Source organism: Carcharhinus amblyrhynchos, chromosome 10 (genome assembly GCF_965287045.1).
Source record: "Carcharhinus amblyrhynchos chromosome 10, sCarAmb.v2.hapA, whole genome shotgun sequence".
Lineage (NCBI taxonomy): Eukaryota > Metazoa > Chordata > Chondrichthyes > Carcharhiniformes > Carcharhinidae > Carcharhinus > Carcharhinus amblyrhynchos.
This window is the reverse complement of record NC_137333.1, coordinates 31,373,787-31,445,875: the sequence shown is the minus strand read 5'-3', so window position 1 is coordinate 31,445,875 and position 72,089 is coordinate 31,373,787. Positions and strand designations below refer to the sequence as shown.

General features: G+C 43.5%; 1 protein-coding gene across 1 annotated transcript; it reads left to right on the top strand.

The window, feature by feature from the left end:
• The first annotated feature begins 34,439 nt into the window (after window positions 1-34,439).
• LOC145348859 (palmitoyl-protein thioesterase ABHD10, mitochondrial-like) lies at window positions 34,440-71,396 on the top strand. Its single transcript, XM_080196870.1, has 5 exons — window positions 34,440-34,540; window positions 51,259-51,439; window positions 53,090-53,201; window positions 60,763-60,900; window positions 67,069-71,396. The coding sequence occupies exons 1-5, from the start codon at window positions 34,447-34,449 to the stop codon at window positions 67,408-67,410; spliced, it is 867 nt and encodes a 288-aa protein (XP_080052996.1). The 5' UTR covers window positions 34,440-34,446; the 3' UTR covers window positions 67,411-71,396.
• The last annotated feature ends 693 nt before the right edge of the window (window positions 71,397-72,089 follow it).

The window sequence follows — 72,089 nt, the reverse complement described above, 5'->3', positions numbered from 1 at the left end:
CTTTTACAGGTACACCATAGAAAGTATTCTTCCTGGTTGTATCACAGCTTGGTATGGCTCCTGCTCTGCCCAAGACCACAAGGAACTACAAAAATCATGAGTGTAGCCCAATCCATCATGCAAACCAGTCTCCCAAACCTTTGACTCTATCTACACTTCCCAATGCCTCAACAAAGCAGCCAGCTTTGAGGATCCCACGGACCCCGGATATTCTCTCTTCCCACCTTCTTCCGTTGGGAAAAAGATGTAAAAGTCTGAGGTTGCGTATCAACTGACTCAAGAACAGCTTCTTTCCTGCTGCTGTCAGACTTTTAAATGGACTTACCTTGCATTAAGTTGACCTTTCTCTACACCCTAGCGATGACTGTAATACTACATTCTGCACTCTCTCGTTTCCTTCTCTATGAACGGTGTGTTTTATTTGTATCGCGTGCAACAAACAATACTTCTCATTATATGTTAACGCATATGACAATAATAAATCAGACCAAATCAAAACTGCGGTCTATCTGTCTATGAGAAAAAAATCTCACAACCTTCCTTTCAGGTCTTAATGATTGGAATATTTAACTACCTGGGAACCCAGATACACACTCCTTGACAAAGACGCTATGAAGAGGTTGGAATCGTGTGACATGGAATCCTGCAGCTTGTGCAACCAGTAATATTGCCTTGCTATATTGAAAAAAATTGGTCTGCCATTTTACTATTTACAAACAAAAATGGGGCTCTGCCCAGATTGAACACCTGGCCCCCATATACGCTGTTTTGATTGAAATTTCAGTACCATTGCCTACAAGACTGATTCATCTCTGCATGCTCATCACCTTACGTGAAGTCAACTCCACTGGAAAATAAATCATGCATTACTTTTTAGCCTGTCAACCTACATGAAGGAATACCTCATTGGATTTTGACTCTAGGCACTGGACATTTACTGTTTTGGGTTCTCAGGTTATTATGTGGCAACCCCATTCCTGCGTTTTTAATGTGTGCAAACAAACTAACCCTTTGGCCAGGAATTTCTGGCTGTGCTTGCCTCAAGATTAGAAAATGTTGCCTGAGGTTAATGGTTCTGTCTCGCCTGGTATGATCCCAGTGGTGGATGGGACAGGAAAATTCCGCTTGCTGGGTTCATCCCATCTCCAATTTGCTGCAAGGTTAGTAATAGAAATTGGATCACACCAAAACTGAGAGGTTGGGAAATATGCCAACACTTTACAAAGGGAGAAGCAAATAAAAAAACCTTCCTGCTTACAAAGAGGAGAAATCAAGACCTTTTAAATTAATCAGCACCTGTCCGCAACAGAAATTGTGAACTCATGTCCAGGTAACCTATTCGAATTGGATCAGAATCCAAGTACACAATCCAGATCTGATATAAATGATCCATTTGGAAGCCAAAAGGGGAAAACTCTGAGACTAAAACAAATTTTAAAAGACAGTAAGTTACCACAACAAATTCCTTTTCCCTAATGCTAAGAAAATTTACAATGCCCAGATAAGGGTCAAAGAAGGAAATTTGAATGGTGAAACTTTAGCGGCCCTCAGCACAGAACGATAGAAATCTGGAACTAAGGAGATACAGTTCAAATTATCTAGTACAGTGAAGTGAACTGATCTAGTTGTTGGTAGAACATTTGAATCTCACATTACCAGTTGAACTGTTAGATGTAGATCCCATTCATGAGTCTAATTTCCTCTCCTGGAAAATCTGAGCTGGAAAATAGCCACAATTTAAGGAAAGAGGAGAAAGGGAAAAATAAGAATTCCAGCTCCGAAAATTGGAAATGGAGCTAGCAGCTCAGAGGGAGAGGAAACAGATAGCTGGAAGCTATAAGGAAAAATCTCTACCTCATAGCACCCTACAGTGCTCTAACCCAGAACTACTCTCTGAGGCGAAACTCATGCCCAAATTTGAAGAGAATGATTCAGACCCCTTTTTTGCCACTTTTGAGAAAATAGCAGGGCAGCTAAAATGACTCTGAAAATTTTTAAATCAAGCACAGCTTCCTTTCAGGAACAGGGTACCCCTACCCATCCCAAAATGTGGGCAAGTCTGTTGTATTACTCTGGGACGCAGAGGTCACACAGTCTATAATGATGGAGGGAAACCTCTGATCACCCTTCTATAGAAAGGATATTACTAAGCTTAAAAGAGTGCAGAAGAGATTTACTAGGATGCTACTGGGACTTGATGGTTTGAGTTTTAAGGAGAGGCTGGATAGATTGGGACTTTTTCCTCTGGAGCATAGAAGGTTGAGGGCTGACCTTATAGAGGTCTATAAAATAATGAGGAGCATAACTCAGCTAGATAGTCAATACTTTTTTCCCATGCTAGGGGAGTCTAAAACTAGAGGGCATAGGTTTAAGGTGAGCGGGGAGAGATACAAAAAAGTCAAAGGGGCAATTTTTTCACACAGAAGGTGGTGAGTGTCTGGAACAAGCTGCCAGAGGTACTAATAGAAGTGGGTACAATTTTGTCTTTTAAAAAGCATTCACTCTCTCTGCATTGCTAAATTATCTAACTTCTTGTAAGCTATCAAGAAGTGGATAAGCAGAAATTTTCTGCCAGGTTTGTCTGTAGCCTGGTAGGAAGAGTGCCTCATCAACATGCACTCAGTACTCGATCAAGGGACCCATTAGGAAGGAAGGAGTAGTAATGAAAGCCACCCACCTGCTCTTGCATCTACTCTTGCCACCACCCCTACCTTCCTGATGACAATCTCCTCCCTGGGTGACTCCCATGCCACTCAAACTGCCTCACTCCATGGATCAAACAGCAATCCCTGATGAAAGCCTGGGTGCATTACCAGCAGCTACTAATTGACTGATAACTCAGGAGCAGGATTTCTACCTCAGTGGGAGGCCTGAAGCTGTCCAGGTAAGTGCCTGTTTGGACTTAAACAGCTTGGGCCTAACATGGAAAGATGACATGGGGCTCCTACTCCATCCTCCAAATAGTGTGCAGGATCCTTGTCACCTTAACTAAATTCTGCCAATTGTGGCAATTGTGCTGTTTAACTTTAATCAAAGATGTTTCATTAACAACAATGCAAAAATAAAACTAGATGGCAATAAAAATGGCATGGTAATTGTCATTAAATTACTCTAAACCAGTGCATTTTTATTCTGATTTTTAGGCTTATTTAAACATAATCTGGACTGAATTATTTAATGATTGCCAACACTTAATTGCCTTAAATTTTCTGAACCTACATGCACTCTGACAAAATTTGCAGATTTTGTTTGCTTTATAACTCAGATTTGATACAGACGAATACACTTGAATGTCTTGCAATTTAGCTTTAATTCAGTAGGTGACAATTTTCTCCTATTCTCCATGGAGAACTATTCCTAGTGCATATTCGCACAGATGCTAATACAGTTTAGCTTGCTAGCTATAATCACCAATTAAAGTGGAATGTTAAGCTTTAGTCAGGATTTACTGCATTCCCATACTGTCAAATTTTTTTCAATTTAAAGTTGTTAAAGCAGAGTTCCTGCTATTTAGTGCTCCTAGCACAGAATGTCACGGCAGGCAGTGTGCAGTAATTTTACTGGATAAAAAATCTCAGCCTGCACATTGGCGACATCTTATTGGTCTTTCTGGGGCTCTTCTCTCCTACCTCCTCTTCTTCTTTTCATATAATCATATTTTCATTTTTTTCCTTTCAGTCAGTTTTAACCCTTGTCCTAATCCATCATTATTTCTCTACCATATGTTTTATTCTTCAACATTCCTCCTGGGGAAAGTCTCACCAACATCTTTCATCCTGCTAACCTCTATACTACTGCCCCTTGAACTCTGGAAAGGTGCATTTCTGAATGGATGGCTGTGACATGTGGCCTTCCTCAGGGATCAGTGCTGGGACCTTTGCTGTTTGTAATATATATAAAAGATTTGGAGGAAAATGTAACTAGTTTGATTAGTAAGTTTACGGACAACACCAAGGTTGGTGGATTTGCGATAGTGTTGAGAACCATCAGAGAATATAGCAGGATATAGGTCGGTTGGAGATTTGGGTGGACAGATGGCAGATTGAGTTTAATTCAGACAAATGTGAGGTAATGCATTTTGGAAGGTCTAACACAGAGAGGAAATATACAGTAAATGGCAGAGCTCTTAAAAGTATTGATAGGCAGAGGGATCTAGATGTACAGGTACACAGGTCACTGAAAGTAGCAATGTAGAACATAGAACATTACAGCGCAGTATAGGCCCTTCGGCCGTCGATGTTGCGCCGACCAGTGGAACCAATCTAATGGCCCTCTAACCTAAACTATTCCAATATTATCCATATGCCTATCCAATGACCATTTGAATGCCCTTAAAGTTGGCGAGTCCACACTGCTGCAGGCAGGGCATTCCACGCCCTTACTACCCTCTGAGTAAAGAACCTACTTCTGACATCCATCCTATAATTATCACCCCTCAATTTAAAGCTATGTCCCCTCATGTTAGCCATCACCATCTGAGGAAAAAGGCTCTCACTGTCCACCCTATCTAATCCTCTGATCATCTTGAATGCCTCAATTAGGTCACCACGTAACCTTCTTCTCTCTAACGAAAACAACTTCAAGTCCCTCAGCCTTTCCTAATAAGACTTTCCCATCATACCAGGCAACATCCTGGTAAACCTCCTCTGCACCCTTTCCAATGCTTCCACATTTTTCTTACAATGCGGTAACCAGAACTGTACGCAATACTCCAAGTGCGGCCGCACCAGAGTTTTGTACAGTTGCAACATGACCTCAAGGCTCCAAAATTCAATCCCTCTACCAATAAAAGCTAACACACCGTAGGCCTTCTTAACAACCTGGGTGCCAACTTTCAGTGATCTATGCACATGTACATGTACACCGAGATTTCTCTGCTCGTCAACACTACCAAGAGATCTTCCGTTAGCCCTATATTCTGTACTCCTGTTACTCTTTCCAAAGTGAATCACCTCACACTTTTCCGCATTAAACTCCATTTTCCACCTCTCAGCCCAGCTCTGCAGCTTATCTATGTCCCTCTGTAAACTGTAACATCCTGTCTACACCTCCTCCAGGGTAGTTTGGAGAAGGTAGTCAAGAAGGCCTATGCATTCATCAGCTGGGGCACTGAGTTTAAAAATTGGCAAGTCATGTTGCAGCTTTATAGAACCTTAGTTCAGCTGCACTTGGAATATATTGTTCAATTCTGATTGCCATGCTACCAGAAGGATGTGGAGGCTTTGGGAAGGGTATAGAAAATGCCAGCTGTTGCCTGGCATGGAGGGCATTAACAATGAGGAGACATTGGAGAAACTTGGTCTGTTCTCACTGGAACGATGGAGGTTAAGAACAAAAGAACATAGGAAATAGGAGCAGCAGTAGGCCATCTAGCCCCTCAAGCCTGCCCCACCATTCAATAAGATCATGGCTGATCTGATAGTGGTTCAGTTCCACTTACCCGCCTGCTCCCCATAACCCTTAACTCCCTTATTGGTCAGAAATCTATCTACCTGTGACTTAAACACATTTAACAAGGTAGCCTCCACTGCTTCAAAGGGCAGAGAATTCCAAAGATTCACTACCCTCTGGGAGAAGAAGTTCCCCCTCAACTCTGTTCTAAATTGACTCCTTCTTCTTTTGAGGCTGTGCCCTCTAGTACTTGTTTCCTTCCTCTCTCTGCTTCTACCCTGTCTAGCCCCTTCATTATCTTATATGCTTCTATAAGATCTCCCCTCAGCCTTCTAAACTCCAATGAGTACAAGCCCAATCTACTCAATCTCTCCTCATAAGCTAACCCCCTCATCTCCAGAATCAACCTGGTGAACTTTCTTTGCACTCCCTCCAAAGCCAATATGTCCTTTCACAAATAAAGGGACCAAAATTACACACAGTACTCTAGTTGCAGCCTCACCAGTACCTTGAACAATTGCAGCAAGACCTCCCTGCTTTTATACTCCATCCCTCTCGCGATAAAGGCCAACATTCCATTTGCCTTTTTGATCACCTGCTGCACCTGCAGACTGAGTTTTTGTGATTCATGCACAAGCATCCCCAGATCCCTCTGCACAGTAGCATGTTGTAATTTTTCACCATTTAAATAATAGTCCATTTTACTATTATTCCTTCCAAAGTGGATAACCTCACACTTGCCAACGTTATACTCCATCTGCCAGATCCTCACCCACTCACTCAGCCTATCGAAATCTCTCTGCAGACTTTCCACATCCTCCACACAATTTGCTTTCCCACTCATCTTTGTGTTATCCGCAAACTTTGTTATCCTACACTCGGTCCCCTCCTCCAGATCGTCTATGTATATGGTAAACAGTTGAGGCCCCAGCACCGATTCCTACGGCACGCCACTAGTCACCAACTGCCAACCGGAAAAACATCCATTTATTCCAACTCTCTGCTTCCTGTTAGAGAGCCAAACCTCAATCCACGCTAACACTTTACCCCCAACTCCGTGTACCTTAATCTTAATCTTTTGCGAGGCAGCTTATCAAAAGCCTTCTGGAAATCTAAAAAGACCACATCCACCGGTTCCCATCTGTCAACTACACTCTTCACATCTTCATAAAAATCCAGTAAGTTCATCAAACATGACTTTCCCTTCATGAATCCATGCTGTGTCTGCCTGATTGAACCATTCTTTTCCAGGTCTCCTGCTATTTCTTCCTTAATGATGGGTTCCAGCATTTTCCCAACTACGGACGTTAAGCTAACCAGCCTGTAGTTACCCACCTTTTGTCTACCTCCTTTTTTAAACAGTGGCATCTCATTAGCTGTTTTCCAGTTAGCTGGCACTTCCCCAGAGTGCAGCAAATTTTGATAATTTTGATAAATTGAGAGACAGCCTGGTAGGAGTCTACATGATTGTGAAGGGTATGGACAGAGTGGATAGTCAGAAGCTTTTTCCCAGGTGGAAGAGTCAATTCCCAGGGAAACATTGCTTTAAGGTGTGAGGCAAAGGTTTAAAGGACTTGGACAAGGCAAGTGTTTTTTTACACAGAGGGTGGTGGGTGCCTGGAACTCACTGCCGGGGGAAAGCAGATACGATATTGACTTTTAAGAGGCATCTTGATAAATACATGAATAGGATGGAAATAGAGGGATATGGTCCCCAGAAGGGTAGGGGGCTTTAGTTCAGTAAGGCAGAATTGTCAGTATGGGCTTGGAGGGCTGAAGGGCCTATTCCTGCGCTGTAATTTTCTTAGTTCTTCTTTGTTTTGTGAGAGGAGCATTTATGAGTGCTGCTCTTACATATTTCCCTTCATAACATCCATTCAATTTCAATCACCTACTTTCCATCCACAACAACTGATATCATGGCTTAGATTGAAACTTGTCTCATTGATGACAAGGCTTTACCAATACTCTTTTGCCTGGTTATGCTTTTCACTGCCTGTCCCACCTAATTCCCTGAGGGTAGTGTGACTCTATATGTGAAGTAATCCACAGATGTCTCCATCTATTTCACTGCCACCTTTTGCATTGAACAGGTCAGCTTATTGCATCCCTCTCATTTTCCTTTACAATGTTTGTCTATTCTTGTCTCTGCAATACTATCTGAAGTTTCTCACCAAGATATCCTCCTTCATTTCTCCGCATCCTTAAAGACTTTCATTTTTGCCTCAACTCATGTTGTTCATTTTCTTTCCTTAACTCACTTTCCCTTGCACTGGCTAAACTTGTCCATTTATTTCAACTGTCCGTATTTATAAAAGGGGACATCATTAGTCGTTTAATAGTGAGGATAAGTTCCTTTAGAATCATAGGCCAAAATTTTTCAGGCCCCCAGTGACAGTTTTTCAGGCAGGAGACCTCCAAAATTTCCCAGTCTGCTTCACTACCCCCCCACCCCCCACCCTCCCCAACCTTCCCCCACCTCCCCCAACCCCCGACCCCTCCAATTCTGATTTGATCACTCCAATTCTGTTAAATTGAAATCAGCCCTTTAGACACTCAAATGAATTTAAGATTTCTGTTTCACTCTAGTCCAGCATGCTATTGTTCATTCCATCAGGTTGAACCATCTAAACATTCCTCAGTGTCATTATGTTTAAAAAATCTGCATGATGTGTCCCTTTATTTTCTCCTGAAAGTGAAAGTTTAGTAACTTGGTCCTCTCTTCATAATTCAGTCTTTCTTTAACAGTCACTAAAAGCATACTCCAGTTCTGGCCTCACCTTGGATGTGTGTGGTGTCAGCATAAATGTATTGAATTACAGCCTAATGCCCTACTGATATATCCCACTACTCAATTTGCTTTATTAACAACTGTGTCATGTTGATCAAGTGTTTTGTGAATAGTTATATTACTCATTTTTCCTATTCAGCTTCTGCCACAAAGGCGCTTACATGTTATACATGTCTTTATTCTTAATTATTCAGACATGCAATAGCTTAGATTTATCTACATCAAAATCCATCTACTATGTCACAGCCCACCAAAATCTTAGCATCATAGAATCATATAACACAGGAAGCTACTTTTGCTTTTGTGCCTGAACCAACTCTTTGACAGAGTTACATAAGAACATAAGAAATGGGAGCAGGAGTAGGCCATCTAGCCCTTCGAGCCTGCCCCGCCATTCAATAAGATCATGGCTGATCTGAAGTGGCTCAGTTCCACTTTCCCGCCTTCTCCCCATAACCCTTAATCCCCTTGCCTATCAAAAACCTATCTACCCGCGTCTTAAATATATTTAGCGAGGCAGCCTCCACCACTTCAACGGGCAGAGAATTCCGGAGACTCACCACCCTTTGAGTGAAGAAGTTCCTCCTCAACTCCGTTCTAAACTGCCCCTCCCTTATGTTGAGGCTGTGCCCTCTAGTCCTACTGTCCTTTCTGAGCAGGAAGAGCCTCTCCACCTCTATCCTATCCATCCCATTCATCATCTTATATGTCTCAATGAGATCTCCCCTCATTCTTCTAAACTCTAACGAGTACAAGCCTAGTTTATTCAGCCTCTCCTCATAGTTCAACCCCCTCAACTCAGGTATCAGCCTAGTAAACCTCCTCTGCACTCCCTCCAAGGCCAAAATATCCTTGCGTAAGTACGGCGACCAAAACTGCACACAGTACTCCAGCTGCAGCCTCACCAGTGCCCTGTACAGTTGCAGCAAGACCTCCTTGCTTTTATATTCAATCCCCCTCGCTATGAAGGCCAGCATCCCATTTGCCTTCCTGACCACCTGGTGCACCTGCAGGCTGGGTTTTTCCCACTCATGCACAAGGACCCCGAGGTCCCTCTGCAACGTAGCATGCTGCAGCTTTTCGCCATGGAAGTAATAGTCCTTCCTACCATTATTCCTACCAAAGTGGACAACCTCACACTTGCCAACATTAAATTCCATTTGCCAGTTCCTGGCCCATTCGCCCAGCCTATCTAGATCCTTCTGCAGACTTTCCACACCCTCCGCACAATTTGCCGTTCCACCAATCTTGGTGTCATCAGCAAATTTCGACACCATACACTCGGTTCCCTCCTCCAGATCATCTATATAAATGGTAAATAGCTGAGGCCCCAGCACCGATCCCTGGGGCACTCCACTAGTCACCAATCGCCAATCCGAATAGCACCCATTGACCCCCACTCTCTGCTTCCTATTTGACAGCCAATCCCCTATCTACGCTAACATCCTACGCCCAACTCCATGCCCCCTAACCTTCTGTAACAACCTCTTGTGCGGCACCTTATCAAATGCCTTCTGAAAATCAAGAAACACCACATCTACCGGCTCTCTTCTATCCACCACCCTAGACATATCCTCATAGAATTCCAATAAATTCGTCAGACACGACTTCCCCTTAACGAAACCGTGCTGCATCTGCTCTATCAAACAATTCTCCTCAAGATGCCTCGCTATTTTCTCCTTGATGACGGATTCAAGCATTTTACCTACAACAGACGTTAAACTAACCGGCCTATAATTCCCCGCCTTTTGCCTGCCACCCTTCTTAAACAGCGGCGTAACATTAGCCATTTTCCAATCTTCTGGCACTTCCCCGGAATCCAGCGACGTTTGGAAAATAATCATCAAGGCATCCACTATCACCTCCGCCATTTCTTTCAGAACCCTTGGATGCATTCCATCCGGTCCTGGGGACTTGTCCACAATTAGTCCCTCCAGTCTGTTGAGCACTGCCTCTCTAGTAACAATAATGTCATTCAGGCCCTCCACTCCTACCATCTTTCCATCGCTAACACCTGGCAAACTATTCACGTCCTCCTCCGTGAAGACCAAAACAAAAAAGTTATTCAAGGCCTCAGCCATTTCCCCATCCCCTACCACTAAGTCCCCCCTCTCATCCTTTAAGGGTCCAACGTTCACCCTAGTCAGCCTCTTCCTTTTTATATATTTATAAAAACTCTTACTATCCTTTTTCATATTTAGCGCTAGCCCAGCTTCATAGTTTCTCCTACCCTTCTTTATCAATTTCTTCGTCATTCTTTGTTGACATTTAAACCTCTCCCAATCCTCTTCTCGCCCACTACTCTTAGCTACTCTAAACGCATCCGCTTTTAATTTAACACTTTCCTTTACCTCCTTCGTTATCCACGGCTGATTATCTCTCCTCCTACAATCCTTTTTAACCATCGGAATAAATTTCTGCTGAGCACCAAGAAAGATCTCCTTAAAGATCCTTCACTGTTCCTCAGCAGACCTACCTTCCAATGTGCTCCCCCAATCAACATTCGCCAATTCCTCTCTCATCCTATCGTACTCCCCTCTGTTCAAACAAAGGACACATGTCCAGGAACCCACTTTCTCCTCCACCATACAATGATCACTCTTCCCAAGAGGATCCTTCACCACAAGGTCCCTAATTCTACCTGCCTCATCACATAACACAGATCCAAGATAGCTCGCTCCCTCGTCGGCTCCAACACATACTGTTCAAGGAAACTATCCCGGCAGCATTCCAAGAACTCTTTCTCAAGCCCACCGCGTCCAACATGGGTCGACCAATCAATATGTAGATTGAAATCCCCCAAAATTATCACCGTTCCATTCCTGCATGCCGCATCTATCTGCTCGTTAATAGCTTGCCCCACCTCCAGATCATTATTTGGGGGCCTATAGACGACACCCACCAGCATCTTCCTCCCCTTGCTGTTCCTAATCTCCACCCACAACGATTCCACATTCTGCTCTTTGGTTCCTATATCATCCTTTACTACCACCTTGATGCTATCCTTAATCAGCAGAGCTATGCCTCCCCCTTTTTCCTCCCGCCTATCCTTCCTAAACACTTGATACCCCTGTACATTCAGCTCCCAGTCCCTGTCACCCTGCAGCCACGTCTCTGTAATGGCCACCAGATCATATCCATTTGTGCTGATCTGCGCCACCAGCTCATTCACTTTATTCCGAATGCTTCGTGCATTCAGATAAAGTGCCTTCATCCCAGCCTTCACCTGTACCCTATTTGCAGGAACGCCACCAACCTTACTCACGCACCCTTTATTATTGGGACATCCTCGGCCTCTTCCCGTACCTGTACCCTCTCCTTTACTTTAGACCCTGTAATTTCGCCTACCCTCGCACCCTCCCCCCCCCTAATTAGTTTAAAGCCCTATCTACAGTCCTATCTACACGATTCGCCAGGACTCTGGTCCCAGCACGGTTCAGACCAACCCCATCCCACCTGAACAGGTCCCACCTACCCCAATACTGGTGCCAATGCCCCATAAATTCAAACCCATTCCTCCCACACCAATCCCTGAGCCACCCATTCACTTCTTTAATCTTATCAACCCTACGCCCGTCTGCACTCGGTTCAGGCAGTAGTCCAGAGATAACCACCTTGTCGGTTCCACTTTTTAATTCCTTTCCCAGCTTTTCAAACTCCATCCCCAGATCCTCAGTTCGCATTTTGCCTACGTCGTTGGCACCCACATGTACCACAACGACCGGATTCTCACCCTCCCACTTCAGGTTCCTCTGCAGCCCAGATGTAACATCCTGGACCCGAGCACCAGGCAGACAACACACTCTTCTGTGCTCTTTGTCATTGTGACAAAGGACAGTGTCAATACCCTTAACCACACTATCCCCAATTACCACTACATTCCTTTTCACCTTCTCTTTGTCAATGCTTTGTGTCTGCATCACTGTACTGTGTGCAGTTTGCTCACCAACCTCACTGCCCTCGTTCTCGTCCACACTGGAAGCAAGAACCTCAAACCTGTTATGCAGATTGAGAGGCTGAGGCATTTGGTCCCCACCCTCCTTCCTCCGGTCCCCACCCTCCTTTCTCCAGTCCCCACCCTCCTTCCTCCTCTCAGCAGCCCCCTCCTGTTCCTGACCCTTAGAGTTAGCCAATCTAGGGGGTGTGGATGTCTCTTGCACCCCATTATCAATGTCACCCTCCCTCCCCCTGATGAGCCTCAGTGTCTGTAGCTCAGAGGCCAGCTCATCTACTTTGACCTGGAGCTCCTCCAGCAACCTGCACTTACTGCAGACATGGTCACTGGGAAGGACCCTGGGGTCCACCAGCTCCCACATCATACAGAAACAGCACATCACATGCCCCTCCATTATTCCCTTTAGTAATACTGAACAATGTTTTCAACTCAAACTTACCTGGCCCTTTTCTGTCAAGCCCTTTGATCCTAAGCCCTAGCAGCTCACTCTGCTTCCCTCTCACTCCGCTGCCCGCTGTCTACACCAGGCCTCCTTTTAAACCTAGCGCGGTTTGAAAGACTGCTTACCCACAAATCCCCGTGATCCACTCCCTTTGTATTCTTAAAGCCGTAAACGCGAAAAAGCCCGCGAAAATGCTTTTAAATGATTTAAACAGTTTTTAAAAGGTAATTTCTTACCTTACTCAGTGCTCCTTCACTCCGCCCGCTCCAGCGAACAATTACCCAATTCATCCCAGTTTTCTGCTCTTTCCCCTTCCATTATTTATTTCACACTATTTCAAATGCTATGATTGAACTGCTTCCACTACCTTTTCAGGAAGCACTATTTTCCTGTGCAAAATAGTGCTTCCTTACCCTGCCTCTGCTTCTCACTGAAACTTTGTGTTCTTTGATTCTTTAGCATCTGCCATGGTTCAGTTTAAAATAGTCTTGTCTCTGAATCACAAAGTTCAGTGTTTGAATCCTGCTCTCGAGCTTGCATATAAAAATCAAAGCTGACAATCTAATTCCGTACTGAGGGAGCATGGCACTGTAAGAGGACCTGCCTTTCGGATGAGAATTTAAACCATCAGTTCCAACTTCTCATTTGGTGAATGTAAAAGATTCCATGGCAATGAAAAACAGCAGAAAGATCTATCATAAACTTTCAATCTTTGCTAGCTACCCTGAGGTGCCAGACAATTGGAAAGTGGTAAATATGAAAGTTGGTCCAGGAAAGGAACAGTTTAAGCATAGGAAATAGGAGTAAGAGTAGGCCATTCAGAACCTTGAGCCTGCTCTGCCATTTACGTAGATCATGGCTGATCTATGACCTCAATGCCATTTTATGTCGTAGAATCATACAGTGCAGAAGGGGCCCTTCAGACCATCGTGTCTGCGCCAACACACAAGAAACACCTGATCTCATATCTAATCTCATTTGCCAGCACGTGGTCCACAGCTTTGAATGTTATAACGTGCTAAGTGTGCATTCAAGTGCTTTTTAAAGGATGCTAGGCAACTCACCTCTACCACCCTCTCAAGCAGCACATTCCAGACTGTCACCATCCTCTGGGTAAAAAGGCTTATCCTCACATCCCCACTAAATCTCCTGCCCCTTGTGAACCCATGTTTCCTCATGTCTGGCCCTTCACTAAGGGGAACAGCTACTCCCTATCCATTCTGTCCATACCCCTCATAATCTTATACACCACAATCAGATTGCCCCTCAAACTTCTCTGCTCCAACAAAAATAACCCAAGCCTATCCAACCTTTCTTCATAACTTAAATATTCCACCTCAGGCAGCATCCTGGTAAATACCCTCTGCATCCTCTCCAGTGCAATCACATACTGCCTATAATATGGCAACCAGGACTGCACACAGTGCTCTAGCTGTGGTCTCACCAAAGTTCTACACAACTCCAACATGACTTCCTTGTTTTATAAATCTATCTCTTGATTGATAAAGGCAAGTGTCCTATATGCCTTTCTCACTAAAATGCCCATCTTCAGAGATCTATGGACAAACATGCCAAGGTCCCTTTGTTCCATGGAATTTCCAAGTGTTATGCCATTATTGAATACTTCCTTGTCAAATTACTGCTTCCAAAGTGTATTTATGTTCTAAACTCACACTTTTGATTTGATTTGATTTATGATCACATGTATTAGCATACAGTGAAAAGTATTGTATCTTGTGCACTAAACAAACAAAGCATACGGTTCATAGAGAAAGAAATGAGTGAGTGCAGAACATAGAATTACAGTCATAGCTAGACAATAGAGAAAGATCAACTTAATGCAAGGTAGGTCCATTCAAACATCTGATTGCAGCAGGGAAGAACCTATTCTTGAGTCGGTTGGATGTGACCTCAGACTTTTATATATTTTTACTGATGAAGATGGAAGAGAGAATGTCCAGGATATGTGGAGTCCTTAATTATGCTGGCTGCTTTGCCTAGACAGTGGGAAATATAGATAGAGTCAATGGATGGGAGGCTGGTTTGTTAAGTTCCATCTACCATTTAACTGCTCACTTGACATTTCCATCTTTATCTTCTTGTGGCCAAGACATTCAGCCTCACTGGTAACCACCTGGCCAATCTTTGTGTCATCCGCAAACATACTCATCCACCTCCAACATAGTTATCTATGTTGTTTATATGAATAATGAATAATAGGGGACCCAACACAGATCCTTTCAGTACACCACAGGACATTGGTTTCCAGTCACTAAAGAAGCCTTCTGTCATCACCCTCTGTCTCCTACAACTGAGCCAATTTTGAGTCCACTTTATCAAATTACCCTGTATCCAATGTGCATTTCCCTGCACTTTCCCCATATTCCATGATAGTCTTCATATTTAGAAATCTACCTCTTTTCATAGAAAGATAGAATCCTTGCAGTGTAGAAGAGGCCATTTAGCCCATAAAGTCTACGTGACTCTCTGTCTGAGTATTGTACCCAGGCCTTCTCCCTGACCCTATCCCTGTAACCTTAGACATTTACCATGGTTAATCCATCTAACTTAGATATCTTGGACACAGAGGTGCATTTTCATATGGCCAATCCATCTAACCTGCATATCTTTAGACTATGGGAGGACCAGAATGTCTGAATTAAACTCACAGAAACATGGGGAGAATGTGCAAATACCACAATCATCCAAGGCCAGAATTGAACTTGGGTCCCTGGTGCTGTGAAGCAGCAGTGCTAACTACTATGCCACTGTGCCACCCTTCTTTGAACACACTCAATGACTGAGCCTCCAGTCTTGCTAGGTAGTAAAGAAATTCCTCCTCATCACAGTCCTAAATGGACTACCTCCCATTACCTCTCCCAGAACAAAATATCCAGGTAATTTTCCTCCTCCTTGATGTATCACAGTGTCAGCAGGTTAGCCACCAGCTCAATGATTCTGATCTGAAGTTCCTCCAGCCTCAGATACTTACTACAGATGATATGGGGATAGGATGGAAAAATAACATTAAGATAGAAGATCAGCCATGATTTAGTTGAATGGCAGAACACGTTCAAAGGACTCAAAGGAAATAGGAGCAGGGGTGAGCCAATGTTCCTAATCTGTTGATTGTGGAATCATATAATTCTGCCTATTGCATACTGCTTCCATTATTTCAGATGCATGTAGAACTGTGTTTTAACTTCACCAAGTTGGCACCTCATTTTTAGGCATTCCTGGTGTTGCTCTGGGCATGCGCTCCTGCACTCCCACTTAGTCCTATAGCTTTATTGTCATGTCAAAATGAGGGACATGCCTTTGGTTGAATACAATCATGCTGCTGCCAATGTCCAACAGACCCTCGTGGATGTCCAGTATTGAGCTGCCAGATATGCTGTGAATTAACCAATTCAGCATGGATGTCATGCATATGTCCTCAGTATGAAGATAGGACCTGGTCTCCATAAGGACTGTGGAGAGGTCAGTAAAACGAAGGATCTAATCACTGAGTTTAGAAAACATAATGGAGGACAGGCCCCTGTCTATATCAACGGTGATGAAAGGGAGATGGTTGAGAGCTTCAAGTTCCTAAGTATTCCAATCACCAACAATCTAGACCCTCTACGCTGACTTTAAAATTAGGAAAGCTCACCAACCCCTCTACTTTCTCAGAAAGCTAAGGAAATTAGGAATTGGGAGGGCTAAAAGGGGCCGTGAAATGTCTGTAGCAAAGGAGAATCCTGAGGCTTTTTATGCATATGTTAGTAGCAAGAGAAAGAGTAGGCTGACTCAAGGACATTCGAGGGTGGTTATGCATGGAACCACAGAAAGTGGGTGAAACCCTTAATAAACCCCATGTATTGCTATTTACTCAGGAGAATGACATAATGGATGTTGAGGTCAAGGTCTCTGAACAGTCTTGAGAATGTCAATATATCAAAGGAAGAAGTGTTGAGTATCCTAAGTTGCATTAACGTAGACAAGTCCCTGGGGCCGGATGGGATCTATCCCAGGCTACTGCAGGAGGCAAGGGGAGAAATAGCTGGGGCCTAAACAATTGTCTTGGCATCCTCTTTGACCACAAGTAATGTTCCAGAGAACTGGAGAATAGCCAATGTTGTTCCCTTGTTTAAGAAAGGAAACAGGCATTCTCCAACAAATTATATGCTGCTGAGCCTGAACCAGTGATGGGGAACCATTTGGAGAAGATGACAAAGGACAGGATATATGCACATTTGGAGGAAAATGGACTAGTTAGTGACTGGCAGCATGGTTTTGCACGGGGAAGGTCATGTCTCACCAACTTTATTGAGTTTTTTTGAAGAGGTGACAAAGATAATTGATGAGGGAAGGGTTGTGGATGTAGTGTATATGGACTTTACTGAGGTGTTTGACAAACTCCTTCATGGCAAGTTGGTACAAAACCAAAAAACAATGGGATTTGGGGTGGACTGGCTAGATGGATACAGAACTGGCTTGGGTATAGAGACTGAGAGTAGTGGTGGAAGGATGTTTTTCAGAATGGAGCTCTGTAACTAGTGGTGTTCTGCAGGGATTAGTACTGGGACCTCTGTTGTTTGTAGTATACATAAACGATCTGGAGGAAAATGTGGGTGGATTAGTAAGTTTGCCGATGACACAAAGATTGGTAGATTTGCTGATAGTGCCTAAAAATGTCAGAGGAAACAATAGGATATAGATAGATTGGAGACTTGGGCAGAGAAATAGCAGATAGACTTTAATCCAGACAAATGCGAGATGATGCATTTTGAAGGATCAAATTTTTTTTATTTATTCATGGAACATGGGGTCACTAGCTGGCCAGCATTTAATGCCCATCCCTAATTGCCCGAGGGCAGTTGAGAGTCAACTATATTTGGTACGAATTATACTGTAAATGGCAGAACTCTTAGGACATTAATATACAGAAGGATCTAGGCATACAGGTCCACAGTTCCCTAAAAATGGCAACACATGTGGCCAAGGTGATTAAGAAGGCATATGGCATGCTTGCTTTCATCAGCCAGGGCATTGAGTAAAGGAATTGGGAAATCATGTTGCAGCTATACAAAACCTTGGTTAGGCCACTTTTGGAGTATTGCGTGCAATTCTGGTCACCACGTTACTGAAATGAAATGGAAGCTTTGGAGAGAGTGCAAAGAAGGTCCACTAAGATGTTGCTTGGTCTCAAGGGAGTTCGCTATGAGAAGAGATTGAATAAACTTGAATTGTTTTCATTGGAAAGACGGAGGCTGAGGGGAGGTCTACAAAATTATGAGAAGCATTGACAGGGTGCACAGTCAGAAGCTTTTTCCAAGGGAGGAAACGTCAATTACAAGAGGGCACAAGTTCAAGATGAGAGGGGGAAAGTTTAAGGGAGATATGTGAGATTTTTCATGCAGAGAGTGGTTGGTGCTTGGAATGTGCTGCTGCACAATATGGCGGAAGCAGGCATATTAGGAATATTTAAGAGGCATTTGGATGGTTACATGAATAGGGAGAGAATACACAGATATGGACAAGTCCCCAGGGCCTGATGGGATATCCCCAGAATACTGAGAGAAGCAAGGGAGGAAATTGCTGGAGCCTTGAGAGAAATCTTTGTATCCTCACTAGCTACAGGGGAGGTATAGTATGAAGTCTTACAACATCAGGTTCAAGCCTAACAGGTTTATTTGGTAGCACGAGCCACAACCTTCCGACCATTGCCCCTTCATCAGGTGAGTGGGAGTACTGTTCACAAACTCAATTTGCAAGATAATGGTTGGAATGCGAGTATTTACAGATAATCAAGTCTTAATGTTACAGACAATGTGAGTGGAGAGAAGGTAAAGCACAGGTTAAAGAGATGTGTATTGCCTCCAGTCAGGACAGTTAGTGAGATTTTGCAATCCCAGGCAAGTCATGGAGGCCACAGATAGTGTGACATGAACCCAAGATCCCTGTTGAGGACATCCTCATGTGTGAGGAACTTGGCTATCAGTTTTTGCTCAGCGACTCTACATTGTCGTGTGTTGTGAAGGCTGCTTTGGAGAACGCTTAGCCGAAGATCAGAGGCTGAATGCCTGTGGCTGCTGAAGGGTTCCCCAACAGGAAGAGAACACTCCTGCCTGGTGATTGTTGAGCAGTGTTCATTCAGCCATTGTTGTAGCGTCTGCATGTTCTCCCCAATGTACCATGCCTCAGGATATCCTTTCCTGCAACGTATCAGGTAGATAACGTTGGCTGTGTTACAAGAGTATGTACTGTATACCTGGTAGATGGTGTTCTCACGCGTGATGATGGCATCCGTGTCGATGATCCAGCATGTCAGGCAGAGGTTGCTGTGGCAGGGTTGTGTGGTGTTGTAGTCACTGTTCTCCTGAAGGCTGGGTAGTTTGCTGCAGACGGTGGTCTGTTTGAGGTTGTGCGCTTGTTTGAAACTAAGAAGTGAGGGTGTGGGAATGGCATTGATGAGATATTCGTCTTCATCAATGACATGCTGATGGCTCTGGAGAAGATATCATAGCTTCTCCGTTCCAGGGACGTACTGGGTGACCAAGGGTACTCTGTCCACCGTGTCCCATGTTTGTCTTCTGAGGAGATTTTTGCAGTTTTTTGCTATGGTGCGTCAGAACAGTTGATTGATGAGTTGAACACCATATCCTGTTCTTATGAGGACATCTTTCAGCATCTGGGGGTGTCTGTTACAATCCACCTCATCTGAGCAGATCCTATGTATACGGAGGGCTTGTCCGTTGGGAATGGCTTCTTTAACGTGTTTAGGGTAGAAGCCGGAGAAGTGGAACATTGTGAGGTTATCTGTGGGCTTGCAGGACAGTGAAGTGCTGAGGTGACCGTCCTTGATGGAGATGCCATGGGGACCAAATTCGCACCTCAATATGCCAACATCTTTATGCACAGGTTCAAACGAGTCCTCTTCATCGCACAGGACCTTCAACCGATGCTAAACACTAGATACATCAATGACATTTCCTTCCTTTGGACTCATGGCAAACAATCATAGAACCACATAAGAACATAAGAAATAGGAGCAGGAGTAGGCCATCTAGCCCTTCGAGCCTGCCCCGCCATTCAATAAGATCATGGCTGATCTGAAGTGGCTCAGTTCCACTTTCCCGCCTTCTCCCCATAACCCTTAATCCCCTTGCCTATCAAAAACCTATCTACCCGCATCTTAAATATATTTAGCGAGGTAGCCTCCACCACTTCAACTGGCAGAGAATTCCAGAGATTCACCGCCCTTTGAGTGAAGAAACTCCTCCTCAACTCTGTTCTAAACTGCTCCCCCCTTATCTTGAGGCTGTGCCCTCTAGTCCTGCTGTCCTTTCTGAGCGGAAAGAACCTCTCCACCTCTACCCTATCCATCCCTTTCATCATTTTATACGTCTCAATGAGATCTCCCCTCATCCTTCTAAACTCTAACGAGTACAAGCCCAGTCTATTCAGCCTCTCCTCATAGCTCAACCCCCTCAACTCCGGTATCAGCCTAGTGAACTTCCTCTGCACTCCCTCCAAGGCCAAAATATCCTTGCGCAAGTGCGGCGACCAAAACTGCACACAGTACTCCAGCTGCGGCCTCACCAGTGCCCTGTACAGTTGCAGCAAGACCTCCTTACTTATATATTCAATCGCCCTCGCTATGAAGGCCAGCATCCCATTAGCCTTCCTGATCACCTGCTGCACCTGTAGGTTGGGTTTTTACGACTCATGCACAAGGGCCCCCAGGTCCCTGTGCACCGTAGCATGCTGCAGCTTTTCGCCCTGTAAGTAGTATTCCTTCCTAGCATTATTCCTACCACAGTGGATAACCTCACACTTGCCAACATTGTATTCCATCTGCCAGGTCTTCGCCCACTCGCTCAGCCTATCTAGGTCCCTCTGCAGACTTTCTACACCCTCCGCACAATTTGCCGTTCTACTTATCTTTGTGTCATCAGCAAATTTCGACACCTTACACTCGGCTCCCTCCTCCAGGTCATCTATATAAATGCTAAATAGCTGAGGCCCCGCACCGATCCCTGGGACACTCCACTAGTCACCAACCGCCAATCCGAATAGCACCCATTGACACCCACTCTCTGCCTCCTATTTGACAGCCAATCCCCTATCCACACTAACACCCTACCCCCAACTGCATGCCCCCTGACCTTCTGTAACAACCTTTTGTGCGGCACCTTATCAAACGCCTTCTGAAAATCGAGAAACACCACATCCACCGATTTCCCTCTGTCCACTGCACTAGACCCATCCTCATAGAATTCCAATAAATTTGTCAGACACGACTTCCCCTTAACGAAACCGTGCTGCGTCTGCTCTATCAAACAATTCTTTTCAAGATGCCTTGTTATTTTCTCTTTGATTATGGATTCAAGCATTTTTCCTACAACAGACCACAGAACATTGCAGCACAGAAACAGGCCTTTTGGCCCCTCTTGGCTGTGCCGAACCATTTTTCTGCCTAGACAAATCACTGAAACAACTACATGATGACATCAACAAGCTCTATTCCACATCAGATTCACCATGGACTACTGTCCGGAATCGGTTGCATTCTTGGACACAGGCATCTCCATCAAGGATGGTCACCTCAGCACTTTACTGTACCGCAAGCTCAAGGATAATCTCACAATGCTCCACTTCTCCACCTTCCACCCTAAATAGGTTAAAGAAGCCATCTCCTCCAGACAAGCCCTCTGTCTACACAGGATCTGCTCAGATGAGGAGGATCGTAACAGACACCTCCAGACGCTGAAAGATGCCCTCATAAGAACAGAATATGGCGCTTGACTCATCAATCAAATGTTCCGACGCGCTACAGCGAAAAACCGCACCAACCTCCTCAGAAGACAACACGGGACACAGTGGACAGAGTACCCTTCATAGTCCATTACTTCCCTGGAGCGGAGAAGCCACAACATCTTCTCCTGAGTCTTCAACATGTCATTGATGAAGATGAACATCTCGCCAGGGCTATCCCCACACCCCCACTTCTTGCCTTCAAACAACCACACAACCTCAAACAGACCATTGTCTGCAGCAAACTACCCAGCCTTCAGGAGAACAGTGACCACGACACCACACAACCCTACCACAGCAACCTCTGCAAGACGTGCCGGATCATCAACATGGATGCCATCATCTCACGTGAGAACACCGTCCACCAGGTACACAGTACGTACTCTTGCAACTCGGCCCACGTTGTCTACATGATAAGTTGCAGGAAAGGATGTCCCGAGGCATGGTACATTTGGGAGACCATGCCAACGCTGCGACAATGGATGAATGAACACCGTTCAACAATCACCAGGCAAGAATGTTCTCTTCCTGTTGGGAAACACTTCATCAGTCACAGGCATTCAGCCTCTGATCTTCGGGTTAGCGTTCTCCAAGGCAGCCTTTACAACACACGACAATGCAGAATCGTTGAGCAAAAACTGGTAGCCAAGTTCTGCACACAAGAGGACGGCGTCAACCGGGATCTCGGGTTCATGTCATGCTATCTGTAACCCCCATGACTTGCCTGGGTTTGCAAAATCTCACTAATTGTCCTGGATGGAGACAATACACATCCCTTTAACCTGTGCTTAAACCTCTCTCCACTTACATTGTCTGTACCTTTAAGACTTGATTACCTGTAAAGACTCACATTCCAACAATTGAGTTTGTATCTATATAGACCCTCTTTGTGAACAGAAGTCCCACTCATTGATGAAGGGGCAGTACAAGCTTGTGGCTTGTGCTACCAAATAAACCTGTTGGACTTTAACCTGGTGTTGTGAGACTCCTTACTGTGCTTACCCCAGTCCAATGCCGGCATCTCCACATGAAGGAGAGCTCCCAGAGGGTTGGAGAATAGCTAATATTGTTCCTTTGTTTAAGAAGGGTAGCAAGAATAATCCAGGTAATTACAGATCGGTGAGCCTTACATCAGTGGTAGGGAAATTGTTGGAGAGGATTCTTTGAGACAGGATTTATTCCCACTTGGAAATAAGTGAATGTATTAGTCAGAGGCAACATGGTTTTGTGAAGAGGAGGATGTACCTCACAAACTTGATTGAGTTTTTCGAGGAAGTGACAAAGATGAGGGTAGGGCAGTGGATGTTGTCTACATGAACTTCAGTAAAGCCTTTGACAAGGTATCTCATGGCAGACTGGTGCAGAGGGTGAAGTCACATGGGATCAGAGGTGAGCTGGCAAGGTGGATACAAAGCTGGCTCGGTCAAAGAAGACAGAAGATAGCAGTGGAAGGATGTGTTTCTGAATGGAGGGCTGTGACAAGTGGCGTTCCTCAGGGATCAGTACTGGAACCTTTGCTGTTTGTAATATATATAAATGATTTGGAGGAAAATGTAACTGTTTTGATTAGAAAGTTTGTGGATGACACAAAGGTTGGTGGATTTGTGGATAGTGATGAGGACTATCAGAGAATATAACAGAATATAGATCAGTTGGAGTCTTGGACGGCGAGATGGTAGATGGAGTTTAATCCGGACAAAAATGAGGTAATGCATTTTGGAAGGTCTAATACAGATAGGAAATATACAGTAAATGGAACAACCCTTAAGAGCATTGATAGGCAAAGGGATCTGGGTGTACAGGTACATAGTTTACTGAAAGTGGCAGGTAGAGAAGGTAATCAAGAAGGCATATGGCATGCTTGCTTTCATTGGCTGGGGCACTGAGTTTAAAAATTGGCAAGTCATGTTGCAGCTTTATAGAACCTTCGTTAGGCCGCACTTGGAATATAGTGTTCAATTCTGGTCACTACACTACCAGAAGGATGTGGAGACTTTGGAGACGGTATCAAAAAGATTTACCAGGATGTTGCCTGGTATGGAGGGCATTAGCTATGAGGAGAGGTTGGAGAAATTTGGTTTGTTCTCACTGGAATGATGGAGGTTGAGGGGCAACCTGATAGAAATCTACAAGATTATGAGACGCATGGATAGAGTGGATAGTCAGAAGCTTTTTCCCAGGATGGAAGAGTCAATTATTAGGGGGCACAGGTTTAAGGTGTGAGGGGTAAGATTTAAAGGAGATGTGAAAGTAATAGGGTAATTGTTATGGGGGATTTTAACTTTACTAATATTGATTGGAATGTTATAGCTCTAGCTCGTTAGAGGGGTCAGTTTTTGTGCAAAGTGTGCAGGAAGGTTTTTTGACTCAGTATGTAGATAGGCCAACTAGAGGTGAGGCTATATTGGATTTGGTGCTGGGAAATGAGCCAGATCAGGTGTTGGATTTGGAAGTTGGTGTGCATTTTGGTGATAGTGACCACAATTCGGTTACGTTCACCTTAGTGATGGAAAGGGATAGGCATGAACCTCGGGCCAGTGGTTTTAGCTGGGGGAAGGGTAATTATGAGGCTATTAGGAGAGAATTAGGAAACATAGGTTGGACTAGGAGATTACAGGGATTGGGAACGTCCGAAATGTGAAGTTTTTTCAAGGAGCAGCTACTGCGAGTCTGTGATAGGTATGTCCCTGTCAGGCAAGGTGGAATTGGTAAGGCTAGGGAACCGTGGTGCACCAAAAAAGTTGATTCGTTGGTTAAAAAGAAAAAGGAGGCTTATGTTCGGATGAGACGTGAGCACTCGGATAGTGCACTAGAGAGCTTTAGATTGGCTAGGAGGGAGTTGAAGAGCGAGCTAAGAAGGGCTAAAAGAGGACATGAGAAGACTTTGGCTGATAGGGTTAAGGAGAATCCTAAGGCGTTCTATAGGTATGTCAAGAACAGAAGGTTGGTTAGGGCAAGGTTAGGGCCAGTTATAGACGGCAGAGGGAAGTTATGTGTGGAACCGGAGGAGATTGGTGAAGCATTGAACCAATATTTCTCTTCGGTGTTCACGCAGGGGGACATGGTTATAGCTGAGGAGGACACTGGGTTGCAGGGGAGTAGAATTGACAGTGTTACAGTTGATAAGGAGGATGTGCTGGATATTCTGGAGGGTCTGAAAATAGATAAGTCCCCTGGTCCGGATGGGATTTACCCCAGGATTCTCTGGGAGGCAAGAGAAGTGATTGCAGAGCCTCTGGCTCTGATCTTCAGGTCGTCGTTGGCCTCTGGTATAGTACCAGATGATTGGAGGTTAGCGAATGTTGTCCCATTGTTTAAGAAGGGGAACAGAGACTTCCCCGGGAATTATAGACCGGTGAGTCTCACTTCTGTTGTGGGCAAGGTTTTGGAAAAAATTATTAGGGATAGGATTTATAGTTATTTGGAGAGTAATGAGTTGATTGGAGATAGTCAGCATGGTTTTGTGGCGGGTAGGTCGTGCCTTACTAACCTTATTGAGTTTTTTGAGAAAGTGACCAAAAGTGGGGGTAAGGCAGTGGACGTGGTGTATATGGATTTTAGTAAGGCGTTTGATAAGGTTCACCATGGTAGGCTTCTGCACAAAATGCAGATGTATGGGATTGGGGGTGATCTAGGGAACTGGATTAGGAATTGGCTAGCGGATAGGAGACAGAGGGTAGTGGTTGACGGTAAATATTCATCATGGAGTTCGGTTACAAGTGGTGTGCCTCAGGGATCTGTGTTGGGGCCACTGCTGTTTGTGATTTTTATCAATGATCTGGATGAGGGTATAGTTGGGTGGATCAGTAAATTTGCTGATGACACCAAAGTCGGAGGTGTGGTAGATAGTGAGGAAGGGTGTCATAGTTTGCAGGAAGACTTAGACAGGTTGCAGAGCTGGGCCGAGAGGTGGCGGATGGAGTTTAATGCAGAGAAATGTGAGGTAATTCACTTTGGTAGGAATAACAGATGTGTTGAGTATAGGGCTAACGGGAAGACTTTGAATAGTGTGGAGGAGCAGAGGGATCTAGGTGTATGTGTACATAGATCCCTGAAAGTTGGGAATCAAGTAGATAAGGTTGTTAAGAAGGCATACAGTGTCTTGGCGTTTATTGGTAGGGGGATTGAATTTAGGAGTCGTAGCGTTATGTTGCAACTGTACACTACTCTAGTGCGGCCGCACTTGGAGTACTGTGTGCAGTTCTGGTCCCCGCATTACAAGAAGGATGTGGAGGCGTTGGAGAGGGTGCAGAGGAGGTTTACCAGGATGTTGCCTGGTATGGAGGGGAGATCCTATGAGGAGAGACTGAGGGATTTGGGGTTGTTTTCGCTGGAAAGAAGGCGGCTAAGAGGGGATCTTATTGAAACATATAAGATGATTAGAGGTTTAGATAGGGTGGATAGTGATAGCCTTTTTCCTCTGATGGAAAAATCTAGCACGAGGGGGCTTGGCTTTAAACTATGGGGGGGTAGTTATAGGACAGATGTCAGGGGTAGGTTCTTTACCCAGAGGGTGGTGAGGGATTGGAATGCCCTGCCTGCTGCAGTTGTAAATGCGCCTAGTCTGGGGGCGTTTAAGAGGTCTGTGGATAGGTTTATGGACGAAAAGGGATTGGTTTAGGTTAGTGGGTCATTGTTGTTGTTGTTTTTTTTTAAACTGGTCGGCGCAACATCGTGGGCCGAAGGGCCTGTTCTGCGCTGTAATGTTCTATGTTCTATGTTCTATGTGCGAGTCAGATTTTTTTACACAGAGAGTTGCCAGGGAAGGTAGTAGATGCGGATACAGTAGCGACTTTTCAGGGACTTCTTGACAAATACATGAATAGGATGGGAATAGAGGGACATGGTGCCCGGAAGGGTAGGGTGTTTTAGTTCAGTCAGGCAGCAGGGTCAGTGCAGGCTTGGAGGGCCGAAGGACTTGTTCCTGTGCTGTAATTTTTTTTGCTCTTTGTGTAAGAGCAGAAGGTTTTTTTTTAGTTAGGGCATATAATCAGCACAGGCTTGGAGGGCCAAAGGGCCTGTGCTGTACTTTTCTTTGTTCTTTGAAACTCAGCATGTCCAGTATGACTCTCACCAATTTTTACAGATGCATTAGAGAAAGTATCTGGTTGTATCACAGTTTGTTTTGGCTCCTGCTCTGAACAAGGCCGCAAGAAGTTACAAACTTGTGAATGTAGCCCAGTCGGTCTTGCAAATCAGCCTCCCATCCATAGATTCTGTCTACACTTCCAGTGCCTTGGGAAAGCAGCCAGCATTATTAAGGACCCCACGCAACCTGGATATACTCTCTTCAACCTTCTTCCATCAGGAAAAATTACAAAAGTTTGATAACATATACCAACGGATCAAAGAGCAGTTCCTTCCCTGCTGTCATGAGACTTTTGAACAGTCCTGTAATTTATTAAGCTGCAACACTATATTCTGCATCCTAGCCTTTTCCTTTTCCTCTATGTACTTGACAAGTGGTATGTTTTTCCTGTATAGCATGCAAGGAACAATACTTCTCATAGTATCCCAGTACACATGACAATAAAATCAAATTCTACCAAAACTCTCATAGACAAATCCTCAACATCAAGTAAATTGATGAGGATTTCCCCTTGTTGGTTTTCTCATGATGCCCAGTCTGTGAGATATGTCTTCCAGGTCTTGACGAGCTCAATTAGTAATTGAGCTACTGAATTGCACTTGATGATAGTCTTTGAAGTCTGCCAACCAGAGTATAAGCTGTGCCTAAATTGTGTTCAACATGGAGGAGTACTGATTCATCAGCTGAGGGTGGCAGTAGTTAGTACCTAGCAGGAGGTTTCCTTGTCTTGGTTTAATCTGATGCCATGAGATGGCACAGTGGCACAGTGGTTAGCACTGCTGCCTCACAGTGCCAGGGACCTGGGTTCAATTCTAACCTTGCGTCACTGTGTGGAGTTTGCATGCTCTCCCCGTGACTGTGTGGGTTTCCTCTGGGTTATACGGTTTCCTTCCATAGTCCAAAGATGTGCAGGTTAGGTGTATTGGCCATATTTAATTGCTCCTTAGTGTCCTGGGGTTGTGTAGATTAGAGGAATTAGCATGGTAAATGTCTGGGGTTACAAGGATAAAGCCTAGGTGGGAGTGTTGTCGGTGCAGTCTCGATGGGCTGAATGGCCTCCTTCTGCACTGTAATGTTTCTATGATTCCTATGATTTCTACTTTATGGGGTTCAGTGTCAATGTTCTGGATGCCCAGGGCCATTCTCTCTCTGAAAGATCTGTCCTGTTGGTGGGAACAGAGATACTGGAAGGTTAAATATGATTATGTCACACTGTTGCTTGACTAGTCTGTGGGACAGCTCTCTCAATTTTGGCATGAATCCCATGATTTTAGTGGGGATAATTTGGCAGTTGACTGTGCATGGTGTACTTTTGTTATTTCTAATGCCTAAGTTAATACGAGGTGGTCCATCCAGTTTTATTTGTATTTGACGTTTCTGCTACCACTGAGTTACTTGCTAGGCCATATCAGTTAAGTGTCAACCATATTGCTGTGTGTCTGGAGTCACATCACACCAGATCTGGTAAAGATGCCAATTTCTTTCCTTGAAGGACATTCATGAATCAGGTAGGTTTTTAATTATAATCTGATATTTCCATGATTATTATTACTGACTTGAAAATGTTATCTCTGTTTTCTCAGCAGATGCTCTCACACCTGCTAAGTAATTTCAGGATTTTTTGTTTTCATTTCAGATTTCCAATATCTGCAGTATATAGCCTTTGCATCTATAATATTCAGTTAGCTTGTTTCTGCTGCATTTCTGTTCATACTTCTTAGTCATTAATCATACCCCCATGTTGATTTTGTTAGTTGACTTCACTGGGACCACACAATATAGCTGCTTCATTCTCCACATAATTGTACGATATTTCTCCGAGGAATGAGTGAGATTCTGTTGTCAGAAAATATTCTTGCATCCTGCTTCCAAATTTTAGTTTCCTAACCTTATAGGTACGTGGGTCTCTTAGCAACTAACTCTCTTTATCTATTCTGTCTTTGAGTTTCTGAACTGTTCTTTCTTCACAGACATACATATCAGGATGCTTAATTATATTTAGATTTAAACCAATATTAAAATATTCTAAGTGTTAATTATCTAATTTATTCCCTGTACGTAAATGGTCTGTTGAATTTTGCTACATGACAGGAATCGCACTTCAAAAGGAAGTTTTGACTTTGAAATATTTTGGGTCTCTTGAGGATGAATATTTAAATATGTTTGCTACATTAAAGGCACCATATAAGTTGCTGAGTGGCATTCGCAATATTATTTTCAGAATTATTTTAAACCACTTAAACAGAAATTTACTTCCAAAGTGCAGGTAAAAGCATGTTACAGAAAAGATTCACTAACAGCACAGACAGGCTTCAGTCAAGAGCAGAGAAACTGGAGCATTTTTCATTTTAATAAATTTAATTGGATATCTGCAGAAAGTGCTGGGAAAAAACTCAGCAGGTCTGGCAGCATCTATGGAGAGAGAGAAAAACAGAGTTTTGAGTATTATATGACTCCTTCGCTTCTGCAGTGCAGTTTTAAAGAGTCATATTGGACTTGAAATTTTAACTGTTTCTCTTTCCAAGGTGCTGCCAGACCTGCAGAGTTTTTGCTGCACTTAATTTTTTTTCAGATTTCCAGCACCCACAGTATTTTGCTTTTAATTTAATTAGATATCCAATCAGTTTATCTGTTGTGTTCTATCCTAGGGTAGGTCATAAATCAAATCTCACAGATGAGATTCTTAAGTCATTTATTTGGAGGATAGAGTCATTAGGATGTGGGGAAAAGGCAGGAGATCAATATTAGATGAATAGCTCTGTCAAAGAGCTGGCACTTGCATCATGGGCTGAGAGGCCTCCAACTTCCCTGTAAAATTTTACCACAATCAGGAAGGCTATTTTGCATACAAGATTCCACATCATGAAAGTCCAATTAATATTGGGCTTTAATATTAATATAATGGAGAGGAATGATGGCCCAGGGCAGCAAACTCATTGCTCTTATAATATTTAATGTAGATCTTTAAAGCTGCTTGAACAAAGCAATGAAAGAGCCTGGTTTTTGGGTCATAACTGAAAAGCAGCACCTCTAACAAAATATTAAAGTTTCCTATTTTTGGCATAGGTTTCCCAAAATCCTTGACAGTGTTTTTAGCTCCTCTAGTAGTCCAAGATGTTACATTTACATTTAATCTGTAGTTGCCCCCACAGTTGCCCAGATTTGTGGCAACACCAATTAATTCACTGGGTTTTTATTTGTATTCAGGTGATGATCATTAACTGGGGATTCTGGTGCAAGCTAAGACTGTAGCTGTTGGGTTGGATGATATATACTCTCCTCCGGGTTCTGAGGCAGAGGTGGGGGAATTTGGTGAATCGCATGGATGGGTTTCCCTCTGAGATCCCGGCCATTCTGACCCAGATGCCAGTATACAGTAGAGTGGACAGGACCTTGGAAGGGAAGCCCACCCACATCCCAATTAAGATTTTTAGATTGAGTGAGAGGAGGTGGAAATGTGGTCATGGGGCCAGAAGCAGCAACACCAAAGTGGGAAATGGGAGCGGCACTAAATGAGAAGTCACTAAAGGGTTATGTGAAATCTGGATCTTGCTGTGGGTGGGCAGTGATAGACTGTTTCCATTCAATGATGAGTGGGGATCCGGGGAATGGAGATCAATAATTCCAAACGGAAGAATTGAGGATAGAAAGAGAAGAGGTAGTTTCTTGAATTGAAGGTTATTAGACTGAGGAATATATCACCACTTACCATTTGAGCATTTGAAGTGGAGACTAAAAATTAATTCAAGGGGAAGAGGATAATTTTTGAAAATGGGGAATATAAATGGATCTGGGGACAATGTAGTTGTCTCAGGCAAGACCTCAGGCATTGTGAGTCAAATAACTTCTTGTACATACAAGTTCTATAATTCTATGAAACTCTTCTTCACCTGCCACAAATCAATCCTTCTCTCAGCTTGCTCCAACGAACAATGAGAGCGATTTGCCAGGTGAGTAGCTATATATATTAAAAAACCCTTCCCAGCTCACCCCACAGCCCAATTCCGGTTTACTTTTAAAGTAGTATTTTCAAAAACAGAAACCCCGCAAAAAACCTTAAATAACAGTTAATCGCTTTACCTGCCAAAAATTGATCCTTCTCTCAGCTTGCTCCAACGACCAATGGGGAGATTTACAAGGATGTTACCTGGATTGGGTGGCATGCCTTATGAGGATAGGTTGAGAGAGCTCGATCTTTTCTCCTTAGAGAGATGGAGGATGAGAGGGGACCTGTTAGAGGTGTATAAGATGATGAGAGGTATTGATCAGGTGGATTCTCAGAGGCTTTTCCCCAGGGCTGAAATGGCTGCCACAAGAGGATACCGGTTTAAGGTGCTGGGGAATAGGTACAGAAGAGATGTCAGGGGTAAGTTTTTCACTCAGAGGATGGTGGGTGAGTGGAATCGATTGCTGTCGGTGGTGGTGGAGGCAAATTGGTCAGGGTCTTTTAAGAGACTTCTGGATGGGTACATGGGACTTAATAGGATTGAGGCTTATAGGTAAGCCTAGTAGGTAAAGATAAGATCGGCGCAACTTGTGGGCTGAAGGGCCTGTTTGTGCTGTAGTTTTTCTATGACTCTATGATTCATTGAGTCTGAGCCCAGTAGATGCTGATGTTGAGCTGAATTTAGGATGCTGTGCCCTGTGACAAGTGCCCCAAGTACTGAGCCCACTGCCATTTTTGCACTCTCCCAAGTTGCTCCAGGTCGGGCTTTACCAGACAGTTTCGACATGTAAAGTTCAGGTCAAAATCTGTTCCAACTGATTGACGTATCAGTTCAAAGTTGTCACTTTCTCACAAATTCATAATCTAAGCACAGGAACCAAGATAGATAGATAGAAAGATTGGGCCTTCAAATAGTAGAATCAGCTTGGGAGACTTATTGCACCATGTGCTGTGTGGGAAATTTATGGCTATAGTTTCAGGGTGAATATCAGTGTGTTCTTATTGTTAGGTAAAGGTCAAATATCAGTGAATTAACGTATTACATAAGTTACATAATGGCCCAAATTTTACAATCAGCTTTAGAACTGTTGTGTCTAGCACTGGTTATTTAGAAATTGCACAATAAACTGATCACTTTTAAATAGGTCTGACTTCCGATGTAGCTTCCTGAAGATCTCCCTCACAATAAGAAGTGTCACAACACCAGGTTAAAGTCCAACAGGTTTATTTGGTAGCAAACACCACTAGATCTCCCTCACTGCAGGGATTCATGTAGAGACTTGCAAAGAAGATCAGAACAGAAAACATGTCCCTGGTTTACAGTTTGAATGTTAGTGAATATGTGTGAGTCTGCACCGAGTCTCTGACAGAGCATATTACCCAGACCCTATGCTCATTACCCCACACATTTACCCCACTAATCTTCACAGCTTGGGACACTAATGGGTAATTTAGCATGACCAGTCCACATCCAAATAACTTGCACGTTTTTGGATGTGGATTAGGTGCCTGAGATGGGTAACTGGGTGAGGTGGATGACTGGGTAAGGTACAGTAGGGTTAGGTGAGTGGTAGGGTTGGGGACTAGTCGGGTCGGGGGAGTCAAGTTGGGGAAAATCAGGTTGGGTTAGGGACGTAATTGTGTTGGGCAGGGGATTTAGTTGGGTTTTGACAGGATAGTCAGCTTTGGCCAGGGCCAGAGAGGAGTAATTGGATTATTTGATTTGATTTATTGTCACGTGTATTAACATTCAATGAAAAGTATTGCTTCACGCGCACTATACAGACAAAACATACCATTCATAGAGAAGGAAATGAGAAAGCGCAGAATGTAGTGTTATAGTCATAACTAGGGTGTAGAGCAAGATCAACTTAATGCAAGGTAAGTCCATTCAAAAGTCTGACAGCAGCGAGGAAGAAGCTGTTCTTGGTACGGTTGGTACATGACCTCAGACTTTTATATCTTTTTCCCGGCAGAAGAAGGTAGAAGAGAGAATGTCTGGGGTGTGTGGGATCCTTAATTGTGCTGGCTGCTTTGCCGAGGCACTGGAAGTGTGGACAGAGTGAATGGATGGGAGGCTGGTTTGCGTGATGGATTGGGCTACATTCATGACCTTTTGTAGTTTCTTGCAGTCTTGGACAGAGCAGGAGCCATACCAAGCTGTGAAACAACCAGAAAGAATGCTTTCTATGGCACATCTGTAAAAGTTGGTGAATCTGAAGCAGAAGAATCCATCATAGCAAGTCGTATAGTGTTGGTCTGAGGAATCGGATGATCTCCTACAGGGCTGCTTGGAGTCAGTGGACTGGTCGGTACATAAAAACTCTGCAACTAGCCTGAACGAGTGCACCACTACTGTAACTGACTTCATTAGTAAGTGTGTAGAAGACTGTGTGCCGAAGAAGCAAATCTGTGTGTCCCCCAACTGGAAACCATGGATGAACAGGGATATCCACTGCTTGCCGAAGTCCAGGTCCGAGGCATTCAAATTAGGCCGACACTGACCGATACAAGGAAGCCAGATACAATCTAAGGACATCCATCAAAGATGCCAAAAGATAGTATGGGACTAAGCTAGCCACACCAACCCCCGCAACTATGGCAAGGTCTGCAAGACATAACAGGCTACAAGACAAAGGCATGTAAAATTGCCCACTCCAACTTATCCCTCCCCAACGAGTTGAATACAACCTATGTCATTTTGAGCAAGAGGTCAGCAAGAGCATGCCCTCCAGCCTATAAGCCCTGGATGAACCTGTATCTGGGGTCACCATTGCAGATGTCAGAGCAGTTTTCTTGAAGGTCAGGAGGCCAGGAGGTCTAATTAGGTTCAGTTAGGGGAATAATTAGGTTGGGTGACAGGTATTAAGGTCAGGAGAGTAGTTGGTTTCAGTGAAGGATTAGTTCATTGTATAGGTACCCAGGCGTGGAGATGCCGGTAGCGTTTGCTACCAAATAAACCTGTTGGACTTTAACCTGGTGTTGTGACACCTCTTACTGTAGGTACCCAGATGTAAGTTTTATCCTGAGTAACTAATCAGCTAAGTGCCTCAGAACTGTCCTAAACTACTGCCTCTTACACAGATCAGAGAAATTGCTTATTGGAAACTGAAACTTCCCCTGGGTAATTTCCACAGCCCTTACCACAGGATCCCAATGTGAATCTTGGATCATAAATCTGGTCTCTGACAATCCCGAGACTGTCCCACGGTGTTTCAGTTATTGTAATACTTAAGTAATAATGCAAATCTGTGTACTACCAGTATCTTAGCAATTATGCAATGTCAGTAAGCTAGCATTAGTTACTGACAGTTATTTCCGAGGAAAGACAATGAACTATACTATCTGTATCCAGTCTTGTTGATTATACTCTTATCGAGTGTAATAACGTTTCTGGTAGGTGATGAATACAGGAGGAAAACTCCAAAAGCCACTTCAGCAGATTAGCACAGCCATTACAAATGCGACACATTCCTATACACTACTACAGCCACAGCCATGGAGACAACCTTTAACCACATGACCAGAGGTCGACATTCCATACCCGGATGTGTTTATGAACTGACCGCTGCTGTTGGGCTCGCGGTCTCACTAATATTGAGCTCAGACTCCGCCCCTGCTTATTAATATTCAGCTCAGACTCCACCCTACTTATTAATATTCGGCTCAGACTCCGCCCTGCTTATTAATATTCAGTTCAAACTCCGCCCCTGCTTAATAATATTCAGCTCAGACTCCACCCTACTTATTAATATTCAGCTCAGACTCCGCCCTGCTTGTTAATATTCAGCTAAAACTCCGTCCCCGCTTATTAATATTCAGCTCGGACTCCGCACCTGCTTATTAACATTCAGCTCAGACTCCGCCGCTGCTTATTAATATTCAGTTCAGACTCCGCCCCGATTTATTGATATGCACAGCAGACCCCGCCCTATATTATTGATTCTGACAAACCCCGCCCATCTCATTAATATTCAGCCTAGGCTCCGCCCCGGTTGGGTCACATTCGGTGTTCTCCTCCCCGCTCTCTGTCATGGCGACTGCTGGGTTGAGTTGGTTGCCGGGCCTGTTCGGGGTAGGAAGCGCCGCCATGTGGCGGCAGATATTTTGGTCTCCTCGTTCTGTGGGTGAGTGGATAGAGGTTCCCGCGGCTGAGCTGGGGGATTTTCGGTTGTGATAAGCCGTGGACTTGAGGAGAGTGTTGGTGCTGGGTTTGGTTTCCGCGCATTGCGTGTTTTTAGGAAGGAAATCCAAGCAGACTAAAGGAGGCATTTGATGATTATAGAAACGTGGAAGATACGAGGAGGCCATTCGGCCCCTCATGCCTGTTGTGCCATTCGGCCCCTCATGCCTGTTGTGCCATTCGGCCCCTCATGCCTGTTGTGCCATTCGGCCCCTCATGCCTGTTGTGCCATTCGGCCCCTCATGCCTGTTGTGCCATTCGGCCCCTCATGCCTGTTGTGCCATTCGGCCCCTCATGCCTGTTGTGCCATTCGGCCCCTCATGCCTGTTGTGCCATTCGGCCCTATCATAGCTGATGGTCCAACTCAATAGCCTAATTCTGCTTTCTACCCATAACTTTTGATTTTTGATCCCATTTGCCCCAAGTGCTATATCTAGCTGCCTCGTGAATATATTCAATGTTTTGGCATCAGCTACTTCCTGTGTAATGAATTCCACAGGCTCACCACTTTTTGGGTGAAGAAATGTCTCTGTCTCCATACTAAATGGTCTTCCTTGTATCCTCATACTGCTTCCCCCTGGTTCTGGACACCTCCACCATCAGGAACACCCATCCTGCAGTCGTTCTGTCCAATCCTGTTAGAATTTCCATCCTTTTTCATTTGAACTTTAGAGAAAACAATCCTAATCTAGTCACTCTCCAGGGGAATGGCACTAAGCAATGTTGTTGTTTGAAGAGCCAGTATAGACACAATGGGCTGAATGGCCTTCTGCACTTGAACAATTCTTTGATTGTGGGAGGATTTGGTGCCCTGACACTTGGTGTGACATTGTGGTGTCCAGCACTAACCTGGTAATAGTCCAGTGGTTGGTAGAGAAAATGAAGTGTCTGGTGAGACCCTAATTCCTTGACAGAGAAAGCTCTTGTACGCTTCAATAAGAACATTTCTTATTCTTCTAAACTCCAATGGATACAGATTGAACCTGTCCAAACTTCTCTAAGGGCGACAAGGTGGCCCAGGGACCTGGGTTCGATTCCCGGCTTGGGTCACTATCTGTGTGGTGTTTGCATGTTATCCCTGTGTCTGCATGAGTTTGCTCCGTTTCCTCCCACTGTCTAATGCACAGGTTAGGTGCACTGCCCTTGTTAAATTCTTCCTCAGTGTACCCAAACAGGCGCCGACGTATAGCTACTAGGAGATTTGTGAAGAGTGAATTGTTGAGGACCTGAGTTGACACCTGATTTAGTTGTACTTTTTAAAAATTTTGCCCTGTCGCACTACAGTACATAATGTCAATATATCAAAGGAGGAGGAAGTGTTGAGTATCCTAAATTGCATTAAGGTAGACAAGTCCCTGGGGCCAGATGGGATCTATCCCAGATTACCTAGGGAGGCAAGGGAAGAAATAGCTGGGGCCTTAACATATCGTTACATCCTCTTTGACCACAGGCTAGGTTCCAGAGGACTGGAGAATAGCCAATGTCCTTTCCTTGCTTAAGAAAGGAAGCAGAGATAATCCAGGAAATTATATGCTGGTGAGTGAGCTTGATGTCAGTGGTGGGGGGGCGGTAAGCTTTTGGCAAAAATGAGGGACAGGATGTATGCATATTTGTAATAAAATGGACTAGTCAGTGACAGGCAGCATAGTTTTGTACAGAGAAGACCCAGGTCTCACCAACTTGATTGAGTCTTTGAAAGAGGTGACAAAGATAATTGATGAGGGAAGGGCTGTGGATGTAGTTTATATGGATGTAGGGCATTTGACAAGGTCTCACATGGCCGACTGTACAAATACTAAAATCTCATGAGATTTGGAGTGGAGTGGCCAGATGGATATAGAACTGGCTTGGTCATAGAATAGAGTAGCAGTGGAAAGATGTTTTTTCGGAATGGAAATCTGTAACCAGCGGTGTTTCAGAGGGCTCGGTGCTGGGACGTTTGATGTTTGTAGTATATGTAAATGATCTGGAGTAACATGTGGGTGATCAGATTAGTAAGTTTGTGGATGACACGAAGATTGGTGGAGTTGCTGATAGTGCCGGGGATTGTCAGAGGATACAACAGGATATAGATTGGAGACTTGGCACAGAAATTGTAGATGGAGTTTAATCCAGACAAATGTGAGGTGATGTCTTTTGGAGGGTCAAAGTTATGTGTGAATTACACTGTAAATGGCAGCTCCCTTAAGAACATTAACACATAGAGGGATCTGGGCATGCAGGCGCACAGTTCCTTAAACGTGGCAACATGGGCGGCCAAAGTGATTTTAAACAAGCATTTGGCATCAGGTGGGGCATTAAGTCCAAGAGTTATGAAATCGTGTTGCAGTTGTATAAAACCTTGGTTAGGCTGCATTTGCAGAATTGCGTGCCGTTCTGGTCACCACATTATCAGAAGGATATGGAAGTTTGGAGGGAATGCAAAGAAGGTCACCAGGTTTTTTTAATATATTGATTAGTCACAAATAGGCTTACGTTCACTGTGTAATGAGGTTACTGTGAAAATCTCCTAGTAGCTATACACCGGCGCCTGTTTGGGTACATTGAGGAAGAATTTAACATGGCCAGTGCACCTAACCTGTGCATTAGACAGTGGGACGAAACAGAGCAAACTCATGCAGACACAGGGATAACGTGCAAACACCACACAGATAGTGACCCAAGCCGGGAATCGAACCCAGGTCCCTGGGCCACCTTGCCGCCCTTAGAGAAGTTTGGACAGGTTCAATCTGTGTCCATTGGAGTTTAGAAGAATAAGAAATGCTCTTATTGAAGCATACAAGATCCTGAGGGGGCAGGGAAGTTGAGAATTTGAGAGTTTTTTTTAGGGTGAACGGTGAGGACAATGTGAATGAAAAAAGAGAAGTACGTAGAAACAGGTCCTTTGGCCCTCAGAGCTTGTGCCGATCATGACGCCCTAACTAAACTAAAACAAAATATTCTGCCCTTACTCAGTTCATATCCCTCTATTCCTTCTCTATTCGTGTACCCATCCAGATGCCTCTTAAATGTTGCTAATGGGCCTGCTTCTACCACTTTCTCTGGCAGTGTGTTCCAAGCACCCATTGCTCTCTGCATGAAAAACTACTCTGCACATCTCCTTTAAACTTCTCCCTCACCTTGAATCTGTGCTCCCTTACCATTGATACTTCCACCGTGGGAAAAAAAGCCTCTATCTACCCTGTCTATGCCACTCAATTTTGTAGACCTCTATGAGGTCCCCCCTCAGCCTCTGACTTTCCAGTTAAAAACAGTCCTGGTTTATTCAACCTCTCCTGTTAGTCATTACTCCCAAGACCAGGCAACGTCCTGGTGAACATTCTTTGCACTCTCTTGAAAGCTTCCACTTCCTCCTAGTGGTATGGCAACCAGAACTGTATGTAATACTGAAGTGTCCTAACCAAGGTTTTATACAGCTGCAACATGATTTCCCAACTCTTGTACTCAATGCCGCAGTCAGTGAAGTCAAGCATGTCATATGCCGCCTTGATCACCTTGGCCCCCTGTTTTGCTGCTTTTAGGGAGCTGTGGACCTGCACACCCAGATCCCTCTAAGTTAATGTTCCTAAGGGTTCTGCCATTTATAGTATAATTCACACATAACTTTGATTCCTCAAAAGGCATCACCTCGCATTTGTCTGGATTAAGAACATAAGAAATAGGAGCAGGAGTAGGCCATCTAGCCCTTCGAGCCTACCCTGCCGTTCAATAAGATCATGGCTGATCTGCAGTGGATCAGTTCCACTTTCCTGCCTGCTCCCCATAACCCTTAATTCCCTTGTCTGTCAGAAATCTGTCTACCTGTGACTTACACGTACTCAACGAGGTAGCCTCCACCACTTCAATAGGCAGAGAATTCCAGAGATTCACCACCCTTTGAGTAAAGAAGTTCCTCCTCAATCTGTTCTAAACTGCCCCCCCTTATTTTGAGGCTGTGCCCTCTAGTTCTGGTTTCCTTTCTAAGCGGAAAGAATCTCTGTACCTCTACCCTATCTAGCCCCTTCATTATCTTGTAAGTCTCTATAAGATCCCCCCTCAGCCTTCTAAACTCCAATGAGTCCAGGCCTAGTCTATTTAATCTCTACTCATAAGCCAACCCCCTCATCCCCAGTATCAGCCTGGTGAACGTTCTCTGTACTCCCTCCAAGGCCAATATGTCCTTTTGCAAATAAGGGGACCAAAACTGCTCACAGTACTCCAGTTGCGGCCTCCCCAGTGCGTTGTACAGTTGCAGCAACTCCCTGCTTTTTATATTCTATCCCACTCGCTATAAAGGCCAACATTCCATTTGCGTTCTTGATCACTTGCAGATTGAATTTTTGCAATTCATGCACAAGGACCCCAGGTCCCTCACCACTGTAGCATGCTGCAACTTTTCACCATTTAAATAATATTCCATCCTACTATTATTTCTTCCAAAGTGGATAACCCCATATTTGCTAACCTTATACTCCATCTGTCAGGTCCTCACCCACTCACTTAGCCTATCCAGATCTCTCTGCAGACTTTCGCGTCCTCCACGCAATTTGCTTTTTCACTCATCTTCGTGTCATCAGCAAATTTTACCCTGGGCTCCATCTGCCATTCCTGTGTCCAAATCTCCAACCTATATATATCCTCTGACAATCCCCAGCACGATCAGCAACTCCACCAATCTTCATGTCATCCGCAAAGTTACTAATCTGACCACCTACGTTTTCCTCCCAATCACTTGTATATACTACAAACAACAGAGCTCTCAACACTGATCCCTCGCTCTAGCTATAGATCTCCATTCTGAAAAAACACCTTTCCACCACTACTCTCTGCCTTCTATGACCAAGTAAGAAGTCTCACAACACCAGGTTAAAATTCAACAGGTTTATTTGGTAGCACAAGATTTCAGAATGTCACTCCTTCTTCAGGTAAGTAAGGAGTTGTGTTCAAAAACAGGACAAATGTAGACACAAACTCAATTTACAAGATAATGGTTGGAATGCAAATCTTTACAGGTAATCAAGTCTTAAAGGTACAGAGTGGAGAGAAGGTTAAGCGCAGGTTGAAGAGGTGTGTACCATCTCCAGCCAGGACGGTTGGTGAGATTTTATAAGCCCAGGCAAGTCGTGGGGGTTACAGATAGTGTGACATGAACCCAGGATTCCAGTTGAGGCCACCCTCGTGTGTGCAGAACTTGGCTATCAGTTTCTGCTCAGCAATTCTGCATTGTCGTGTGTTGTGGAGGCCACTTTGGAGAATGCTTATCTGAAGTTCAGAGACTGAATGCCCGTGACTGCTGAAGTGGTTCCCTTCAGGAAGAGAACACTCCTGCCTGGTGATTATCAAGCAATGTTCATTCATCCGTTGTCATAGTATCTGCACGGTCTGCCCAGTGTACCATGCCTCGGGATATCCTTCCTGCAGGTAGACAACATTGGCTGAGTCGCAAGAGTGGTGGATGTTATTCTCAAGTGAGATGATGGCATCCGTGTCGATGATCTGGCACATCTTGCAGAGGTTGTTGTGGCAGGATTACGTGGTCACTGTTCTGAATGCTGAGTAGTTTGCTGTGGACAATGGTCTGTTTGAGGTTGTGTGGTTGTTTGAAGGCAAGAAGTGGGGGTGTGGAGATGTCATCGATGAAGACGAACATGTTGATGGCTCCAGTGCAGATATCGTAGCTCCGAGGAAGTACTGCATGACGAAGGGTACTCTGTCTGCTGTGTCCCGTGCTTGACTTCTGAGGAGGTTGGTGCTGTTTTTCGCTGTGGCGCATTAGAACCATTGACCAATGAATCGAGTGCCATATCCTGTTCTTATGAGGGTGTGTTTCAGCATCTGTAAGTATCTGTTGTGATCCTGTGTGTATGGAGGGCTTGTCCGTAGAGGATGGCTTCTTTAATGTGTTTAGGGTGGAAGCTGGAGAAGTGAAGCATCATGAGGTAATCCATGGGCTTGCGATACAGTGAAGTGCTGAGGTGACTGTCCTTGAATGCAGCCGATTCCTGAGAGTAGTCCATGGTGAGTCTGATGGTGGGATAGAACTTGTTGATGTCATCATATAGTTGTTTCAGTGATTGTTCGCCATGAGTCCAAAGGAAGAAAATGTCATAGAACATAGAACACTACAGCACAAACAGGCCCTTCAGCCCACAAGTTGTGCCAATCACATCTATACCTACCAAGCCATATAACTATCTGTAACTTCCAATGCCATTGGATCCCATATACTCATCTAGAAGTCTTTTAAAAGACCCCAGCGAGTTCGCCTCTACCACCACCGACGGCAGCCGATTCCACTCACTCACCACCCTCTGAGTGAAAAACTTCCCTCTAAGATCTCCTCTGTACTTGCTTCCCAGCACCTTAAACCTGTGTCCTCTCGTAGCCACCATTTCAGCCCTGGGAAATAGCCTCCGAGAATCCACCCTATCTATTCCTCTCAACGTTTTATAAACCTCTATCAGGTCGCTTCTCAACCTTCGTCTCCAGGGAGAAGCTCCGTCAACCTATCTTCATAAGGCATGCCTCCCAATCCAGGCAACATCCTTATAAAATCTCCTCTGCACCGTCTCAATAGCTTCCACATCCTTCCTGTAGTGAGGCGACCGGAACTGCGCACAGTACTCCAAGTGGGGTCTGACAAAGGTCCTATAAAGTTGCAGCATTACCTCCCGACTCCTAAACTCAGTCCCTCAATTAATGAAGGCCAGTACACCAAACGCCTTCTTGACCGCTTCCTCCACCTGCGAGGCCGATTTAAGAGTCCAATGGACCCGGACCGCAAGATCCTTCTGCTCTTCGTCCCAGCTAAGACTCCTACCCTTGATATTGTACTCCTGCATCCTGTTGGTCCTGCCAAAATGGACCACTACACATTTATCTACGTTGAAGTCCATCTGCCACTTCTCCACCCAGTCTTGCATCCTATCTATGTCACGCTGCAACTTCTGACATCCCTCCAGACTATCCACAACACCACCAACCTTCGTATCGTTGGCAAACTTACTAACCCATCCCTCCACTTCCTCATCTAGGTCATTTATGAAAATGACAAACATCAAGGGTCCTAGAACAGATCCCTGGGGCACTCCACTGGTGACCGACCTCTAAGCAGAAAAAGACCCATCCACAACCACTCTCTGCCTTCTGTAGGCAAGCCAGTTCTGGATCCACAAGGCCAAAGCCCCCTGGATCCCATGCCCTCTCACCTTCTCAAGAAGTCTTGCATGGGGTACCTTATCAAACGCCTTGCTGAAGTCCATGTCAACCACGTCCACTGCTCTTCCTTCGTCAATGCGTTCAGTCATGTTTTCAAAGAACTCAACTAGGCTCGTAAGGCACGACCGGCCCTTGACAAAGCTGTGCTGACTATTGCTGATCATTCTAAACTTCTCTAAATGCTCATAAATCTTGTCCCTCAGAATCCTCTCCATCAACTTACCAACCACTGAGGTCAGACTCACCATTCGGTAATTTCCCAGGCTATCCCTGTTCCCTTTCTTGAAAATAGGAATCACATCCGCAGTCCTCCAGAACCTCTCCCGTCTCGATCGACGATGCAAAGATCATCGCCTTGGGCTCTGCAATCACTTCCCTCACCTCCCACAATAACCTGGGTACATCCCATCCGGTCCTGGCGACTTATCTATCTTGGTAGAATTTAAAAGTTCCAACACATCCTCTTTCTTAATATCCACATACTCAATCTTTTCAGTCTGCCGCAAACATAAGAACATAAGAACATAAGAAATAGGAGCAGGAGTAGGCCATCTGGCCCTTCGAGCCTGCCCCGCCATTCAATAAGATCATGGCTGATCTGTCGTGGCTCAGTTCCACTTTCCCGCCCTCTCCCCATAACCCTTAATCCCTTCTCTTATCAAAAACCCATCAACCCGCTTCTTAAAAATATTTAGCGAGGCAGCCTCCACCACTTCAACGGGCAGAGAATTCCAGAGATTCACCACCCTTTGAGTGAAGAAGTTCCTCCTCAACTCCGTTCTGAACCGCCCCCCCTTTATCTTGAGGCTGTGCCCCCTAGTCCTACTGTCTTTTTTGAGCGGGAAGAGTCTTTCCACCTCTATCCTATCCATCCCATTCATCATCTTATACGTCTCAATGAGATCTCCCCTCATTCTTCTAAACTCTAACGAGTACAAGCCTAGTTTATTCAGCCTCTCCTCATAGCTCAACCCCCTCAACTCCGGTATCAGCCTAGTAAACCTCCTCTGCACTCCCTCCAAGGCCAAAATATCCTTGCGCAGGTGCGGCGCCCAAAACTGCACACAGTACTCCAGCTGCGGCCTCACCAATGCCCTATACAGCTGCAGCAAGACCTCCCTACTTTTATATTCAATCCCCCTCGCTATGAAGGCCAGCATCCCATTCGCCTTCCTGACCACCTGCTGCACCTGCAGGCTGGGTTTTTGCGACTCATGCACAAGGACCCCGAGGTCCCTCTGCACCGTCGCCTGCTGCAGTTTTTCGCCACGTAAGTAATAGTCCTTCCTACCATTCTTCCTACCAAAGTGGACCACCTCACACTTGCCAACATTAAATTCCATTTGCCATTTCCTGGCCCATTCGCCCAGCCTATCTAGATCCTTCTGCAGACTCTCCACACCCTCCGCACAATTTGCCTTTCCCCCAATCTTGGTGTCATCAGCAAATTTCGACACCCTACACTCGGTTCCCTCCTCCAGATCATCTATATAAATGGTAAATAGCTGAGGCCCCAGCACCGACCCCTGGGGCACCCCACTAGTCACCAACCGCCAATCCGAATAGCACCCATTGACCCCCACTCTCTGCCTCCTATTTGACAACCAATCCTCTATCCACGCTAACACCCTACCCCCAACTCCAAACCTGTAGTACAACCTCCCAGATCACTTTCCACCATGAATACCGAGGCAAAGTACTCATTAAGCACCTCTGCCATTTCTTCCGGTTCCACACAGACTTTTCCCCCTTCACCTTTTATAGGTCCTATCCCTTCTTTTCTCATCCTTTTACTCTTCACATATTTGTAGAAGGCCTTGGGATTCTCCTTAATTTTACCCGCCAAGGCCTTCTCATGTCCCCTTCTGGTTCTCCTAATTTCCTTTTTAAGCTCCTTTCTACAAGCCTTATACTCCTCTAGATCCTTAACATCTCCTAGCTCTCTGAACCATTTATACACCTTTCTTTTCTTCCTGACCAGGTTCACCACAACCTTCGTGCACCACGGCTCCCGCGACCTACCAAAACCTCCTTGTCTAATCGGAACATAGAACATAGAACACTACAGCACAGACAGGCCCTTCGGCCCACGAGTTGCACCGATCACATCAACACCTACCAACCTACAGACCTATCTATAACCCTCAATCTCATTAAACCCCATATACTCATCCAGAAGTCTTTTAAAAGACCCCAGCGAATTCGCCTCCACCACCACTGACGGCAGCCGATTCCATTCACTCACCACCCTCTGAGTGAAAAACTTACCCCTAACATCACTTCTGAACTTCCCTCCTTGCACCTTAAATCTGTGTCCTCTCGTAGCAACCATTTCAACCCGGGGAAATAGCCTCTGAGAGTCCACCCTATCTATTCCTCTCAACATTTTGTAAACTTCTATCAGGTCGCCTCTCAACCTTCGTCTCTCCAGGGAAAAGAGTCCCAGCTCCCTCAACCTAACTTCATAAGGCATGCCTCCCAGTCCAGGCAACATCCTTGTAAATCTCCTCTGTACCCTCTCAATAGCTTCTACATCTTTCCTATAGTGAGGCGACCAGAACTGCGCACAATACTCTAAATGAGGCCTGACAAGGGTCTTATAAAGGAACGTTGTCGTGCAGAGCTCCAGTCAAACATCCCTTGAAAATCCGCCACCTTCCTTCAGTACTTTTCCCCAAGAACACCACCTTCCAGTTTACTCGTCCAATTGTCTGCCTGATGTCATCATATTTCCCCTTACTCCAGACGAGCACCTTCCTAGCCTTCCTGATCCTATCTCTTTCCAATGCTATCGTGAAAGAGATAGAATTATGATCTCCATCCCCGAGATGCTCTCCCACTGAGAGATCCGTCACCTGTCCTGGTTCATTAGCCAGCACCAGGTCAAGTTCAGCCTCCCCTCTCGTAGGCTTATCCACGTGCTGTGTCAGGAAACCCTCGTGAACACACCTAATAAACTTCTCCCCTCCAAACCCCTTACCCAAAAAAAAAGTCGACCCGCAAGAACTGAGATGAGTTGGTCCCACTTGTATTAATCTCAGAGTCTAGAGCGTTAGGGATATTCCAGTCGATGTTTGGGAAATTAAAGTCTCCCATCACAACAACTCTGTTATCACTAAATCTCTCTAGGATCTGTTTCCCTATCTGCACCTCAATTTCCCTGTCACTATTGGGCGGCCAACACCCAGAAAACCTAAAAAACATCCAGCAAAGTTACCGACCCTTTGCTGTTCCTAACTTCCACCCGCAGAGATTCCGTAGACAGTCCCTCCACGGCATCCACCTTCTCATTGATGTATCTAGTGTATAGCGTTGGTTGAAGGTTCTGTGCGGTGAAGAGGTCTTGTTCGAATATGTGCATGAAGATATTGGCATATTGAGGTGTGAATTTGGTCCTTGTGGCTATTCATGTGTCTGAATGAAGAGCTGGTTGTTGGAGGTGAAGACCAGGATGAAGCGGATGAGTTGTAGAATTGCATCTGGAGATTGGCAGTTGCTGGCATTGAGTATTGAGGCAGTTGCAGCAATGCCATCATCATGGGGGACGGTGGTGTAGAGTGCTGAGACATCCATTCTGACAAAGAACGCTCCTGGTTCAATTGCTCCTTATGTGCTGAGTTTCTGTAGGAAGTCCGTAGTGTCGCGACAGAAGCTGGGGGTTCTTTGTACAGTGGGTTTCAGGATGCCCTTGACATAGACAGAGAGGTTCTCACACAGGATCCCATTGCCTGATGTGATGGGACGGCAGGGGGTGTTGGCCTTGTGTATCTTCAGGAGGCAGTAGAGATCTCCAACGCAGGGAGTACATGGAATGAGAGCATGGAGGGTGCTCTGAAGGTCTGGATCAAATGTCTTGATCATCTGTTGAATTGTCAGATGTGTGGAAACTGTCTGTAGTGTTCCATGTTGCTCAGTTGTTTGTACAGTTCTTTGCAGTAATCCGTTCTGGTCAGTATGACAGTGTTCCCCTCCTTTTGTCTGCTGGTTTGATGACAATTTGCAGTTTGTTTTGAGCGTGGATGGCATTGCATTGTGCTTGTGTGATGTTCGGGGCTGTCTTGTAAGTGCGGCTGATGAATCTGGCATTGACACACCTCCTGACAACTTGGGCATACGTGTTGAGTTGAAGGCACTGGCCTTCCAGAGGAGTCCAATTCGACTCTTTCCTCTTGCACCGCAGATCTTTCTGTCAGCTGTTCCAGTTCATTGGCTGTCTTATTGTGTTCGTTGTTGGCCTCCTTGGGGTTTGTGGAAGAACTCCTGCAGCCTTATTCACCTGATGAATTCCTCTGTGTCCGCTGCGAGACTGATGGGGTCCATTTTGATGGTGGGGCAGAAATTGAGCACTCTGCTGAGAACTTTGATTTCGTCTGGTTGAAGTGTGTAGTCTGACAAGTTGACTATGGACTTTTCTGCAGTGGTACTGTTTTCTATTATGGTACCAGGGGACCAAGCCAGTCCTGTATCCATTTAGCTCGCCCACCCAGAATCCCATGTGATTTTAGTTATTGTACCAGTCTGCTGTGTGGGACCTTGTCAAACGCCTTACTAAAGTCCATATCAACTACAGTACAGCCTTTCCCTCATCAATTATCTTTGACACCTCTTCAAAGGAGAAGGGTTATTTTATATAAAGAGCAAGGCAGAGGTCAGAGACCATTTTGTCAGTAATTCAACTTCAAATCCTGGAAGGTAACATTCACTCTCTGAAACTAACCTTGGCAGGTAGTTTCTGGTTAAGTTGAGAAGAGCATGGGAATAGTGGAATCTGAAGTGTGAGGGTGAGAAGGACTCAAATGTAAGTTAAAGTCAAAGGAAAAGAGGCTGTGAAAAAGCAGTCAAGAATATTTTGGGAAGGAGAATAACATTTGATTCAGGAGAATAATAAAATGTGATGAGTTTGGATAAAACATGAAGGATGGAAATATAAGGTGCCTAAGTGTAGCAAAAGAGCTAATGGTAAGGTTGTAATTAAAACAAGGCAAATAGTTTAGGAAAGCCAGGTGAGGGGGAGAGGGTGAAATTTCTGCCACTGGAGGCAAGCCAGATTTCTTAGCTAGGTTGGCAAAAATGTGATAACCTGGATACTACTTTTTCCCCTTTCAAAATCTTTTTCTTTGTGACGACATCTATGGAAATTTCGAGCAGTTTCATTTTATCTAGGCTGTGGCAAGGTCAGCAGTAAAATAATACGCTGCGTTCCAACTTCCTTTTCTGCTTCGCTCATCCAAAGTAATGCAGACATCTTTGTTCACCATGCTCTACCTGGAGACGTGGGAGATTGTAAGGATGGTGCTGGAAAATAGTTAGAGAGGTTTATGGGATGTCAAGGATGCATCTAATAGTGTGTGTGGAAATTACAATCCACCCTCAAAAGGCCAGTACAGAAATTTATAGTTATTTAATCAAAATTAGTTTTGATTTACATACTTGAATAAATAGGAATGTTGTCTACCACCATATATTCTGGGAATTTGAGGTAGCAATTTCTGTAATGTCTGACTGCTGCCTCACAGCTCCAGGGGTCCGGGTTCAATTCCGGCCTTGAATGACTGAGGAGTTTACACGTTCTCCCTCCTGTCTGCATGGGTTTCCTCTGGGCGCTTCAGTTTCTTCCCACAGTCCAAAGATGTGTGGTTAGGTTGGTTAGCCATGTGAAATTGTCCCTTAGAGTCAGGGGGATTAGCAGTGTGAATTCATGGGGTTACGGGGATTGGGCCTGGGTGGAATTATTGTTGCAGGCCCGATGGGCCAAATGGCATCCTTCTGAAGGGATGCTATGATTCTTGTGTATCTCCCACTTCTAGCAATTAAGAAAATACATTTCACATTAATACATACCTAATAGATACATGAAAAAGTAGTTTTGTCTAAACAACCACTGCAACCTCTCCTTAATAATGCTTTATATTTGATTTTGTTTCAATACCTGAGCAAATATAGATAAAACCTGGTGATCGACATCAACTAGTATCACTCTTAAATTCCAACATGCAGTGTCAAGTTTCCAAAAGGAAGTATTTCTGTTCATGGAGAAACTGTACTGAAAGTACCAGAAGTTTAACGAATACAGAAATATCTGGTGCCAACTGTGGTTCAGTGGTAGTAATCTCGTGTCAGAAGGCCTTGCGTTCAAGTCCTACTCTGAAACGTGAGCAAATAATCTAAATCTAATTTGTTTCTGCTAGACTGGGAAGAGGAGCCTTGCAATTGGAAAACTTGAGGTAGCAGAGTAGGCTGGGTGTTTGAGATCAGAGTTGGCTGAAGGATCAAGTGGAGCAAGGCTATTTAAAAAAAGTTACCTTGCATTTCACTGAGTTTCCTGAGACCCCAGGGAAGCCAAGCAGCATTAGTTTTTTAAAATTGTGTTCCAGTTATACTGTAGGGTCACAGTTCAAATATGTTAATAAAAAATACTGTCTCTTCTTGACAGGGCATTTGCATATGTTGGCACAGGTGCACATTTTACCTTTCAAATCCCCCCAGTCCCAACCCTCATCTGCCTGTCAGGAGTGGAAAGTTTCTAACAAAGCTATTACTTTTGCTGTGAAAAGTTTTCTGCCCTACAAACATTGCAAAGGCAGGGATTCCCTGGGAGTATCTACAAGGATTGCGTATGGGATATGCATATGTTCAAATTCTATTAGACCATAAACCCACAAGTGTCTGATTCTGAGGGAACTGAGTGAAGCAGCAAAAAACTGGAGCATGCTTCAGTTTTTGGTACAGGGCACTACAGTGTCTCAGTGGGGCTGAAGTTTCTCCCATCCATTGACTGTCTACATTTCCCGCTGCCTTGGAAAAGCAGCCAGCATGACCAAGAACCTCATGCATCCTGGACAAACTCTCTTCAACTGGAAAAACACAGAATTCTAAGGTTACGTACCAACCAAATCAAAAACCGCTTCCTCCCTGCTGCTATCAGACTTTTGAATGGATGTACCTTATTAAGTTGATCTTTCTTTACATTCTAGCTATGACTGTAACACTACGTTCTGCACTTTCTCCTTCCCTTCTCCCCACTCTGAACAGTATGCTTTGTCTTCATAGCGATCAAGAAACAATACTTTATTTTTCACTGTACACCAATACATATGACAAATTAAATCTCTGATTTTGGACATTTAGCTTAATTTCAGTGAAATGGGTGAAACATGACATTTAAGAATGACATATGGAGGCAGGAGATGGGGTGGCAAGGTAGCACAGTCGTTAGCACTGCTGCCTCACAGCGCCAGGAACCCAGATTCGATTCTTGGCTTGGGTCACTGTCTGTGTGGAGTTTGCACATTCTCTCTGTGTCTGAGGGGTTTCCTTCGGGTGCTCCTCCCACAGCCTAAAGATATGCCGCTTAGGTGGATTAGCCTTGCTAAATTGCCCCTTAGTGTCAATGGGATTAGCTAGGATAAACGCATGGGGTTAGGGGTTGGTCTTGGGTGGGATTGTGTTCAGTGCAGACTTGATGGACCAAATAGCCTCCTTCTACCCTGTAGGATTCTGAAGAAGCAACTGATTAGTGAAATGATACTGAAGATCAGACAACGACTAACATCAAATTATTCGGAAAATCAAGCCTGTAGATAACTGCGGTGGTGGGTGGTTGTTAAATAGAGTGTTTGGATGAGGCTGATCAAGTTATGGGAAAATACCTGGATTCATGTGTGGAGTCAGTTGGTCGTACATTGTGCAGTGCAGCACAATGAGTAAAGTATTAGGGCATTTCAATTTTATAGATCTTTCATTTTAAGTTATCTACACCTTTGGATGTTCTAGACCTGCACTCATGATATCAACATTTAAACGTGTAGTGATGGCACACTTCCAGTAGAAATTATCTGGATGCTTCCTAAAAGTTGTGGAAGTATGCAACACTTACAGCTGAATTTCTTGACCCATGATGTAAATTACTGGGAATCGTTTGTTCTAAGAGACAAACAGTTTCTTACAATTTCAAAGCAAATTACTGCAGATGCTAGAATCTGAAACCTAAAAGCAAAATGCTGGAAAATCTCAGCAGGTCTGGCAGCATCTGTAAGGAGAGAAAAGAGCTGACATTTTGAATCCAGGTGACCCTCTTGTCAAAGCTCTGACAATCTAATAATAAATATGAAAAATTCTCCAGTGGCAAGAGGTTTTGGGAAGCCAGTTCAGGCCCTTGCATGATCAGTTATTGGTTACATAAGGTTCTCAGCCTCTGCTGTTGCGATTAATTTGGGCGTGTGATGCTACCATGCCTTTAAGAAATGTAACGTAATCATGTTTCTCTGCAGGATGTTTTGTTGGCACCATGTTGTCTGTAGCCGGTATCCTCTTATTGTTATTGAGGCAGTGTTATTTATATTACATTGATTTTAATCTGAACTAATGTAGTGTTCTGTGCTTTTAATATTTCCCCTGAGATTGCAGAGTAGAGCCTGATCTGGGATATTTGACAGGCCAGGTGGTATGCCTGGGGACAGCTATTTTTCATAGAATATTTCAGTTTTTAATTTCATTTTCAGAAGCAGCTTGAAGCTGAAAGAAGCATCAGTGATTTTTCCTCTTTGGATGGAGTTTTTGCTGTTGAAGTGCTACTATGTTGGAAGCTGCTGGAGACAGGGTTTACCTCTCTGAAGTTTGGCTGTTTTGAGGACGTATCATTCTCTGCAGACAGCTCACTTGGATTTCTGTCCATAGACCTTACAAAGCTGAAAATCCAGCATAACATGAGCATACTTGATTTTGTGCTAAATCTCAAGAAAAGTTAAAGTTTAATTATTAGTCACAAGTAGGCTTACATAAACACTGCAGTGAAGTTACTGTGAAAATCCCCTAGTTGCCACATTCTGGCACCTGTTTGGGTACACTGAGGGAGAATTTAGCATGGACATCATACACATCTTTGGACTGTGGAGGAAACTGGAGCACCCAGTTATTCTGTGTCATGATTAAATCTTGTAATTGGTAAAAGTTATGCTAATTCGTTTTGTTATATTCTAACTGGGTTCTTAAAAATAAAATTTATTTGATTAAAAACTTCCTAATGGATCACTTGAATTATACCTGGAGTGAAACATCTTACGCTCACCAATGCCAAAATCAAATGTGAAACTTAGGGTCAAAGCTAACTTCCCAAAACACTTTGGAGCCTTTGGCCTGGATCTTAACAGACAGGAGAGGCCCACATCAAGCATCCAGTCCAATAGTGTTCATTGTGCAGACTGGCGATGAGCAAGGGGTAGGGTGAAATCTCCTTAAATGAGTCTTTGGGCCCACTTGGAAACCGCCACTCCAGGTCACCCCATCCCCTGTTACCCCATCTAGCTCAGCTAAATGTCTGGGGCAAATTGCTGGGGTGTATTCATCTTCACCAGGAAATGGTGACTTTGGTGTCCAGTTAAATCCAGTCCTATGTTATTTATCAATGCATTGGAGCTTATATTTGTCTAACCAATGTAAAGATTGGTCCATATTTTACTGTTCTAGGATGCCGTAGGAAATCAACCAAATACTTAACTCGTCCAGGTCAACCTAAATTAGCATACAAGCGAATAAAAGGCAGAAGTCCAGGAGTCGTTTTCGTGCCTGGTTTTGCCACAACTATGAAGGCACAGAAAGCAGTGGAACTTGAGAAATTCTGCAAGTCACTTGGGCATTCATTTGTAAGGTACTTTATGGAAAAAGTACAATAACATTTCTTACTACAGTTTTTAATGTCAGGTTACATTGAATGCATCTTACTTCAGAATGGATGCTTAGCTGATCTCAATTTTCTGTTCAGATATTTCTGTCTCTGGGATATATCTTTCCTTCTATTCCTTGATGGAATTATTTCTGTTTTAAATTATGTCTCAAATGTGAAATATAATCAACATTTTACAGCATAGTTATGATTTCAATTGCAGTTTTTTACCAACTCAAAACAATAGGAATTCAGAAAAGGTTGTTCTATGTTCTATGTTCTATAACTGCACAATTTTCTACCAGTGGGTAGATTGCATTGGAACAGCTTGGCTAGGGAACTTGTGCAGTTCTGGACCACAAGTCTTCAGTACTTTGCCAGGATATTGTCATTGTGCGTGGTCTTTGTGAATATTGAAGCTGGAGCAAAGATTTCTGTTGTGTGGCTTTATGAGTAATGTGAAATTAGGGGTAGATAGTGATCTGGAGTTCTATGCTGTTGGATTGGGTTCTACTACATCCTTCATATTTAGGTATCTGATGACCTACTATTGTATATGCAGCATCGATGCCAAAACTTAAAAGAAAACAGAATTTTTCTGGGACACAATGACTAGACCTTATTCGGTTTGAAATAAAAGCTAAAGGAAAAGGAACAGTTAATAATGTACTTCACTGGGGCCAAGTTCCACATGCTACAATGAGTAATAGATTAAATATATTGGAAAGAAAAGATGGCAGAAAAAGGATAGTGAGATATGTTTAAAATAGATATGACTTGAGAATGAAGCTTCATGTGATTACAGCTGACAGATACATAAATGCACTGATTAATGACACTTGGATAATTACATTTAGTAAGTTCAATTTAGATACTTCCATTGAATAAACAGAAATACATTTATAAATAACAAAAACATAACACATCTAACCAACATGTTTATAAACAATAGTGAATTCTCACTGCAAAAGACTATGAATGCTGGAAATCTGAAATGAAATAGAAAATTCTGGAAATATTTAGTAAGATTGGCAGCATCTGTGAAGAGAGAAACAGAGTTAACATTTCAGGTTTGTGATTTTTCACCAGAGCTTTTGACGAATGCTCACCAATCTGAAATGTTAACAGTTTCCCAGCACAGATGCTGCCGAACATGCTGGATATTTCCAGCATTTTCTACTTGTTTCCTATCCTTGGTTAGTGTCTAGCAACTATGAGGTTGATGAGTTATGCATCTGGTTCCTTTTGCTTTCAGCTCATTGGTTTCTAATGGGAAAATGTGACACCTGAACCCCTCTGGTGGGTTATAGTCATAGATGAATAACAAGTAAGTTTCTTGCAAAATATTTTCAAATGCAATAATATATTTTTGTTAAAAAGCTCCAGCCTGCTAAAGATTAAATCGGCTGCTTTGAGGTCTTTAAGTCAATTGTCAATCTATATTTATGTTTGTGGGGAAAAAGTAGCAATTCATGACCTTTCTATAAAACTCATAATTTTTAAAGAGTTTCATGATTGGTGAAGTGGGTGGAGCTGGCATCTCTGTGGATATAACTTTCCCTAATTTTGTTTCTTAAAGTGATTTATAAAGCAGGTAGATTGAAGCCTTATAACATTTGATTTTGCCTTTACAAGGTTTGATTATTCAGGATGTGGTGCTTCTGAGGGAATATTCAGTGAGAGTTCGATAGGACAATGGAAGAAGGATGTTTTGGCTGTACTTGATGAACTCACAGAAGGACCACAAGTAAGATTTTATGACCTAAATAAATTATTAGAAACACCTTTCCAGTAATTTTAGAGACTTTCAGGGAGGACTTTCATTGGCTGTAACTATAAAAGGTAAATGTTCATATTGCCAAATGCAGTTGAATTGCAGATACAGGAAAAATAATGGCCTATTTTACTTGTACTTTTGAGATGATAACTAAAAAAACTGAAAACTTGTAGGGAAAATTGTCTGTTTAACAAATTCTTGCCTCGCATGCTCACTCCTGTTCACAGATGTAGCTTTCATGTACTATATCCTCAAATATGTTCTTGTTCTCAGCACATAGCGAATGGACCATTCGCAACTTGAAGTTCTATTAAATTTCAGGCTGAGTTCCTGATCGCATATCCTCTCCATCTCAAAGACCACCAATTTCTATCTAGCACCATCTGCTACTAAAACTCTGATTTATGCTTCTGGCTTCTTTAGATTCCACTATTCCAATGCCTCTCTAGTTTGTCTCTGATCCAATACTGTATCAACTCCATGTACAAAAGAAAATTTTGCATTGATATGGTCCTTCTTATGAACGCTGAATGCCCCAAAGCACTTCACAGCCAATAAAGTACTTTTGAACTGTAATCGTTGTTGGATATGTAGGAAATATTGCAGTGATTTTTGTGCACACCCAAACCTCAAAAAAAATAATACCAGTCAGATTATCTGCATTTGTAATGTTGATAGAACAATAAATATTGGCCAGGACTCCAGAGATAACTCAGGAGAAAAGCTTCAATGTATACTTTCAGGCCTGAAATGTTAACTTTTTTCCCCCACAGATGCTGCCAAACCTCCTGAGTATTTCCAGCATATTCGGTTTTAACCAGGGATAACTTCCCCTGCACTTCAACGTTTTGGAATCTTTTATATCCACCTGAAATATTCGATTTGATTTATTATTGTCGTATGTCTTAACATATGGTGAAAAGTATTGTTTCTTGCATGCTATACAGACGAAGCATACCCTCCATAGTGAAGAAAAGGAGAGGGTGCAGAATGTAGTGTTACAGCCACAGCTAGGTTGTTGAGAAAGAGTAACTTAATACGAAATAGCTCCATTCCAGTCTGATGGCAGCAGGAAAGAAGCTGGCACGTGAGCTCAGAATTTTCTATCTTTTTCCTATCGGAAGAAGGTGGAAAAGAGTATGTTCGGGGTGTGTGTGTGGTCCTTGATTATATTGACTACTTTTCCAAGGCTATAGGAAACGTAGACAAAGCCAACAGATGGGATACGTGTTTGCATGTTAGACTGGGCTTCATTCATGACTCTTTATTGCGATCTTGGACAGAGCAGGAGCCATAACAAGCTGTGATACAACCTGAAAGAATGCTTTCTATGGCGCATCTGTAAAAGTTGGTGAGAGTCGTTGTGGACATGCCAAATTTCCTTAGCTTCCTGAGAAAGCAGAGGCATTGGTGAGCTTTCTTAACTATTGCATCAATGTGGAGGGACCAAGACAGGTTGTGATTGGACACCTAGAAACTTGAAGCTCTCGACCATTTCCACTTCGTCCCCATTGATATATCTGCCATTATGCTTCCTGAAGTCGATGACTAACTCCTTCATTTTGTTGACCTCGAGAGATTATTGTCGTCACACCAGTTTACCAGATTCTCTATCTTTTTTCTGTACTCTGTCTCATCATCGTTTGAGATCTGACACGTTATGGTGATGTCACTAGCAAAGTTGAAAGTTGAGTTGGTGGTGATAATAGACAGGTTGAATCACAATATAACCTTTTGAAGGAGGCTGAAATAGATTATCTGCTTGGATTTCTGGCTGACAATGTTCACAGTGCTTTAGCCTTGTCTTTGGATTGACTCACTGTGTTCTGATGGGGATAGTTCTGGAATATGTTCCAGTTATTTGTTTAATTATCCACCTCACTTCACAAGTGTGCCAAGACTTCAGAGTTTTGATCTGATCTGTTGGTTGTGGGATCGCTTAGCTCTGTCTTTATAGCATAGTTTCTGCTGTTTTAACTTGAATGTAGTCCTGTGTTGTAGTTTTACCCAGTTAATACTTTTATTTTTAGCTATGCTTTGTGCTGCTGGTCAGCATTCTGTATCACACTTACTGAACTGGTTGTTTCCCTGACTAGATGATAACTATAAAATGAGGGATGTAGGAAACATTTGAGATTACAGACTGTGGTTAAGCACAATTCTGTTGCTCCTGACAATGCCCAGTTTTGAGCTGCTGTGCCACACAACGCAATGGAAGTATCATCAAGGTGAAGGAACTTTGTAGCGATAGGACTGGGTAGTGATCACATGTTATCATTGATAGATGCATCTGCAACTGATAAATTGATGAGGCTGAGTTCATGTAGTTTTTCACTTTTGTTGGTTCTCTCACCACTGGTACAGACTCACTGTCGTAGATGTTCCTAGCACTCAGCCAGCCTGTTCAGTCATGGTACTGAACAACTCCGGGAGATGGGCCTTTTACACCAAAGAATATTGTATGCCATTGCTATCTTCAATGCTTCTTCCAACTTTCGTTCAAGGTGGACTGATTCTTGGCTTGATGGAAGGCTGTTGGTAGTGATCAGCAGGAACTTTCCTTGTCGATGTTTTGCCTCAGGCCATGAGTCTTCAAGTGGTCTGGGATCAATGCTGAGGAGTCCCAGGGTCAATAATTTCTGTGCTGCCCATTGAGACAGAAAATACCCAGAGATGGTGATGGTGTCTGGGACATTGGCAGTTGTTTAACTAGTCTGTGGGACAGCTCTCCCATTTTGGCATATGTCCCCAGATGCTAATAAAAAGGACCCTGCAGGGTTCATTAAGCAAGGTGTGCCTCCTACCCACGTCAATGCCAGGTTATCCTTTTTTTTTGGTAGCAGTTGATGGTCTGCTCAGCCATTTCAGAGACTGTGGATTTTGAGACTAGGTAAAGAGAAATTTCTTTCTCTGAAATATGTAAGGGATGAGCCAATAATTACTTGTATATCGTCATGATAAACTTTGCTTATTAATTGTAAATTCCTCTTGGTGTGATTTGACTCCATGGCCTGAATTTCATACGGTGGCTGAAGGTGATCTGAGGGACCCAAAGCAGCTATGTTGAGCGTTTCCATCTACGAACTTTCAAAGAACACTATTTCTTCCCCACCCCCCCACATAGCTTTAAATTAAGGGGTGGTAATTATAGGACGGATGTCAGAGGTAGGTTCTTTACTCAGAGGGTAGTAAGGGCGTGGAATGCCCTGCCTGTAGCAGTTGTGGACTCACCAACTTTAAGGGCGTTCAAATGGCCAGTGGATAGGCCTATGGATAACATTGGAATAGTTTAGGTTAGAGGGTCATTAGATTGGTTCCACTGGTCGGCGCAACATCGAGGGCTGAAGGGCCTGTACTGCACTGTAATGTTCTATATTCACCCCCACCTCCACCAGCTTGTGGACGCTGTGGGTGTTAGGTGATGATATTGGGATGGCAAGAGGAAGCCATCCCATCAAAAGAAGACAACTTAGGCTGAGGTGGAACACCAGGTCAGTGGGCACACAGTGGTGACCCAGATGAAGTGCTGAGGAAGGTTCAATGATTTACACTCCACAGGGATGAGTACCAAGTTAGCCTAGTCCAATATTGAAGTCTGGAAGGATGGCTGTCCTTAGTGATCATTCGGCTCTAGCAGTTCTTCGGTGTCTTTGATTCAGTCGCCTTTCAATTTCTTCATCTTCCGCTGACATACCTTTGCTTCCTATACCTCTTTTGCAAACCTAGCATTCAACATGGCTTTATGCTGAGTAACAGAAAGCACAGAGATTCTGCATGTTATGGCTGAGGGATAAGATCGCAAGCTTGGGATCCATCTAAGAGTCAGGTGTTCAAAGATGACAGGAACTTCAATGTGGTACACGGGTGCAGGTTGGAGAGGCAGTGTGAGATCATATGATGTGGAGAGTGGAGTAATGAATGGTCTTCATACTTATAGAAGAGTAGCCGTGATGCCACTGAGTGCTCAGCAGCTGGTGGTGGGGTCCTGAGCACATTTGAGATGGACACCCTTGAGCTTGAGTGAGGCATGGCAGAAGGTCCTTGGGTTGTGGCAAGGCAGGAATCTTGGCAGAAGATAAAACTCAAGTTGTCAGAAGGGAGACCAGCAGCAAGTGCAAACAAAGTAAGGTCGACTCTAATCATCTTAATGGTGGTACGTGATGAAAGAATAATCAGCAGCTTGACTTTTACCTTCAGTAAGTTTATTCTGTAGAGATACAAACTTCTTATGGATCACCCCCACCTTAATGGTTCCAACTAAATCTATGTTATACTCTTTTGGAAGTTGAGCCAGTAATCATCACCTGTCTTCTATAAAGGCAATTAATAATATAATTGCCAAAGGGGTGGCACAGTGATTAGCACTGCTGCCTTGCAGTGCCAGGTTCAATTCCGGCCTTGGGTGACTGTGTGGAGTTTGCACATTCTCCCCGTGCCTGCATGGGTTTCATCCATGTACTCAGGTTTCGTCCCACAGTCTAAAGATTAGGTGCAGCATAGGTGGATTGGCCATACTAAGTTATCCCTTAGTGTCCCGAGATGTGTAGGTTAGATGGATTAGCCATGGTAAATGCATGGGTTTACGGGGTTAGGATGGGGGTTAGAACATAGAACGCTACAGCACAAACAGGCCCTTCGGCTCACTAGTTGGGCCGATCACTTGTATACCTACTAAGCCATAGACCTATCTATAACCCCCAATCCCATTAGATCCCATATACTCATCCAGAAGTCTTTTAAAAGACCTCAGTGAGTTCGCCTCCACCACCTCCGATGGCAGCCGATTCCATTCACTCACCACCCTCTGAGTGAAAAACTTACCCCTAACATCTCCTCTGTACTTGCTTCCCTGTACTTTAAATCTGTGTCCTCTCGTAGCGACCATTTCGGCCCTGGGAAATAGCTTCCAAGAATCCACCCTATCTATTCCTCTCAACATCTTATAAACCTCTATCAGGTCACCTCTCAACCTTCGTCTCTCCAGGGAGAAGAGTCCCAGCTCCCTCAGTCTATCTTCATAAGGCATGCCTCCCAATCCAGGCAACATCCTTGTAAATCTCCTCTGCACCCTTTCAGTAGCTTCCACGACCTTCCTATAGTGAGGCGACTAGAACTGCACACAGTACTCCAAGTGGGGTCTGACAAGGGTCCTATAAAGTTGCAGCATTACCTCCCGACTCCTAAACTCAATCCCTTGATTAATGAAGGCCAGTACACCATACGCCTTCTTGACCACATCCTCCACCTGCGAGGCCGATTTAAGAGTCCTATGGACCCGGACCCCAAGATCCCTCTGCTCTTCAACACAGCTAAGACTCCTACCCTTGATTTTATATCCCTTCATCCCATTGGTCCTGCCAAAATGAACCACTACACATTTATCTGCGTTGAAGTCCATCTGCCACTTCTCCGCCCAGTCTTGCATCCTATCTATGTCCCGCTGCAACTTCTGACATCCCTCCAGACCATCCACAACACCACCAACTTTCGTATCGTCTGCGAACTTGCTAACCCATCCCTCCACTTCCTCATCCAGGTCATTTATGAAAATGACAAACAGCAAGGGTCCTAGAACAGATCCCTGGGGCACTCTGCTGGTGACCGACCTCCATGCAGAAAAAGACCCATCCACAACCACTCTCTGCCTTCTGCAGGCAAGCCAGTTCTGGATCCACAAGGCCAAAGCCCCCTGGATCCCATGCCCTCTCACCTTCTCAAGAAGTCTTGCATGGGGGACCTTATCAAACGCCTTGCTGAAGTCCGTGTAAACCACGTCTACCGCTCTTCCTTCATCAATGTGCTCAGTCACATTCTCAAAGAACTCAACTAGGCTCGTAAGGCACGATCTGCCCTTGACAAACCCATGTTGACTATTTCTGATCATTCTAAACTTCTCCAAATGCTCATAAATCTTGTCCCTCAGAAGCCTCTCCATCAACTTACCAACCACTGAGGTCAGATTCACCGGTCGGCAATTTCCCGGGCTATCTCTGTTCCCTTTCTTGAAAATAGGAACCACATCTGCAATCCTCCAATCCTGCGGAACCTCTCCCGTCTCCATCGATGACGCATAGATCATCGCCAGGGGCTCTGCAATCACTTCCCTCACCTCCCACAGAAACCTGGGGTACATCCCATCCAGTCCCGGCGACTTGTCTATCTTGATAGAGATTAAAAGTTCTAACACATCCTCTTCCTTAACATCCACATACTCAATTTTTTCAGACTGCCGCAAACCTGTAGTACAACCTCCCAGATCACTTTCCACCGTGAATACCGAGGCAAAGTACTCATTAAGCACCTCTGCCATTTCTTCCGGTTCCACACAGACTTCCCCCTTCACCTTTTATAGGTCCTATCCCTTCTCTTCTCATCCTTTTACTTTTTACATATTTGTAGAAGGCCTTGGGATTCTCCTTAATCTTACCTGCCAAGGCTTTCTCATGACCCCTTCTGGATCTCCTAATTTACTTTTTAAGCTCCTTCCTACAAGCCTTATACTCCTCTAGATCCTTACCATCTCCTAGCTCTCTGAACCTTTTATACACCTCTCCTTTCTTCCTGACTAGGTTCACCACAACCTTCGTGCACCACGGTTCTTGTTAAAGAGTTGGTGCAGACTTGATGGACTGAATGGCACTGCATGTAGGATTCTGTGACTTTGCTTCATGTTTAAACCTATGGATTTAAAGCCCCTATTTCACGTATGTGCCACGTGGAGCACACCTTTCCAGTGTATATCCACTTATGACATGAGGATTGCTGTCCCCTTTTTGGAATTTCAGTATATACTCCAAATTCTCACCTTACTTTCTGATTTATTGGCAGCTACTAAAATGATATTCTTAGCTTGTTCTGTAGTTCTCTTTTTGGTCAAGCTACAGGAATAAAACCCACGAAGGATGTAATAAAATTGAATTTGCAAATGTTACTGTATACTTGGATAGTAGAGGAATTTTGTTAAGATTGTAATGTTGTTGGTGGATTTAATGGGAAGTTATTTTGAGATGGGATTTTCCCTAAAGCACTTCTGGCAAATCATCCAATTTTTCTGCAACACTAGAGTGGAATCTGGGGGCAGGGCTACAGCTGTCATCTCCACCTGATCTGATCTCTCATTTCTGATGCCTGATTTGCCTCTGTGACCTCCTTCCTTGAGGGTAACAGGACTTCTCATCTCTTCTACCTCCTCCATCAGGACTTCCAGTGCTACATTCGAGTACCTTTGAGCCTGTCCCTCAGTCTTTTGAACCATCTTGAAATATATCATTGCCTCACAGCTCATGCACTTCACATCTTCAGAGGAATTGCGCGATGCAACTCCATAAAAATTGTTCCCCGTCAGCAGTTGACCTGCAAATTGCAAGCTAAAACCAGACTTTTTAAATAACGTGTCTTATTATTATGGCATTCCCTTAAGTAGCTCTTTCAATTCTTTCCCAAAATACTCTGTGCTACTTGGACAGTAGGGAGGAAAATGTTGACATATCCCACTCATTCTAAATAGTAAAAGTATTTTTCTTTTTTTCAGGTTGTTGTGGGTTCCAGTATGGGTGGATGGTTGATGCTCCTAGCTGCAATAGCACGTCCAGATAAGATTGCTGCACTTGTTGGCATAGCTACAGGGGCTGATTATTTAGTAAATGCTTTCAAACAGCTTCCTTTGGCGGTAAGGGCATTACAGTCTTGTTCTATTATTAATTTGTGTGATCATTTAAAATCCATGAACTAATATGTTTGAAGCTTAATGATTTATTTTGTCCTTTCTCTACTTACCACATCACTCCACCCCACCTCTCCCAACTGAACTGTTGTTATTCAAACTTCATCATTTTGAAATACCCCATAACCATCTACGATAACAATCATTCATTCAGAAAATGAACTGCTGCTAGAGCTAACTGTTAATATCAATCCTACGGTGAGAAATCTTGTCAAATTTTCAAGCATCTGTATTTCCATTTTCTATGTTTTTGTGTTTCATTTTAAGAAACAAATTATCTAATCTTATTTTCAGAATTGATTCATCTGTACACTTTTTTTAAAGAAGTCTTTGAAAACTTGGCTGGAATTCTCCAATAATATCCGTAACTGGAATTCTCCAGTCTTGTTGTAGGGTTTGGAGATTTTACTGAGCACCAAATTCTCCACTCTCACTGGCAGCAGTGATGGGGTGTCCGACATTAGAGAATCCCAGCCCTTAGTTTTTAAATCCATTAAGTAGTTAAAAATTAAATTGACATAGGAAACTGAATGATAGAAACTGTTGAATGTGAATTGTTTGTACGTAAAGCTGCCCTTGGTTTACATCAAACACAATGACAAGTTCCTAACGGGCATGTCTGTTTGAGTTTCATTCTACAGTCCAAAGCATGTGGGTTAGGTTAATTTGGCATGGCCAATCAACCTTGGTGTCAGAAGAATTAGCAGGGTAAATATGAGGGCTAAAGGGAACAGGGCCTGGGTGGAATTGTGCGGACTCGATGAGCCGAATGGCCTCCTGCACTGTAGATTCTATATATTGAGACTCTATCTGAAAGAGTATACATTGAACAAGCTGATGTGTTGTACGCACATAGAATAGTCAATGTGCAATTTAAATAAACAGATCAAAAATATTAAAAGATCCCATTGGAATGAATTTCAAATTCCTTTCCACTGGGCAGATCAATAATCTGTCCCAGAAAATCAAGAATTGTGGTTGGTACTCATGGTTAATAAACTATTAGCCAGAATTCTCTGATTTCACACATCCTGTTATCACTGCCAGTGAGAATGGCGAATTTGACTCTCAGCCAAATCTCCGTTCATAGCAGCAGGGCCACAAAATCCCAGCCAAGCAATTCTGGCCATTGTTTATTTCCTTTGAAAAATCCAATGAAAGGCAGAAAAGCATGTTTGTAGAAGCATCGTAAAATCATAGAATCCTTACGGTGCAGAAGGAGGCCATTTGGCTCATTGAGTCTGTACCAACAACAATTCCACCCAGGCCCTATCCCTGTAACCCCACGTATTTACCTTGCTAATCCCCCTGATACTAAGGGATAATTTAGCATGGCCAATCCACCTAATCTGCACATTTTGGAATTTGGGAGGAAATGGGAGCACCTGTGGAAACTCCACACAGACATGGAGAGAATGTGTAAACTCCACACGGTCACCCAAGGCTGGAATTGAATCCAGGTCCCTGGTGCTGTGAGGCAACAGTGCTAACCGCTGTGCGACACGTATAATATAAATTAAGGTTTATATTTTGAAGATGTTATTGTAAATTCACAGAAGATCCAGAGAATTTTCAGTTACATTGTGCGTGCACACTAATGAGATTCAACATGTAATTGCATTACAAAACAGAACAAGGATTAATATTTCAATTAAAAACAGAAGGTGCTAAAAATACACAGGCCAGGCAGCATCTGTGGAGATGTTAAATGTTTCCGGTCAATGACCTTGCATCACTTCAGAAGGGAGTGTGGACTGTGAAAAGATGTGCTTAAAATTAACTCATTAAGTATGAGAGTAACCCTGGGCTATACAGTATTATTGAGGAAAAAATTGCAAAGGATCAATATTTCTTGTGTGTGTAAGTTATCCACTCCAAATTATGACCAAACGCCTTCTGTATCCATCCAGTATGGATTCCCAGATTGCTAATGTAGGTAACCAAACTAGAATGATTGGATCCAATTTCTCATGCTCTCTCATTCGGAAACTGAAGTAGAGAAGACACCAGAAATGAGAAGGCTAATGTGGTTTAAAAGAATTTTATTGAGGGAGATCAATAAAGCTGCAAAAAGATGTGCTTGAAGCAATCCATTAAATATGGGGGTGACCCTGGGGTATGAAGTATCATGAAAAAATGATTGCAATCACAATGAATCAGTGATTGTATCTAGTTAACATGTGTTCAACATGAGACAGTAAGAGGTCTGTTCATTCATGTGTGCTAACCCAGAAAACTAGCAAAAGCTGACGGATAAAAAATGCATTGGATATTTTGCTTTGTAATTCCAGTCCAATGTAAAGGGCTAATTCATTTAAATGTAGAACAGTTTTACAGACCTCTGTTGTTTGATTATACATGGATGATCTGGAGAAAAGTGTGGGTGGTCAGATTAGTAAGTTTGTGGATGACACAAAGATTGGTGGAGTTGCTGATAGTGCTGGGGATACAACAGGATATAGATAGTTTGGAGACTTGGGCACAGAAGTGGCAGATGGAGTTTAATCTGGACAAATGCAAGGTGATACATTTTGGAATATCAAATTTAGGTGTAAATTATACTATAAATGGCAGAACCTTTAGGAATATTAACACACAAAGGGATCTGGACATGCAGGTCCACAGTTCCCTAAAAGTGACAACACAGGTGGCAAAGGTAATTTATAAGGTATATGGCATGCTTGCCTTCAGCAGCCTGGAAAATGAGTACAAGAATCGACAAATCATGTTGCAGTTAAATAAAACCTTGGTTAGGCCACATTTGGAATATTTTGTGCAATTCTGGTCACCACACTACCAGAAGGATGTGGAACCTTTGGAGAAAGTGCAAAGAAGGTTCACCAGGATGTTGCCTGGTCTCAAGGGTGTTGGCGATGAGGAGAGATTGAATAAACTAGGATTGTTTTCACTGGAAAGGCGGAGGCTGAGGAGAGAACCAATAGAGGTCTACAAAATTGAGAGGCATAGACAGGGTCGATAAATCAGAGGCTTTTTCCAAGGGTGGAAGTGTCAATTACAAGGGGCCACAGGTTCAAGGTGAGAGGAGGAAAATTTAAGGAAAAGGTGCGGGGACAGTTTTTCACAAAGAGGATCGTGGGTGCCTGGAATGCACTGGCAAAGGATGTGGTGCAGGCACATTAGCAACATTAAGAGATATCTGGATGGGTATACGAATAGGGAGGGAATAGAGGGATATGGACTGAGTAAGAGCAGAAGGTTTTTTAAATTTAATTGGGGCATCATGATCAGCACAGGCTTGGAGGGCCATAATGTAATGCCTGTTGCTGTGCTGTACTTTTCTTTGTTCTTTGGTGTTTTGTCTTGGTTAGTTAATTCTAATTGTCTAATAATGAAGATTTTCTGTCCTGTAAATGTTTATGTATTCCAGGTACAGGTGGTTGCAAGGGAAGGCAGTGGCAAAGTGGTATTGTCACTTGACTAGTAACCAGAGACCCTCTGGAGCCCTGAGTTCAAATTTAAAAAATAAAACAAAATAGCTGAAATTTAAAAAAAAGTATGATGACCAATGTCAATTGTCGTAAAAACCTCAGCTGGTCTTTCCTACATGTGTCTCCAAACCCACAGCAACCTGGTTAAAAATGGCCTAGCAAGCCACTCAGTTGCATCAGTGATCAAACAAATGGAACAAAAAGTAATGAAACCATTTAGACACCCATCATCGACGTAGGCAGTGGAAATAACTGTCAACCATACAAAGTCCTCCTGGGGCTTGTGCCAAAATTGGGAAAGCTGGCAACCACCTGATGTCATATTCACAGAATGATACTTTAAAAATAATGTCCCATCACCCACCAGTGGGACAGACAGTGGTGTACAGTTGGGAGGAAGTTGCCCTGGGAGTCCTCAACATTGACTCTGAACCTGATGAAGTCTTGAGTCAAACTCAGCTGATGAATCAATACTCCTCCATGTTAAACACCAGTTGGAGGAAGCACTGAGTGCAGAAGAGAGTGCAGAAGGTATTCTGGATAAGAGACTGCAATGTCTATCACCAAGAGAGGCTTGGTGGTATCAGCACATGAACTGGCCAGGTCCTAAAGGAACATAGCTGCTAGGTTGGGACTCCAACAGGTGTTGAGTGAACCAACAAGAGGGAAAAGCATACTTGACCTCATCCTCACCAACCTGCCTGCTATAGGTGCATCGATCCATGACACGGAGTCACCACCTGACAGCCCTTGTGGAAACTAGGCCCCATCCTTGTATTGAGGATGCACGCCATCATTTTGTGTGGTACTACCACTATGCTAAATGGGATAAACTTGGACAGATCTAACAACTCAAAACTAGGCATCCATGAGCCACTATAGGCCATCAGCAACAGCAGAATTGTACTTAACCATAACCTGTAACCTCATGGCCCAGCACATACCTCACTCTACCATTAACACCAAACCAGGGGATCAGTCCTCATTCAGTGTAGAGTGCAGGAGGGCATGCCAGCAGCAGCAGCAACACCAACTCCAAGGTACCTAAAAATAAGGTGTCAGCCTAGTGAAGCTATAAAACAGGACTATTTGCATACCAAACACCAAAAGCAGCAAGTAATAGGCAGAGCTAAGCAATCACACAACCAAGAGATAAGACCTAAGCTCTGCAGTGCTGCCACATCCAGTGGACAATTAAACAACTCTTTGATGGAGGAGGTTCCAAAATATCCCCATCCTCAATGATGGAGAAGTCCAGCACATCAATGCAAAAGATAAGGCTGAAGCACTTGCAACATACATCACAATCTGTTCCAAAAGGCCCCCTCATAGATGTCGCTCCATCTATCAGGCCTACTTTAGTAGGGGATTGAATGTTAAGGGTGATGGTTGGAACGTCTGTTGTTGGAGATGGTTATTGCCTGGCATTTGTGTTACTTGCCACTTGTCAGCCCAAGGCTGGATATCGTCCAGGTTTTGCTGCATTTGGACATGAGCTGCTTCAATTTCTGAGGAGTCGCAGATGATACAGAACATTGTGCAGTCATCAGTGAACATCTACACTTTTGACCTTGTGATGGAAGGAAGGTCATTGATGAAGCAGCTGAAGATGTTTGGTCCTAAGACACTATACTGAGGAACTTCTGTAGTGATGCTATAGATTTGAAAACAATCATCTTCCTTTTTGAGCCAGGTATGATTTCCAACTAGCAGAGAGTTTTCCCTATGGTTCCTATTGCCTCCAGTTTTGCTAGGGCTCCTTGATGCCATACTCAGTCAAATACTGCCTTGATGTCAGGGCAGTCACTCACCCCACTTATGGCATTCAGTTTTTCCGTCCATGGTTGAACTAAGATTGTAATGAGGGCTGTGACCCTGGCAAAACACCAAACTAAGCATTCATGAGCAGCTGAATTCCCTACTATCGACATTCTGGGGGTTACCATTGACCAGAAACTGAACTGGACTAGTCATACATAAGTACTGTGGCTACCAGAGCAGGTCAAAGGCTAGGAATCCTGCAGCGAGTAACTCTTCCACTTGCCTGGATGAGTACAGCTGCAACAACACACAAGAAAGCTTATGTCATCCAGGACAAAGTAGCATGCTTGATTGCTACCCCTTCTACAAATGTTTTGTTCCTCCACCGCTGACTGACGTGGCAGTCGTGTATACGATCTAAAAGATGCACTGCAGGAACTGACCAAGGTTCCTTGGACAGCACCTCCCAAACTCTCAACCTCTATCTAGAAAAACAAGCAGTAGATACCTGGCAACACTATCACCTAGAAGTTCCAAGTCATTGAGCATCTTGACTTGGAAATATATCACGTTCCTCACTGTTACTGAGTCAAAATCCTGGAACTCCCATGCTAATAACACAGTGTGTGTACCTGCACCACAAGGACTGCAGACATTCAAATAGGCAGCTAACCACTACCTTCTCCAGGGATAATTAGGGATGGACAATAAATGCTGACCTAGCCAGCGATGCCTACGTACCATAACTGAATTTGAAAAATATAGATGGCAAAATAGATCGAGAGAGACTATAGGATACAACATAGACAATTAGCAAAGAATGAGAATCATGACTGATGACAATCTATTGTGATAATCTGTTGTGATATTTTGCAAGAGTTTCTAAATTGCTTGTTTCTTGTAGGTACAGAAAGAAATTGAAACGAAAGGTGAATGGTATATGCCAAACATCCTCAAGGATAGGGGATTTCACAAAATCCCATATAAGTTTATCAAGGATGCTGAAAATCACTGTGTGTTGCATAGTGCCATTCCCATAACCTGTCCTGTGAGGCTCATTCACGGTTTGGAGGACACTCATATTCCTTGGCAGACCTCAATGAAAGTGGCAGAAATTGTTGTTACTGAAGATGTTGATGTTATCCTTCGCAAACGTGGTCAGCATCAAATGATGGAGAAAGATGATATCAAATTAATAATAAACACAATTGACGATGTAATTGACAAACTTACAACACTGGCATAAATGGGTAGAGTTAGAAATTGATGCCAAACTGAACCGAAAAGAAGCTATTTATATCACCATTTCCTATGATGTCAATATTCTACGCTAAGTTATTTTGAACTGGTCATGTTTTTGGAGAATGAAACTTAGAGCAAAAGGTCTGTTCTCAACAACAGAAAATGATGCCAGTATTTTGGCGCATGCCTAATATGAGGCATGGTATAATACATGCAGTTTGAACAATAAACACTGTAATGTGTAATCCAATTACTAAAGATGTACAGACAGATTAAGCTTTTTTTTCCTTTAACAGCAGTGCTAAGACTTGCTGTGCAATGATTTTAATTTTCCATTGTCTGGTCATTTGTGTGGGCTTCAACTGCACGCCTAACGTGTGATAATAGGTTATGTGCCAAAATGCTTAATTTGTTTATCGATAAGAGGCAAGCGCCAGGAACTAAAACTGATTTTTAGCTTCTGGATAACTATTGTACAATCCCAAAGCAACTTCCCAGGAACTCTCCCTGATTACCTCCCCCATATCTCCAAAGGACTACTTCCATAACAGAAATTTCCCAGCCTAAAAGATTCTCCTCAATCCTTAAGGACTCGCCTGTTAGGCCTGACTGTCTTCCCTGCCACCGTCAGGCGGTTGTACCCCCCTGCCCAAATCCAACTAACTTAACTGGCTCGGCTTGTCAAGAAACCCTAAATCTGGCTGGATCTTTAAATTTGCCTGATTTACGGCAGTTAGTGCTGTAAGAAAAGGGAAGTGGGCTTCTTTACCTGCGACTCTACAGCCTTTAACATTAGACTACTGCACTGGCTAAATTTAGCCTGGCTTGAAGCTCGCGCAACATATGGTCACCTGGATTTCAAGCAGAGTGGCAATCCAACTTAGTTGCAACTCCATTGGAAATTATGGTTCAATATTAGGTATGCTAGCAGTTACAACCAAAAGACTCCTATTGTCTTAACATTATTGTCAGACATGTTTTCCAGTTACAGTTCAGTATTACTTTAATCTTGTGTACATATGCTTTGATAAAATGATCTTGTGTCACTGTTTTCGATGATATCTATGCTTTAAGAATCAAAATTTGCATTGTATAATGTGTTTTATAGTATGCAAGGAACATTCATGAAAAATTAAATTGGAAATACTGACATACTATAAAACTGTTTTAGGATCTCACCTGAAAAACACTCGGTATTTTGTAAATTCTTTATTGGAAATGTGTCTTTCTTTCAAATTAGTTTGGGGCCTTATCAGGAATGTTATGTTGATGAACTGCAGAATTGATAAGAAATGTTTTAACTAAATGGATTCTTTTTTCCATAATTTATCTTTTAAAGACTCTAGTATAGCATTGCAACATTTCACCTCTCTTCAGTTTTATACTGAGTGTGGTCAATAAATGAGATAGCCCATTGTTTTACTTTGATTAAATAGGAAAATGTGACCATTTTCGTTGTAAACTGTAATGTCAATCCTGAATGAGGAAAATTCTTCCTTCTGTTTTGTACCCCCCCACACCTCCCCCATCAAAACTCTTGTTTCATAAGCAATTTTAAGTACATTGTCAATTTGTTTATTTATTAATAGTTCAGATTTAGGATGTTTATCATTATACCCCCCAGCAGTTATGACTTTTTAACTACTATTTTCAAGTAATTAAAGTAGAGGAGAAAACTCTGATCTTGCACTGATGCTGCTTTTGTTTTCTGCTGTGGTCAGTTTGCCTTGTAGTTCATTAAAGTAAGCCTTCATCAGAAGCGTGTCATATTTTAAAATGTTTTAAACTAGGACAAAATTTTGACAAGCTACAAAGGAAAAAAAATCATCAGTTGTAGTTTTAATTGTGGAGAGAACAGCAAGAGATAAGAAAGCTAAAATTTTGAAAAAAGAATGCAGTACGTGCCTCAAAACCAGCTTTCCAAAACTGGCAATTTCCAAAAACTGGATGTTTTCTTAAGCTGCTATGTGAGAATTTTTATTATTATTTGAACAAATAAAGTAAGTTATCAGCTTAATGAGCCAAGTGCAGCATTAGCAAGATGACACGCCAGTGTTGTTGGTCTGGTTTTCTCTTGGTCTAAGCAACCTTAATCCAGCCCAAACCATCCATACCGAAAGCTGGCAGGGAGTCAATCCCAAGTTTGCTGTATATCGTTGGAATTTTATTTGTTAATAGAAACTACATCTCAATTATGTGTTCTTTATTTGAAACATCAGTTTAATAAGATTTGATCCCTATGTCCACCATTTTGCAATACAGCACTTATTTGGGTAGTTTTACTATTGGTAGTACTTTCTTGATTTTGTGGTCATTTATTATTTTGATAGATCAATCAAGCAGAATGTTCAATGGCCTTTGCCCATTTATGTTTGGATAATCTTGATCATGTTTCTATTAGCATCATCTGGAGCATGTAAGCTAAGTAAACATGTGGAACAAAGACATATCTGAATGGAAAGCACAACGGCAAACTATCTGGTTGGCTCTAATACTTCACAGCATTTAACTGCCCATGAAAAGTTGTAACAAAGGCTCACTGACAGACTGAAAAATAGGTAAGAAACAAAAATGAAAACTGGAGGTTTCTAGCGAGCCTATTAGTCTTGACTTTTAGAGAACAAAACCTAGAAAATCTCCAGGTCCAAAATCCACCTGAAGACTGAAAGATAAGGTTGGGGAACAGCTTTGCTGCCTGGCCATAAGAATCTTAAGAACTAGGAGCAAGTGTGGGAAATTCAGCCCCTCAAGCCTGCTCCACCATCTAATATGATCATGGCTGATCTCATCTTGGCCTCAATTCCACTTACCTGCCTGTTCACCATAGCCCTTTCTAATGAAAATCTGTCCACTTGTTTCTTAAATTTTCTCAAGTTCTGGCACCTGTTGAGGCTCTCCGATCTAAGGGAGTTCCAATGCAAGGTCCGATGCTCTTTTGTTTTAGGTGCTCCTTAAATTGAAGCAATGGCAAAGTGAGAGCAGATGAGGTGCTTGGAATTTCTAGCATCACCTCATGTTTCTCAGGCCACGAGGGAGGTGCAAGTGTGGCTTGGAAAGGAAGAGTGGCTGCCTTTATCATCAGAGTATGCTCAGGGCATTCCTAGTGTAAACAGCAGCTCCTTGGCCTCTCGGCCATTGGTGCTTCTCATTGCCATGACAACAGACAAGGGTTCTGAACCTGTGCAGGAGGACCCAATTGGCCTGAATCCCCCTCATCGTCAGAAGAGGACCACCAATGTCACCCCAGGCCATGGGGCAACAGGATCAACAGTCTGCCTCCCCTTAGCTGCAGGCACAGGGGCAATCCTATGGAAGAGCATGTGTAAGAAATTTGGGAATACATGGCTGCATTTGGATCTCGTGGGTAAATAGAGCATCTAAATTTTAAGTCTTGCATCTGTTGTACTTTAAAGGATTAAAATGTTTTCTGTTAAATCTTTCAATCATGTTCTCTGCAGCTCTCACAGCCTCAGTTCTCGTTGTCGGGCTGTCTGTAGAAGTCCTTTTACTGTTCCTTCACTGGTTTAAATGGGGTTTGTTTATTTTTACTCGGATTTTTTAAATGCATTTTTAGGAGAAAGATGGTTGGCAAATCCTGTGTTTTTTGGATTAGTTTTTTTTCATTTAAGGTTTCATTTTCTGTTTTACTTGCTGTAGTTTTAGTTTTAGAACAGACATCAAGCTGAAAGGAAGTATTTCTCGTTCTTCCTGGTTTTGGAAATTCTGCTGTTTAGCCGAAAGCAAGGCTTCTACCCTTTTCTAAAGTAGAAAATCTGCTGTTAGTGGCTCGACTGCAGAATCTTCTTTGTGTTCTGGAAAGCTGTTCTGATTTCAAACTGTTTTCGAGGTATCCGGAGGACTGCTAGAAGTTACAAAGCTGAGAAGTCTGTGTTTCAATTCTCCAACCAAAGGACTCAGTTCCAGTATGACATGAGCATTAGTCCTTGCTGTGCTAAACCTGTGGAAAGGGTTTTGTCTGTGGGAAGTTTTGTTTAAACAATATAGAACATAACAGCGCAGAACAGGCCCTTCAGCCCACGATGTTGCGCCGACCAGTTAAAAAACAATGACCCTCTAACCTAAACCAATCCCTTTCCATCCATAAACCTATCCACGGATCTCTTAAACGCCCCCAAACTAGGTGCATTTACAACTGCAGCAGGCAGGGCATTCCAATCCCTCACCACCCTCTGGGTAAAGAACCTACCCCTGACATCTGTCCTATAACTACCCCCCCTTAATTTAAAGCCATGCCCCCTCGTGCTAGCTTTCTCCACCCGAGGAAAAAGGCTATCACTGTCCACCCTATCTAAACCTCTGATCATCTTATATGTTTCAATAAGATCCCCTCTTAGCCGCCTTCTTTCTAACGAAAACAACCCCAAATCCCTCAGTCTCTCCTCATAGGACCTCCCCTCCATACCAGGCAACATCCTGGTAAACCTCCTCTGCACCCCCTCCAAAGCCTCCACATCCTTCCTATAATGTGGGGACCAGAACTGCACACAATACTCCAAGTGCGGCCGCACCAGAGTTGTGTACAGTTGCAACATGACGCTGCGACTCCTAAATTCAATCCCCCTACCAATAAACGCCAAGACACCGTATGCCTTCTTAACAACCTTATCTACTTGATTCCCAACTTTCAGGGATCTATGTACACATACACCTAGATCCCTCTGT

Bases quoted from the DNA above. Each gene is read 5' to 3' on its own strand.
- LOC145348859 (XM_080196870.1), top strand. From the start codon at position 34,447: ATGGCGACTGCTGGGTTGAGTTGGTTGCCGGGCCTGTTCGGGGTAGGA. The intron at 51,440-53,089 runs GTACTTTATGGA...TGCCTTTACAAG, and splicing joins CTTGGGCATTCATTTGTAAG to GTTTGATTATTCAGGATGTG. The intron at 53,202-60,762 runs GTAAGATTTTAT...TCTTTTTTTCAG, and splicing joins AACTCACAGAAGGACCACAA to GTTGTTGTGGGTTCCAGTAT.